We start from the raw sequence: 72,089 nt of genomic DNA, 5'->3' as shown, positions 1-72,089 counted from the left end.
GTATATGGACCTTAGATCAATCTTGGAAAAAACATTGGCTCTACGTAGGCGATCTAAAAGTTTGTCTGTCCTAGGTATGGGGTACTTGTTTTTTATCGTAACATGGTTTAGTCCTCTGAAGTCAATCCAGAGTCTAAGTGTTTTGTTCTTTTTCTAGAAGAGGACAGGCGCTCCCCAAGGTGAATTACTTGGACGGATAAATCCTAGCTCTATGAGTTGCCTCGGTTGTTCAATAGCTTCAGGAATAGACATTTTGTATGGTCATTTTGACACTGGCTCAGCTCCAGGAATCAATTTTATTTCATGATCAACCTCATGCTTTTGAGGCAATTGAGTCAATTCTTCTGGAAAGACATCCTCGAAGTCGTTGATCCAGGAAGGTAGAGTGCCTTCATTAGTCTTTTTGACCTTATTCAATCGGATCATGTAGATTGGTTGACCTTTCTTAAATCCGTTACTGAGTCGATTTGCCTTGGCTAGTTGGACTCTAGTTCTTCTAGCTTCCCCATATGCCCTTACGGTCTCTCCTTCCAAGTCTTGAAAGATTATTTCCTCTTCAGCACATAGAATCTAGGCTTTGTTCTTCTTGAGACAATCCATTCCCAGAATGCAATCATAGCATCCTAGTGGTAGGATTCAAAATTCTATTTCAGTTATATGGCTGTCTATCTGAAATTGAAGTTTCCCTACATTTTCTGTTGAGGCGATTTCCTTCCCACTAGCCAATTCTACTATCATTTTCCTTGTCCCCCTAGATTCTAGATGCAATCTTTTAACTATCTTGGGTGCAAGAAAGGAATGTGTGCTACACAATCAATTAAGATCATAAACAACGTACCCTTGTAAGTAGCTGGAGATTGAATTATTGAACATTGTTGGTCCACTCCTTTCTTTTCCACGGCAGCATGAATGGATCCTCTTTCAAATTCTTCACCTAACATGCATTCCTCGGGTTGTCCAATCATGGTATTTACCTGGGCACTAGCTATTCTTCCATGTCCACGGCGTGGGTTGTTGTTTCCATTCCCTCGACCTCTTCCACCAACCTAGTTTGGGCTAGGATTTTGAGGATGTTTAGGACAATTTGCACTTAGGTGTCCAGTCCTTCTGCACTGGTAACATTGCCTGGTTCCTATCCCATTTGGTCCTTGAGTGATTGCATTAGCTCTATCATTTCCTCTAGCATTGGTCATGTCGATACCACGATTTGGATAGCCCCTTCCATAGTTGTTTATTGGACGATTTCTTTGGCCATTTCGAGCGATTTCTTTGGCCATAGGTTTTTCTCACATAAGAGCATTTTCAAGAGTCTTGGTCTCATTGATTTAAGTCAAGTTTCCAAAGCTGAATTTAGTCCTTCGCAGAACCTTGCAATTTTTTGAGATGCTGTCATTGGGGGTGCATATTTGCGCAGACTCACAAACTTGGAATAGTATCCTTCCAAGGTTAGGCTTAGTTGTCGTAAGTTGTAGAATTCATTCATCTTGATTGATTCAAAAGATGGGGGAAGATAACGTCCTTTCACAACTTCTTTGATCTCCTCCCAAGTTTGGAAATCTTCTATTACTCCTTTATCTCGGCAAAACTGTTTCCACTAAAGCTTAGCTTCACCAGTAAGACGAAGACGAGCAGTCATGGACTAATTTGAAGCAGTAGTTTCAGTAGCTAGGAAATAGTCGTCCAAAGCCTCAATCCACGCTTCTGCAACTTGCTCCACCTTGGGTCCTTCACCATTAAACCTAGGTATTGGTGTCTACTTGAGAAGAAACTTATTCTCTTGGAGTCCCTTGTATATTTCATCAATTCGCACCATTTAGCGATTATGATTATCTCCATAACTTCTTTGTTACAAAACGAGGTGTCTCTAGGAATTGATAAGACTTTGGGAGATTGGGATACCCTGGAAGCTCATAAATTTTTGACTTTACACTCCTGGGTAAGGGTTATCCTATCGAGAGAGATACCTTTGTATGTTGGTCATACACCCAACGATGTAGGGTCATTGGCTCCCCATTAATTTTCACAATATCATTAACCCTAGGTTCTTTAAATAAGAAACATTGAATAGTTTTAGTTTTTCAAGCCATTTCAACAACTTGAGATGGACTTTCACATCTTCACATAAAGTACAGGTAAGGGTCGTCCCTTCCCTAGATTTGGGCTCTAGTAAGCTTAAGAAATTCCATAAACAAGTCTTCTCTAAGATAGCCATTACGCTTTCTCTTAATTCCAACATGTTTGAATAACTCGCATAAAGCATACTTCATCATTAACTTGTCAAAGCAGCTCAATTATAATCATAAGCTCATAACTCACGCTCTTCAAAAACAATAATGATACTTTATATTTATGAAAAGTACTTACAAAGATGTATTTGATCATACTATGATCTACCAATACATCATCTCATGGATCATTTCCTCATGAAAAGTATCAGGGTCTATATTCTCATATCTTGGAGGATTCTCATATACATGGCAAACAACATAATGTGGTGGTTCCTAGGGATAACCAAAACATCCAGTACCAAAATAAGGCCTTCTTGGTACTACAACAGCTCTCTTAGGTGGTACTATTTGTAGCACTTTCCGATATACCCACAAGGTTTCAGACACAGGCTCATCCCTAATGTTCAATAACCATTCAGCAAAGGTACTGAACAAAAGATAAATCTTAACTATCCTTAGTTGTTCAGCCCATCGAATCCTCCATAGTTCGTAATGAAGAAGGATGTTATGCCCATAATATATCTCCATATATGACCCATTCCTTGGCCATACATCTCTCATGTACCATGAGTTAGGATGAGATTGCAAAACAATTGGAACAATAAAGACCATCTCCATTATCTCAAATATAGCCTCGCGGTATGAGAATTTATTCAACCCTAAGGCTACTTGATACATGATGGGAAAAATATCCCACAAACATGTAGCTTCCTCATCACTAAGTTCTTGATTAGCACAATGTGTATGCTAGTGTTAGTGCAAGATATTTAATAATAGTTTTCTTCAAACAAGTATGGTTATTTTCTTAATTCCTTTTATACGTCCTTACACTAGAAGCTCTTGCTTTTTTGAAACCTAGGCTCTGATACTATGTGTGAGGTGCCTCCTCCAATAGACCTGGAGGAGTCCTCTAGTAGTCAACTGAAATTCATATCCATGAACATCACCATCCCATCTCCCCATGGGAAACCTTGGACTTAGTTGAACATGGGAATCTCAGTTCTACTTCACAAGGGAAGCGTGGACAAATCACCCCTAACAGTAATCTAACGCCCACCTAAGAAAGACCACTTTGTAATCAATCAAAGGCAGAAGTGAGGTTAACACCGCAGTTGGTTCAAAGAGAGTGAGAAAAGGGGGAGAGTGTAACCCGATCCCCCTACCCATAAGGTAAAATCTCAACTCTAGCTCCCTAAAATGGTGTTAAACCTAGTAACTAATCCTACCGGTATTGGGAGGGTCACGATTTAATCACCTCTATCTAGTGTTGGAAAGTTACCCGACTTCTTGAGTCCACCCAGCCACAGGCGTCCAATCATCAGAATCGAAGCCTCCCACTTTCCTCAATGGGTTTGCTTAGTGTTCTAATTAGCAAAGCATACTATCGTGATGTTTGGACATATAAAATCAGCTTCCTTGTATTACTCCGTTAGACTAGGTCTGTTAAACTCAACCTTTAGCACATAACAAACAATTCAAAAAATCAGATACTTTATTTCATAATAACATCTCGAACCATCACTCCACACAGTGGTACAAAATCATCTTTCCGTGAACTCCTATTCAAAATTTCAAGTTTTATTATCTATCCAAACTAATAAGCATCAACAAAAACCCTATACAATGTTTCAAGAAACAAACATTCCACTACTAATTAGGGGTGTATAGGATTTTTCAAAAAAAAACATGACACTGTGGGCCTTGTGTGAAGGCCAAGCTTGCTAATGCTATTCCAAGATGCTAATACACTTAAAATCCTCTCCATATGCTCTAGCAATACTCCATGATCAATCGTCACCATGCTCCATCCATCTCTCCCTCTCTCACACCCAACCTCTTCCTCTCATAGGAATTACCATTATGTGTAAAGAAAGGGAGTTGAGAGAAAGATTGAAAAACCAACATTCTTATTTCTATGATTCATCGTCCAAGAGTGGTATCATCATGTAGGCTTATATTTGATGACTATATGTTGCACTATATTGCACGAATAGATAAGCTTTATGCGCAATCGCGGGGAGGAGGAGATGATTAAATCAAGCACCATAATTTCATCTTTTGCTTCTATGTGCCTTTTTTCTCCTTCTTCCTCTCTTCAAAAGGACTAGGTACATTAAAAAATTGCACCCTTTTGAAGCTTAGCCAAGTGCCCCTTCGAATTGGGCATGTGCACTTTATTTTGGGGACTTGTTTGGCCTCTTTGGCTACCCGCTCCACATTCCCATATAAATTAAGGCATGCATGAAATTTTGCCCCAAATGCATGGAAATGATGAGCAAATCATGGCCGGATTCGCTCTTTGTGAACTTGACTTGGCACTACGCTTTGCCTCTAGCTTTAAAATGACCAACATTGTGTACCTCAAATGCTTTGCAAAACAGCCACTTTGAAGCTTCAAATCATCAAATTTCACTTAAAACTCCCTACAAATCTGCAAAAAATGCTTTGAAATCCCACAATGTACGCCTCCAAATCCAAGGGATGATGCATGTTTCCGAAAGGTCTTCCATTTCCTGATTTCCTTCTTCATGCAACTTGTTGATTTATCTTCATGGAACTTCAGGCCATATGCTCGTTTCCTTAATGGTCAATAACTACTAGGTTGCACTTCACTGAAGGTAATTTTTCTAGCAAGGAATACAAAATTGGGGATAGAGGTTATGGTTTCCATGATTGCTTGATGTTGCCCTACTGATTATCGCAAACAGATTTGGAAAAAGAATACAACTACATTATTGCTTTCATGCATAGTTGAGCAAGCATTTGGTCAATTGAAATAACATTAGAGATATTTAAATGGAATTTTTTCTAGACCATGCCCAAAGTTTTTGGCAAAATATATAGTCGCATGTTGTGCACTGAATAATATTTGCATTGAGGGAGATGTAGAGCACACATATGCAAACTTTATTGAACCAAGGTTCATGGTGTAACCACTAACCAGATCTTTTAGTGCTAAAATCCAAAGGGATTGTTTGGATCATTATGTTTTGTGTGGATCTACTTAGATTTTATGTCATTTTTACTTTCATTTTCTTTCTGCAATCAATGTTCTCTTATTTCTTAACTTCTTAGCTTTTCTTAATGAAATAATTGTACCAAAAATAGTCAAATGTTTTTCAATTCATACATGGGAAGTATGCTAATATTATTTTCTTGTATTACTACTTTTGGGGTGGCAACATTTTTAAGATTAAAAGCACACATGAACAATATGATATTTGTCATTAATAATATGAAAAATATTTCACTTTCTAAACTATTTGATTGGCACTCAACCTATCCCATAAAATTTGACAATAGGTCCATCTTTGCCACAATAAACATTGTAGTTTTGTTAGCATCCCATAACTCATCCGTGGAGGCTTGTGGGTCATCGAGAGAGGTTGGCTATCACTGCCTGTCCCATTGCTTCACAAATCCCCTCCTACACTTCATCATGGATGTAATTGTTCCATCCACAGTAGTATGCTCCTCATTGTTTTTAGTGGATATTCACCATTCCCTTTCTCTGTCCCCCTCCACATCATTTTCATTATTTTTAGTGGGGGAGCAAAATGGAATGGATGACACCATCCTCAGATGCTTGGAAATAGGTCTATGTACAAGGGATGAATTGTGCATAGGATCCCTCTGCATATGTGAAGCTACTACTACTATTACATGGGAAGGAAACTGCTAGGATATGCCCTACATGGGCACCACAAGATGTTGATTATGAGGGCACATGAATGTTGTGTCAATAGTTGGAGGGATGGGATGGCATGTGTGGTTGATGGGTGGCACAAAAGATTGTGATAGAATGGTAGATTGAGTGGGGGATGAAATATTGCTATACACCCTCCACGGCCTTTGTGGAGTGATAAGTGGAGGGGGAGTTGAGAAAGGAGAGGAATCAAAGTCCAAGAAAAAAGGTGGATAGAAGTGAAAGCTATATTGTTCCAATGGGTGACAAGTGAGCGTGATGCACTTCGCCACATTGAAGTAAAGGAAAATGGAGAGACACCTGTGTTTTCTTCAAGCTATGTGATGAGGGCACAAAAGAGCCATCCAATCCATCAAGCTAAGTGCCTTGTGACAAGTCTTGTGGGAAGACATTCTACCATCGTCACAAAAGAGAAAACACCGTTGACAAAGGAATTAAAACTAAGTCAGTAAATGGAATAAAAGTAAACAGTTAATTAGAGATGCAAGTAGTCCTAGATCTACTTTCAACCATTGGAATGCAATGAGATTGCACAACACAAACAAAGAAAGGTTGAAGATTGCATGGCATGCAAGGAGAAAAGAATTATTTCTTAGAAAGATAGCAGGGTTTATAGCTGAAAAGTATGTTCGCAAAATCCATTTTGTCTTGATTATAAAATTCATATGTAGTGATAAAAGATGTAAGTTCAAGACTAGAAGAAAATTACAAAAATGATGATATCATTCAGCCAAGGCTTGGAGTTGAAAGGTGCAAGTTCAAATTTATTTTTTTCCCGATTACAAAATTCATAAGTAGTGATGAAAAACAACTCCTCAAGACCTAAAGAAATATACAAATTTGATAATATCATTCAAGCATGGCCTTGAGGTGAAAGACAAGGTTCCCTTCTTATCATGATTAAAAAATTCATAGGTAGTGATCTAAAATAACTATTCAATACCTTAAATTTTTTACATAAATGAGGATATCATTCAACCAATGCATTTTTAATTCCTTCTCACATACTTTTGATCACTAAAATAGGGGATGCCATCAAACAATCAATTAACGCTATGGTAGTCAAAAACTAAAATTAAATTCAAACCCATTAGACATGAAGAAATTTGCTCAATTGAGGACAACATTTAGCAAGCACATTTAAATTCATTCTCACATACTTCCTCCATAGGGAAACATTATATAATGATCGAGCTAGCTACCAAAATAGGGAAAGCTAGCAAACTATTAATGAAATTGTAGTCAAAGGCTGTCCAAAGAGAGCATTCCCAGATTTTTAGGTACATATAGTAGAAACTTATTTGGGTAGAGATTTTGGGCTAAGTGATTTTGTATACCATTTTTCACCTCATAATCTCTCTATGGCAAAAAATTTCTCCTAATGATCTCTCACTATCCATGTGACTAGAAATTCAAAACCATAACAGTTTTGGGATGCAAAATTTTGGCAGCATTGTGTTTGAAAAATCGGTAATTGTTTTGAATGGAAGTCCTTTCTTAGTTTACTAAAACAAAATTTAAGAGCAGAAAAATATGAGATTTTGAAGAGCTAGTTAGTATTGAGGCAAAATACCACAAATGTGCAAGCTAGTCACTATGATGTGTTATCATTCATGCAGGCTTCATTTGAAGACACAAAGAGAGAGAGAGAGAGAGAGAGAGAGAGAGAGAGAGACCCCTACAAAATAGGAGGGGCTTGGAGGTCACCGTGAAAAGGTTATTTGACAAGAGTACTCCTCAACCTTCAATAGAAGAGAATCTCCAAAGAACCAAACATCTGTTCACAACACTTGCACAGAAAGACATTTAGTGAGACATATCAATTGAGGTAGCATATACACATAATTTAGAGAGAGAGAGAGAGAGAGAGAGAACATGAAAGTCCAAGAAATCATATGTAGGCCTTCTAATACCCTATGCACAACAATGAAGATTGCACCACCTTTTCAAGTCTACATGCAGGCACACCCATGGCAAGGGAGTAGAGAATGTGGTGGCAGTATCCTAGGAGTGCCAATCTCACAACATTCATTCCTCCCCAAATTTTGGTAAGAATGACCTACTCCTTTACAAATGTGCTATATTGAGCAAGGGTTTTCCATGGGAAAATGAGGCTTGGGGGTTCTTGCAAGGAATTGCAAGGAACATTGATTTTTATGCAAAAATGGAGAAACGGTCCATGTGACCTAGAACAATGTTCAATGTTTTCAAAAAACATCCTCATAATCCCCCTTCAAAAATCATCATAGGAATAACTCTAATGTTTCTCTAAGAGGAAGCATGTGAAAAAGAATTTAAAGGACATTGCTAAATATTATTCTCAATTTAGCAAATTTCTTCATGTCTAATGGGTTCAAATTTAATTTTAGTTTCCAATTGATTATCTATTGACATCCCCTGTTTTAGTGACCGAAAGTATGTGTGAAGGAATTATAAAGGCCTTGGCTAAATGATATCATCATTTATGTCAATTTCTTGGGTCCTAAATAATTTTTTTTATCACTGCCTATGAAATTTTAAATCATGATAAGAAGGATTTGTAGCCTTTCACCTCAAGGCCATGCCTGAATGATATCATCAATTCTATATATTTCTTCATGTCTTTAAGAGTTGCTTTTTTTATCACTGCCCATGAATTTTGAAATTGCACCTTTCTGCTCCATATTTCATCATTTCTATAAATTTCTTCTTATCTCAAACTTATATCCTTTTATCACTACCTATGAATTTTACAATTAAAATAGAATGGACTTTGCAAACACAATTTCAGCTCTACATACCCTACTATCTTTTTGAAAAATAATTATTTTCTCCTTGCATGTCATGTGTGCCATGCAATAAGGCCATGCTATCTTTCTGAAAAAAACTCTTTTCTCCTTGCATGCCATGCAATCTTCAACCTTTTTTTGTGTGTGCCATGCAATCTCACTGCATTCCAATGGTCAAAAGCAAATCTAGGACTACTTGTGTCTCTAAGTAATTGTTTATTTTATTCCATTTACTAATTTTGTTTTAATTCATTTGTCAACTATGGTTGGATTTTTGTGATGATGGTAGAATTTCTTCCCAAGATTCGTCACAAGATACTGAGCTTGATGGCTTGCACAACTCTTTTGTGCCCTCCTCACAGCTAAAGAAAGCATAGGTGTTTCTTTGTTTGCATTTGCTTCAATGTGGCAAAGTGCATCACAACCACATGTTGTGCACCACAACAAGATTGCTTTTGCTACCGTCCAACCTTTTGGCCTAGGTTTTGTCCCTCTCCTTTCTCGATGCCCCTCCACATGTCACTTCACCAAGTTCATGGAGGGCTTATAGCAACACCATCCCCCCCTCAATCTATGATCCAATCACATTCTTTTGCTCCACCCATCAACCACATAAGCCATCCCATCCTTGTGCCTATTGACACAACCCCATAAGCTATCACATTCTTTTGCTCCACCCATCAATCACATAGGACATCCCACCCCTACACACTGACACAACATTTTCTTAGATTTTTATGTGGCATTCATTTTTTATACTTTGGCTACCTTAGGTGTTGAGGGCATACCTTCAATTGCTAAGTTATTGATGTTGTGCATGGTTCGATTGGAGAAGAAATGTACAAAGGTAAAAAACATAGCTTACAAAGAGTGGAATGTTCTTTTATGACCATTCTTATATTTTCCCCATTTAGCATTGCCAATGGGGAGTAATATCCCTCTTTCCTTTGCCTAATTTTTCAAGCTTTGAGCAGCCTCCTTTGTTAAGTCTAACCACTAGGGAAAGCTACAGGTGTAAAATGTTTTCTAAGACAAATAGCATCAAAACCTAATATTTCAAGTATGCTATGTTGGATTATTTTCATAATGCCTATTAATGTATTTTCATTTCTTTATCAATCATGAGAAAAAAATATCAAAGACCATGCTCTCATTGAAGAAACTATCATATGATTATGTAGTACAATTTGTTGATAAAGGATGGGATACCAAGATAGAAGGCAAGGTAACTTGTATGATAGATTAGGAATCTATTGCTTATAAATACATTATTGCTACTTAAAATTTCATCCTTGACTTGTATTCAATAGATGGCATTATGGTGGTTGAGGTTAGATCATCATGTACACTACAACAAGTAAGGATGGACTCACAGAATGAAGATGTCCAAAAACCACGTTCATTTATATTACAGCTTCACAAGGAATGGGTAATTTCTACATCGAATTATATATACTTAGATATATATTCGATTCCACTTCTTGAATGGCAAACATTTCTGCTAAAAGTTTTTGAAGACATCAAAGAGGAGAGAGAAGAATATACAGTGCAAGGATATTGAAGAAAATATCTCTTTACTAAAAATATCAATACAAGTATGAATATTGTCGCAAATCTCTATTTGCTTTCTTCATTATTACATGCATGAGGTCTTAAAAGGTAATATAGAAAAGTTATTTCTTTTTACAATGTTTTTTTGTAGAAGGAAGGACATCCTTTCTTAGATTCTTTTCATATTCCTTTGTTACTTTGGTTGACTTAGATATTGAGAGCATACCTTCACTTGCTATAGTTATTAATGTTATGTATGGTTCAATTGGAGAAGAAATGTGCAAAGGTAAATAACATAGCTTACAATGAATGGAATATTTTTTGTGACCATTCTTATATTGTTTACATGTAGCATTGCCAATGGGGAGCAATAACTCTCCTTCACTTGCCTAATTTTTCAAGCTTTGAGTGGCCTTTGCCAAGTCTAGCCACTAACGAAAGCTACAAGTGTAAAATCTTTTCTGAGATACAAATAGCATTAAAACCTAATCTCTCAAGTAGGCTATGCAAGATTATTTCTTTAATGTTTGTTAATGTATTTTGTCTATACTTATAAATGTATTTTTATTTCTTTTCCAATGCTAAGATAAAAATATCAGAGGCCATGCTCTTAGTGAAGAGACTTGCATATGATCATGTATTACACTTCATTGATAAAGGATGGAATACCAAGATAGAAGGCAAGATAATTTATAAGGCAAATTAGCAATCTTTTGCTTGTAAATACATGCTTGCTACTCAAGATTTTATCCTCAACTTTATTACAATAGATGGCATTACCTTGGTGGTAGTCTAGTCGCTTTAGATTAGAATCTTGATGGTTTTAGCAAAGACTCTATAGTGGCTCTTGATGTTTGGTCCAATAGGTACATCATTGCGATCCTAAAGGTTAAATCATCATGTACACCACATCAATTGAAGATAAACTTACATTCTCAAGATGTTCAAGTACCAGGTTCATTTGTATTCCATCTTAACAACAAATGGGTAAGTTTCTACATCAAATTATATATACTTAGGTATAAATTTAATTCCATCCTTGAATGGAAAATATTTGTGCTAAAAGTTTTTTAAGATATCATAGAGCAGAGAGAATGATATATAGTGTAAGGATATTAAAGAAAATATCACCTTACTATCAATATAAATACAAGTATGGATATCATAGCAAATCTCTATTTGCTTTTGTCATGATTACATGCATGAGGTCTTACAAGGTAATATAGAAAAGTTATTTATTTTTGCAAGGATTTTTCATAGGAGAAGGGACATCCTTTCTTAGACTCTTTTAGCATTCCTTTGATACTTTGGCTCCCTTAGGTATTGAGGGCATACCATCACTAGCTACAATTATTGATGTTGTGCATGTTTCAATTGGAAAAGAATGTATAAAGGTAAAAAACACAACTTACACAACATGGAATATTCTTTCATGGCCATTCTTATATTTTCCCCATGTAGCATTGCGAATGGGGAGTAATATCCCTGCTTTCTTTGCCTAACTTTCAAGCTTTGAGTAGCATTTGCCAAGTCTAGCCACTAGGAAAAGCTACAAGTGTAAAATGTTTTCTGAGAACATTAAAATCTAATCTCTCAAGTAGGCTAAGCAAGATTATTTTATTTATGCCTATTAATATATTTTGATTTTCTTTCCAATGCTTAGATAAAAAGATCAAAGGCCATGCTCTCAATGAAGAGACTTACATTTGATCATGTATTACAATTTGTTCCTAAAGGATGGAATACCACACTAGAAGGCAAGATAACTTGTAAGACAGATTAGGAATCTATTGCTTATAAATACATTCTTGCTACTCAAAATTTCATCCTTGGATTTAATTACAATAGATGGCATCATATTGGTGGTACTCTAGTTGCTTTAGATTAGAATCTTGATTATTTTAGCAAAGACCCTATAGAAGCTCTCAATTCTTTATTTAATGATTACATCATTACAATCCTTAAAGTTAGATCTCCATGTACACTATATCAAGTGAGAATGAACTTACAAAAGGAAGATGTTCATGTATCAAGTGCATTTGTATTCCATATTAACAATGAACGCGTAAGTTTCTACATCGAATTATATATAATTAGGTATAAATTTGATTCCACTTCTTGAATGGTAAACATTTATACTAAAATTGTTTGAAAACATCAAAGAGGAGAGAGGATATACATTGCAATGATATTAAAGAAAATATATATTTACTATCAATATAAATACAATATACATTGCAAGGATATTAAAAAATATCTATTTACTATCAATATAAATACAAGTGTGGATATTGTAGCAAATATATATTTGCCTCATTCATGACTACATCCATGACATCTTACAAGATAAAATAGAAAAGTTATTTCTTTTTGCAACAAGGAGCTTTCGTAGGAGAACCGATATCCTTCCTTAGTTTATTTTGGTATTTCTTTGATACTTCGACTACCTTAGATATTGAGGGCATACCTTCACTTGCTAGAGTTATTGATGTTGTGCATGGTTTGATTAGAGAAGAAATGTACAAAGGTAAAAACCATAGCTTACAAAGAATGGAATATTCTTTTGTGGCCATTCTTTCCCATGTAGCATTGCCAATGGGGAGCAATATCTTTCCTTCCTTTGCCTAATTTTCCAAGCTTTGAGTGGGCTTTGCCAAGCCTATCCACTATTGAAAGCTACAAGTGTAAAATGTTTTCTGAGATAGCACTAAAACCTAATCTCTTAAGTAGACTAAGCAATATTATTTTGTTTATGCCTATTAATGTATTTTGATTTCCTTCCCAATAAAAATTTCCATCCTTGGACTTCTGAAGATCTGGCTTAGTGACAAGATTATATCCATGCAAAAAAAATTGTAGATAAAACTAGATTGATCTTTGTTATAGTATCTTCTCTAGCCAATATGGGCTTTAGCTTCTAAAAGTAAACCCTATGTGAACATAAACGAGATTTTCAATTATTTTGCAAAGTGCATAAAGTGTGTAGATGTAAGCGTTGACCAAAGGAATGTTTAAAACTTGCTTGAAGTATGGGTCTTTGATGTACTTAGAGGGAGCTCTATTTCAGTTGCTTGAGTTTAACTCTATAGAGACATGTAGTGTAAGTAGGGACATCTAGAGCTAGCTCCCTTTAAACACATTGTACATGCATTTGAGTGTCTTCAAGTTACGGAGTATAAACCATTAGTTCCCAAATCCATCAACAAATAGCTCTTCTCCTACTTACTAGCTCTTAATCACATCAGGTACTGAAGTCAAATGAAAAACCCAATATAATATATCAAAATTCTCTATATTTACTTCAAAAGCTCCTAACCACTAGATATTTTGTTTAGGTCATTGAAGCCCCGCAGTGACGATGAAAGTGCTCTCTTCCTTGATTGAACAAATTTTATGTTGACAATCCTACAATTTTTGCAACAACTCGTCTCTATCTTATATTAATAAGTGATTCTCCAATAACATCCTTCTTTGCAACAAGATTAACTGTATAGCCTAAAAATCCATTATAACCACCACCAATAAACCTCATCAATAAAAAGTTATTATAAAAAGGATGGTTGATATTTTTTGTAGAATCTTTAGGATGTAAGCTTCCATCCAACCAAAGGTTAATATTTTTCTTTCTTTCAAATCTAAACACATGTTTCATGGACCCTGAAATAGTGTTTAGTTTTGTTCTCTTGATTGATTCATACTCACATTCTAGCTCAATGTGAATATGATAGAGAGCTCTTTTATCGATGCTACAAAGAGCATTGAATAATTGATCCATAGCTAAGGATATAATCCGAAGCTATGTGAATTCAAAAAAGAAGAAAAATGAGGAAGAAACTAATAAGAAAGAGAAGAAAGGGAAAAATTTTTGAAGGTGGAGGAAGCTAATCAAATGTCAAAAAAATTAAATCGAATATTTGCTTTTACTTTTATCAAGAGAATGTAAGATCTTTATTAAGTCAATCATTGTTACCTTTATAATGGCCTAGATTTCTAGGTTTGATGTAAGCCATAATAATATTATGATAATGAATTTTTTATAATTTTATATTTTTATCAAAATATAAATTTTTAAAAAACCATAATAATTTTAAGATTGTCTCTTACAAGGCATTTTTAAGATCTCAAAACTCCCCTAATACTTACTTCTCTCACTCTGTCTATCTTTTTCCTCTGAAGATAATAATAGAGCAATTTTGACTCCCTCTTCCTCACATACCCCCTCTTATGGGTTTATATAGCTCCCCAATCCCCCCGCTCCCAAACAAAAAAAAAACTCCTCTCCCTCTTCATCATGTCATTTGTAGCTATAACCCCACCCCCCACCTTAGCTTCTCTCTCTCTCTTCATGATGTCATTTATGGTTGCATGGACAACTATGCTCACATGAGCTTTTTGTTTGATGGTGATCATTAAATATTTTTCCTCCCATCATTTTGATGACTATAGACACAAAAACGAGAATATTCATAATGTAGAGAAAAGTGGTGATTTGTTGATTGAGTTTTAATGATAGCATATCACTAGTCACAAAATTTCTTACTCATGGCTTGCATGGTGGTGGCCTACAAATTCATGTCCCTTGATGGCAATGTTGATTGAGAATCATGTAACAATAGTAAGGCTATTACACATATCAACCTTAGCAAGATTTGAAAGAGTACTAGCCATGCAACTATTGATTTTCCAATGGTTTGAAATACTAGAAATGATAATGTGTAATGTGACATGTTCATTAATAACATACTTCTTTGAACCCTAGGCAAGGTCAATACTAGAATATCAACCATTGATAATGTGTAATGTGACAAGTTCATTAATAACATACTTCTTTAAACCCTAGGCAAGGTCAATACCAAAATATCAACCATTGAATCACCCCTCATTGGAGAAGGGCAAGTGGTTGTACCAGCATGATTGGTCACTTAGATCTTCCATCATGCAAATCCCCAACTTCTGGGCCATATATTTTTTCATCAAATATTTATCATCTAAACTTAATTATTTTGCCTACTTACATACTTCCTTGGTTAGACACCCTATCACTCACTATTTTCTCATTCCCCCATTGTACATTCAATGTCCGCATTTAACACTCCTGTCATTGTGCAAGCTAAATTTTGTTTTGAACATTGACTTCTTTGAGTGAAAGAATCACTACATGCTTAACTATCCCCACATGACTTGTTGCTTTCAGCTTCCTCTAGTCACAAATTCAAATCAATTCCCTAATTGCTACACGAAGGAATCTTAAAGCCATACTTATGTTGCCAAACCTTCACATTGACCCTAGCTCTTACAGCCACACCCACATGCCACACCCACATCGTAGACATTATGTTGAGACTCATACACTCAATACCCAACCATAAACTACACAACATCATACATAACATGTGTTTGATTCACCTTCACCTCATACATGTGGCCTCATCTCTAACACAAGATATTGCAAAACTAGAACATAAGATGAACACCATGGTCGTGGGTAACCTATACAATGCAACCAATAAGCCTTCCTCTGAAGAAGAAACTCAAGGAAAATAGATGTATTATTTTTAAACCCCAAAATCTCTATTAAGCCTAGCTTTTCATGCCAAAATGGAGTTGTTTCCAACCTATCCCCAATCAAGAACCAAGGCCTTTAAGGTAAAGTGACAAATAGAACTACTCTTAGGGTCCTACTTGACTTGCATGTAGCCCAATGTCGTCCTTTGTACCAAAGAGAAACATGTGTCCCAATTCCTCCCTTGCACCATAGCATACAATAAGAAGACACACATCTCAAATTGGCCATAAGTTTTTGAATGGCTAGAATGGGATACATGGGAGGTGATAACAAATAATGGGGGTCAAATAGCAGTACGCATAAATCCATACTAAAACTTATTGGTGCTAACACTAGAAATTCAATTCCTCTCTGCAAACACTCACATTTTTTTAATACATGGATTAAAGTCTGGGTCAAGAACAAAGCTGGTTGCTAGTCAACATGGATATCGAAAAAGCCTACAGCAAAGTCACCTAGCCGTTTATTCTCAAAGGTACTAGCGGCTCTGGGCTTTGGTGCTTCATTTTGCAAAATGATTTCAGTACTGTAATGCAACAGCTAGTGTCTTTATCAATGGGTACCTGGCAGGGATGCATTGGGACAATTCATAAGACCAGGCCACCCATTGCACCCCCACTCTTTGTACTAGTCAGTCTATAGAGCCGCTAAGATCAGCAAGACCATGGCGAAAAGTATGTCCTTCAAGGAGTTGTACCTACTTACCTTTCTTAATATACTTAAATTTCCACATTTTAAAAACTTCAATCATTTTTATCCTACCCTTGGCGCAACCACAAATACAGCTCGATAAATAGATTACAGTTTCAATTGCATGCTTTTTTGAGGTCTCTTTCATAAGTGTAGCATGTTCCTTTCTTTTCCCAGTGTCTTTCACAAAATAACACTTTCAGACACCCTCCCTTCATGACACAGACATAGACATAACTTGTTGTGCCAAAGCAGGTGACTGTTGCAGGAGTTCCTTGAAGTTATTTTCAACTTCCTTCATCTGTCTCTCCAGATATTCTAAAGACTTCTACAAGAGAGAATAAACAGCTTAATGAGTATACTGATATTATGTACCACAAAAGGTGAATGAGTGTGCCTCAATTATGCCCAGAAAGTTCTGCAGCAAAATATGTATTATTCAGACCTAAGCAAACCCCTGGTAAGTAACAGACCTGCAGTGTGGCTACTGTTGTGTCACATTCTTTGACTCTGGCCTGGTGCTCCTTGACTAGATCAGTCTTTGGTTCTAGAATAAACCTGCAGGTATCCACTTTGAAAACATTAAAAGTACTCTTGATACATTATTGTAGCAGAGAGAGCATGCTCAAAGTCGAGTCATTACTGATGATACTCACGCTCTACCTGTCAGAACATCAGAGAAGTAATAAGGATCTCGATCTCTCTCTCTCTCTCTCTCTCATGCTCTTTCAACAAGTGATTCTCTTATAACACATATTCCTTCGAGGCCATATATTTCAGATTTGCTGACTTTTATCTCATATATTATCGGGATCAATGTTATCCAAATTGCAGCATTACAACATTACTTACAACAGCTCCCTACTCTATGATCTTCTTAATATTGGGAACAATGTTGTCCAAATTGCAGCATTATAACATTATTTACAACCACCCCCTGCTGTCATTTATGTTGGTGTACATCATCATCCTTTGGCTCCCCAAACTGTCACTAGTGAGGGGGGGCATCCTCATATCAGCTACATAGTATTCAGCTTCCCAATCAAGCACGATCATTCACAACCCTTTTGTGAGTCATTGGCAAGTAGTGAAGAGTGCCTTCATACATCTCAAAGACACCAAGGACTTGAGCCTTTTCTTCAAGGCTATTTCTTCACTTATTATGCTCGAGGATGGTTATTTAGAAAATAAATTGATAGATCTCTTCATAAAGGTTCTAACTCCACCAAAGTTTCAAGCTTTTTGACAAGCTTTATATTTGATACCTTTTTAAAATATGATTTGTCATTCACTTTATCGTCATAGATTGTTAGAGATATGGTCATCCCGAAGATGGGCAAAGGCATGTAAAGGGTGATTTAGAGATAGAGGTTGTTAGAGAGATGGTCATCCCCAAGACGGGCAAAGGCATGTAAAGGGCAATTTAGGGCAGTTGACGCAATTGTATTTTGTTCTCAATCAGGTTGGGGCCTGGGCACCAGTTTATGCATCCCCAACAGTTGGGCAGGTTTTAGGCAAGCTAAGCAGGGCAGAGAGTTATGGCCACATGGCATGCAGCTGTTCACTACATTTTCTGTATTATTTTATTTAGTTGTGTGCAGTCGGCCATATTTGGCAGTAGTACCGCTGGCCAACCTGGTCATTTTCTTGCATTATTTCCTACCTATATAGGCATCCCTGCACAGTTACTTCATTTTCTTGCAAGTGAGAGAGAGCTCCTGCTGATGATTCTCCGATAGCCCGTTGTATGTATCTGCCTTCAGCATTCAGCATTCCTACTCTCTAGTCTTCAGCATTCTACTCTCTTTCTCTCTCTCTCCTCTCCATGTTCACTTCTTTCTTTCAGTCCGGTCATATGCTTTCACATTCTCTGCACTCTCACGTGGTATCAAAGAAGTGTAAAAGGGCCAATTGATCATGGGCAGATCTTAAGAGCAAGTTTCAGCACAACACCAAGGCTGCAAAGGATTGTGCATCAACACAAGGCTGACATGACCAGAGTCTGCAGAAAAGGAAGGGAGGTTGCTGTTTTTGTGTATGTCTTGCTGTCAAAGGAGAAGAAAGGATTCCGTTTTCAGCCTTTTACAGCAGGTTATGTTTTTGAATCTCCTCTACAGTTAAAGCATGTAAAGAAGGAGCAGAGGAAGCCCTAGCAAGCTGCCTTTTTGGAGTTAGAGGGGTCTACCTTTGTTTTGTGCAAGTTATTTGGGACCCATGTCATTAGAAATTGATGTGGAGTTCCAAGCGATTATGGACCAAAAAGTCCCCCATGTTACCAACGCTTCCACAAGATCAAAAGCTAGATGGGGAGAACTACTGCATTTGGCTAGTGATGATGCTTGTCATCTTGCAATCTTATGATTTGGCAAAGCTCATGACAAAGTTCCTTGACCATCCATCAGCCCAGGACCTTTCCAAACTTTGTTCTTTGGAGAAAGCGGAGTTGGTGAAGGTAGAGGCACACTGGGACAAGTTGAATGCCCGCATCCGTTCTTTATTATTTCTTTCATGTACTCCAACCGTGATAAGCCCATATTGAGCATCTTACCAATGCTCCAAAGATATGGCTCGAACTGAATATCAGCTCTATAACAAGATGACTATCATGAAGAGGGTTTCTTTAAAGGTATAGATGCGGACTTTGAATCCAAGCAAGTCCACTTCCATGTGAAAGCATTTGAACAAGCTTCAACAACTACAAATGCAAGTCCAAAATGTAGGCTAATCACCTCCAAGGATATGGCAATTATTTTATTGTCATAGTTGCCCCCTCAATTTAATGTATTCCACTTGCTTTAGAGCAAACAGAGACCCTTAAATGGGAGAAGCTTGTCCCTATGGTCTTGGACCAAGGGGAACCTAAAGGGTATGAATTCCCAAAATACTAAGGCCCTTAAAGTCAAGCTTCCTAAAAGAAGGGGAAGCAAAATGAAAAGAAGAAAGACAAGACTGAGAAAAACAAGGAGTCCACTTGCCACATTCATAGTAACACAAGTCACTAGAAGAAAGATTGTCCTAACAAGGATAAGAAGGACACCAAGATGGAGGAGAACAAGACTACAAAGGACTCACAAGCAGTGGCTGCTCCTTCATCAGCAGTGTTTCTTCATTTGGAGGTTATTGAACCTCATTCATAGGATCCGTCTAATGCAACATTGACGGCCCAACACTTGAGAATGGACGGTGAATAGTGGCACTTCTTGCCACATGGCTACTCCTCTCGATGGCATTGCCCATATGCATCCGATACATGGGCATGTTCTAATTAGTAACGGTTCTTTGATTCCTATATAGGATGAGAGTGATATGCAACTTATTCTCAGTGGGCACAATGCTTGTGAATGGATTGTTTAATATTGGGGTGAGTCATCCATCATGTGTATCTTGCATCCATGGTAAAATAGCATAGAGATGTGATTCCCATCAAGGCTTTGAGATGGGCGAATGAGCCCTTGGAGCCAGATTTATGTGGACCGATGAGAACAAAGTCCCTTAAGGGGAATCTTTACTTTATATTGATTGTGGATGATTATAGCTAGATGACATGGGTATAATTTCTAGCACTCAAATCAAAAGCTTCCTCACACAAGAATTGGCTCATTTTTTAGTAAAACCATTCGAGCAAAAAGCTTAAGATAGTGAGATCCAACAAGGGTGTAGAGTTTGTCTCCAACGAATTAGTTTGATTTTGTGCATATAGAGGGATGTCGAGAGTTTGCTAACACAAATACTCCTTAAGAGAATTGCATTTTGGAGCGGAAGAATAGAAGTATGATCGAGATGGATGAGCATCGGCAAACATCTCAATGTCTTTTGGCCGAAGTAGTGGCCAAAAAGCCACCACAATTCATATCCTAAACAGTCACCCATATTTGCCATTGCTAGTATGACTCCTTTTGAGGCATATTTTGGACTAAAGTCGGATGTTTCCTATTTCAAGGTGTTTAGGTATGATGCCTATGTTCACATTCCAAGTAAGCAAAGGGATAAGTTCGAGCCAGCTTCCAAGAAACAAGCGTTTGTTGGCTACTACTCTGAGTCACACACGTATAAGATTTATGATCCCATCTCATGGGATATCTATATGAGTCAAGATGTCCAATTCATAGAATTTACAGCTACATAGACGAGTGGTGAATACCCTATTCTTGGAGATCCAAGTGATAGTTGGACACCTGAACCAGTTCTTATGGATCCTATGCCTCTTGAGGCTCCAACTAAGAGGACATTGCTTCTCCACCATGTGAGACACTCCGCAATGTAGGGATTGAGGGACTTCTCAAGGAGTTGCAGCGATCTTAGAGAAACCAAGCACATTCCACCAAGCTTGTTTATACTAACTGTGGTTTGATAGCCCGTGCCATGCAAGAGAGAGAGCTGGCATTGGTAAAGGAGGCGCTACAGTCTAATCATAGGCAGAAGTCCATGGAGCAAGAGTTGGAGTCTATCAAGTGGAATGGCACACAGTATCTTGCGCCTCAGCCTACTCATCGCAAGGTGGTTGGAGTCAAGTCAAGTAGGTCTTAAAGACCAAGTAACTCAATGATGGCACACTCATCAAGCACAAGGCACAATAGGTTGCCAAAGGTTTTGCGTAGAGGCTTGGAGTTGACTTCCATCATATTTTTGCACCCAAAACTCATATGACCATCATTCAGATGATACTTACTCTTGCTAGCCATAGGAGATGGGCGGTTTACCAACTGGATATCTAGTATGCTTTCTTCAATTGCAACTTAGAGGAGATCTATGTTGAGCAACCTCTTCGCTTTCTTCCTCAAATGGTAAGGACCAAGGTATACAGGTCTAAGAAGGCCCTCTATGGCCTCAAACTGGCTCCTTGTACTTGGAATGAGAAAATAGACTCATTCCTTCAATGCATGTTAGGGTATCAGAAATCTACATCCGATCCAATTTTGTACGTCCACATGTCAACTAGAGGGCACGTGGTATTTGTGCTCTATGTAGACAATCTCATCTTGCATAGGAGACCATGCCCACCTGATCAAGCAAACTAAGGAAGCACTCCACGAGAAGTTTGAGATGATGGATATGGAGCTCCTTCATTTCTTCCTAGGTCATGAGATATGGCAAACTAAGAGGGGGATCTCTCTCCCAACACGATTATGTGCACGAGCTCTTGACCACTTTTGAAATGTAGAAGTATCGAACCATTTCTACTACCATGGATCCAATTCGAAGACTACAGCTCATATAGATTTACCATTGGCGTATGCTTCCCACTACTACAAACAATTGATTGGGTTGCCAATTTGGCTTTTAAATACAGATTGATTTGTACTTTCCATTGGTTTGCTTGTAAGCTTTATGAGTGAACCTAAGAAGCTTCATCCATAGGCTGCCTTACAAATACTATGGTTCCTTAGAGAAACCCCCGGCCTTGACCTATTTTATCCAATAGGTACAAATGATTTGGCCTTGATGTTCTATGAATTGATCATAGACTAATCATAAATTGATGCAACTGTATAAAGTGAAACTCATACTCATCTACATACATCTCACAGTGACTAGTTACATTTATGGTGCAATACTTTGGGGAACAAGTACAAGAGAAGACCATCCGACGGCCTTGGGCACCCGAATGGGGTCAAGGGGAGCCTAGGAAGTGAGTCAGTGCAAAAATAGTATAACTCACCTTAAGGAGACCGTTGGCGAGAGACACAGGAGGAGTGAGAAAGTCGAGCCAACACTTTCTAGATGTGGCTGGGAGGAGTAATGGAGGACAGTCTCTCGTGCTTGGGGCACTTAGCAGAAATCTCCCCCATCAAATATTGACGGGCACCTAATACTGGAAGGGTTAACCGAATCCTTGAAGATATGCTCAGAGCATATGTAAGTAAAAGGCAAACTAATTGGGAAGAGTATCTACCGATAGCAGAGTTTGCGTATAATAGTGCCAAGCACTCTTCCATTGGATATAGTCCATTTATGTTAATGTATGGGTTTCAGCCCAGAGCTCCTCATGTAGTAGGACTACATATGGAAAAGGTTCAAGCAACCAAGGACTTTTTGGAGGATATGAATAATATGTTAAAATTTGCTCAAGAAAATATTAAGAAAGCTCAAAATCGAGCAAGAGCTTATACAGATCCTCATCGAAGAGACATCTCCTTTGAGGAAGGAGAATTGGTCTACCTTAAGGGACCTGAATAAACTTGCTATCCACCAAATTTGATTGAGACCTACAGTGAATGGCTGAGAAATGCTGAGATTTCCTGAGAGAACATGGGAGAATGCTAGAGAGAGAAAATTTCCAAAATTTCTATACAGAGAAGCCCCAAAAAAACGATTGCCGCCCTACCTGGATCAGCTCACAAGCTATCGCTAGTTGCCTAGAGAGGCCAAAATGCTGTCACATGCCTCTGAATGCTGCCGTCAACAACTGAGAGAACATGGGAGAATGCTAGAGAGAAAAAAAATCCAGAATTTCTATGCAAAGAAGCCCCAAAAAATGACTGCTGCCCTACCTGGATCAGCCCGCAAGCTATCGCTAGCTGCTTGGAGAGGCCAAAATGCTGTCACATGCCTCTAAATGCTGCCACCAACAGCTGATGGCCTCATAAATGCTATCACCTGCTTCCTTTGGCCTCCAGGCTCCTGTCCTATGCTTCCAATAGCTGAATTCAGGTCTGAAAACTGATCAGCAGCTTTCTCTCTCTCTCCTTCACGCTAAATGCACCGAATGGCTCTCCACCAGCCCCAAAAACGTTTTTCTCCTTGCATGGGTATTTTGCCAAGTGGCAGCCTTCTAATCCCAATTTTCAGCCATTAAATTAATTTTCAAAATTCATTAATTCTAAAAATTAATTTCATCCCTTCTAACCCTACCCAAAATTAAATGTGCCCATCCATAATTAAATTGGCTAGGCCACTTGCAACTTGGAGTGTTTCTCAACCTCAGTTGACCCTTAGACTGGTATTAATTAATTAATAAATTCCTAGTCTCCCTAGTGTCCGCTAACACTTAATGGCCAAGTAATTGTCCTAGGGTCAAAACTGACAACAACTGACAACCAAAGCCTAACTGGCATAACTTGTCACAACTTTTAGCCCTAATGTTGAAAGTGTTGTTTTAGGCATTATGTTAACTCCCAAGTTGCCATCCACTATGGCCCCTTTAATAGCATGCCCTTTAATTTCAACCAAGAGTCATGGGCTACAAGAGTTAGCAATGATAGGAATGTCCAACACTAGGTAACAGTTGACACTAGTAGGCATTGGGGTTCTAATTGCGTTAGATTGCGGACCCTTCACTTGATCGAGAATATTCTAGGCATATTCTTGAACTAGAGGACTCAGAATGCAAGATTGGGAAAGAGAGAGATGAAGCCACTTACCGTTGCAAATTCCCTAGAGCAAAGCTTCACTTGGCAGCCAATCAATGAGGGCCTTGGCCATCCTATTGTCGGGGATTGATGACATAATTGCTCCTAAGTTTGCCAAAAAGCCTCTTCTATAACATTATAGCCTTCTTGCTATCTTGGTGCCTCGGTAATACCGTCAAAATATCCTTTCATGCGATAGATAGTAAGCACTTTTCCCTTGTTGATGTCAAAATATCAATATGTGAAATAAATCATAATATATCATAAGTAACTCATAAATGAGACCAAAGCCATATAATGATCAACTCTTGAGACAAGAATAGATACTAGAGTGATAGAGTCTAATAACTAAACATGAACTCTCATTCAAAATCCTGATTCCTCACGAGTCATACTCCGATTCAATATCATCATCATCATGTTTAACATTTTCCAACACTTTTTAGCCAAAAAGCCATGTTTTTTATTCTCGAACCCACCCAACCATCCCAAAAAAAAAAAACGTTTTTACTATCAAAAATGTTTCTTACTTGGGAAAACGTTTTGTAAGTTTCAAACTCCCATATACATCCTGTATACATGGTGGGCACCCTAGGGTTAATCCCCAAGTGTACTCCACTCCTTCACCCTACCCACCCTATTCCTCATTCAACACTACCACTCCTATTTCTATAGCCCAGAATGCCCTCACGGATAAGACTTGCTTTAACGGGTCAAATTTCACCACTTGATCTAACTTTAAGCAACAAGTGCTTGAATCTCAGGGTCTTTGGGACCTAGTCATTGGTCTAGAGTCTATACCAAACCCTCCATTTGCTCACCCTAATCACATCCATCAATGGAGAGCTCGAAATGCCACAGTCAATGTTGAGTTGAGGCAAGGATTTCTTCCTAAGTTCCATTCTCAATTACAGCACTTTCACCTCGCATCAAAGCATTGGAGTCATTTTATTGGCCGCTAGGCGGCGAGAGATTGAACCCGATGTACCAACCTCAACTTTGAGCTTCAAGAGTTTTCTATTAATGAAAGGGATGACCTAAAAGTCAAGCTAGCAAAATATAGGTGATTACTCGTCGAGTTCACCACAATTGGCTCACCTAAGCCAAATGACAATCAAGTTATAATCAGCTTCTTTCACCATCTCTCAAACTCACTTGTCCAAAATTAGATGAGTTTTACACTCTTGGTTACTCAATTCTTAAACCTCTTGCTAATGCTTCCACTAATTCCACCTCACTCTCTAGCTCACCTTAAGACTCTCTTCTATGGCACTTTTGACTTGATTATGCCTCTCAACATATCCTCCAACAACTTATCCAGAAGAAACTTGTCCTAGGCATCCCATCCTCTCTCTCTCTCTCAACTTCCATTTTGTCAAGCTTGTGCTCTAAGACTTTCACTTTATCTGGCACATCATTTCATTATCCTACTTACTAACCTTCTATGAGTTTGAATGCTAGTTCTTGTGTTATGCAAGGCTACATGATCAAGTCCACAGGAAGTCCTCCCCACATTCTTATTCAAAGAGGGGTCCGGTTGCCTCTTCTTTGCAAGGAGAAAACTGGAGGTGGCAAGAACTCTCAAGATGCGAAGGCAAATCAAAACAAGGGTGACATCCCTTCCTCAGACGGAAACAAAGAAACCAAATCCACCTAGCAATAACTCTATGAAAAGGATGGGTTTTGCACACACTGCCAAAGATCAAGCCATGTAGACGAGGAGTGTCATACTAAGGCCCAGGGTCTCCCAACTAAGAGACCACAGTAAGCCACAACTGCCTCCACTCCCCATGGACAGTCAAGTGGATCTATGCCTCTCATTGTTGCCCCATCTGCTTCTTCTGGCATAGCTACCGTTGGACATATGGCACATGGAAAGCCTCAACAACCCTTATCTTTCAATACTCCTGAAGACTTAAGTGACTAGTCTACTAATATCTCACCCATTGCACTTTATGTATCCATTCTAAGGTCTCCTCCTACACCCCCACCTAGGAGCTGCGCTGGTGGCCACACACTTCAGTGAGCACCCTTAGGGTTACACTACACTAGCCTTGTACTATTTAGAGCTCTTAGTTTCTTAAGCTAATGAGTCAGGTCCATAGGTTACTTTGTCCTTAGGGTTTCTTTCCTTTGACTTCCGCTGCATTCACTCATTCATACACTCATTCACTTTCTTTCAACTTTACATTTTCTTTGTTTTGTTTTTGAAGCATCTCGCTACTATCCCATATTTTTGCACATTTTGATCTCTTTTGCAAAGTTTTGTATTTTCAGTCTACAAGTTTGCACTGGTTCTACCTCAGCTAATAGATAGATGGAAAGTTCACCATTCCTTTGTGATTTCATCCTCCTTGGAGACTTGCTCTTCTATTAGCATGGAGGCTTCCCCTCACGAGACAAATCTTATCATCTCTCTTGATACTATTATAGCGATAGCTTCTCCCTAACTTCTATAGCTAGGGTGCTTCATCCACTACATCCTTTGTGATTCTCGACCACACAAAGACCGACATCACGTTCCTCTTCCACCTTCGACATAGCCATCCATGGTTAAGAGGGGGTTCCTACCCTTTCTTGGCATTGTATAGGTTTTAGCATTTGTCCTTGACATCGGCCTCCCTTCCATATTGTACCTCCCCGAGCAAGTGAGTAATTCACCAAGAAGGACACTGTCCAAGTACACCTTGCTACGTGCGCATTCTAATCTTGTAGCATTATTCTTTGCCTCTCATTATGCAAGGCACCCTTGAGCAGATCCTAAGCTATTTCCATCAATGATTCTTTCACCACCTTACCATCACACCTCGATACTTCTTCACTGATACCCACGAGTGATTAGGATAGCTTGTCTATTTTATGATGTGGTGGATCTAGCCATTTCTTTTATTTCTCCCCCAAGGGCACAATTACTTGACAAACCACAAACCATATCTTCTTCCAAAATAAAAAAGGGTTCAATATGGTTCCATCCACCTTTGCAAGTCTTGGTAGGCCACTAGGCAACTGACAAGTACCCTTTGTCCGATGCCTTGGCCCCTCTAGCATGATCACTTGGGCTTCCTTGGTAAGATAGCCATCGCCTCTGTAGTCTTAGTAAGCCATTGGGCAGCTAACGTGCACTCTTTGTCTGATGCCCTAACTATTTTGGGGTGGGATGCCTTGGGGTAAAAATGGGCTTGAGCTTTTCTTTCAATCCCTTCTTGGTTCCAGTTTTGGCCTTGAGAGGGGGTGTTGAGCTAAAAATGCATTACAAATTAATTAGCTCTTTAAAACAACCCCAAAATATGTAAAACTATAAATTTCATTAACTGGTGCATGGTCCTAGAGAGTTTTTGTGTCCCATAAGCAAAACCCTAATTTGGGATAATCCTCCTGCATTTATAAATAGATAAGCTGCCTATCATTCAACCCATCCTTGTTTTGCAAGCTACAGCACTCCACACACCCTCTGTTGCTATTGGCACCCTGTTTCTAGCTTGCAACACTTCATCTTTTGCTATCTAGCCATCATTAACTACAATCAATGTCATTTTCAACCCCTAGCAGCTTCTCTTCTAGTGTCACCTAGCTGTCAAGAAATGCAAGAATTGCCACATTTACAACCACCACAGCTGACGTCATTGTTGATCCTATTCAACATGTGTTTTGTTGATCGACAATCCGCCATGCATCAGCCCACACTGCCTCAGCTGTCGCCTTGCTATCTATAGCTCCGGTGATCAGTTTCCAGCCTTATTCGAGCAGTACACTCATGCGTTTACCAAATTTCAGCCTCTAAACGACTGCATTTTGGTGATCAGCCTACTGCCCTCCCACATTCAGCACTCTTCGAGCTCCAACTAGTGGTCATGGCACTCAAGATCCGTCTCTCAGGAACATCACGCTCCAACTATATTCATTGATCTGCCTTTGAATATTATCTACACTCTTTCCTTCATTTACAACATTGATTCATTCACTTTAGAGTTCTCTTCTTCCTCTATTTGTATTTGTGTTTTTGCGTTTTGTAGTTTTGTGTTTTGCATTTAGGGTTTTCTGATTTCTACATTATTGTTTGAGTTATTGCGCTTTAGTCATGTTCGCATGTTCTGTGTTTTCTCAATGCAATCCCTAGCTTATCTTCACAAATGGCAATTCAAGGCACTTTGTGCAACCGCATTTTGTTCTGGATCGAGTTGGGTACCAGTTTATGCAGTTGCCACAGCAATTGGGTTGGGTTTAGTGCAAGCCAAATAGGGCGAACAATCATTGTCGCATGGTACAGAGTTGTTCATTGCATTTTCTATATTATTTTATTCAATTGTGTGCAATCGGCCATGTTTGTCAACAATCAACCAAATTTAGCTAGCCGACCTAGTTATTTTCTTGCATTATTTCATACCTATTTAGGTAGCCCACCCCACCCACTAGTCACAATTACTTTAGTTTCTTGCAAATAAGAGAACTCTGGCAGCTAATACTCCGATAGCCCGTTGTATACATTTGACATTCAAAAACCCAGTCGAAAGGAGTTAACGAGGACCCCACCACCGCGCGCCAAATGTGCGACAAGAGTGACCAGATATTCTTGGCGAGCGGGCAAGAGAGAAAACGATGTCGAGCCGATTCCGCCGGTGTGGTACAGAAGAAACAATTGCCAGTCGAGATGCGACGCTCTCTCTCTCTCTCTCTCTCTCTCTCTCTCTCTCTCTCTCTCTCTCTCTCTCTCTCCCTCGTCATGTTCACTTTTTTCTTTCAATCTGGTCATATGCTTCTGCATCTACTACACTCCCACATAGGTTGTTATATGCCTTTGGATAAACATATGCAGCCATGATCGTATAATTCTTATTCTAGGATTTTGTCATGTTTCTCAAAAATCTCAAAACAACAAGGCACACGTATTGAATCCTCCAAATGCACTAAACTACTCATTCCCAATGCATATGCCAAATAGCCAAAGACATGCATATGTGACACCACTGGTTTCCAACCATTCCAAGTCTCATAAGGCATACATTCAGCCAATGCTTTTGTGGGGCTATGATTAAGTGTATAAGCTAAACACATGACAACATCTAACCAAAATTTTGGGGGCAGCTTGTTATGAATCAGCATACACCATGCCATCTCTATGAGAGATCTATTTTTTCTTTCAGCCCCAACATTTTGCTAAAGTATATAAGGTGTGGTACATTGATAAACAATACCCCACTCAACCATAGCAGCATTGTATCCTTTTGACATATGTTCCCCCCCTTTAATGCAAATGACCAACAGTGACAAGTCTTGCCATCAATAAAACTAACAAAGTACAAGTTGTTCAGCTAAAAAAACATTACAAACTTAAAACATTCAATTAGCTCTTTAAAAGAGCCCCAAGACATTAAATTACCAAACTTCACATTAAATTGACAGACTTTCCTAAAAAGTGTCTGTTTCCCACAAGCCAAATCCCTAATTTTGGAAGGATCCACATCTATAAATAGAAGGCTGCCCACCACTCAGCCCCAAACTTGTCTTGCAGATTGTTGGTGCCTTGTCTACTACCCCTCTCCAAGCAGATACCTCAATTCATGCTTGCTCATCAGCCAGGCACCTACATTAGCCTTCTCCATTGCTGCATTTGCTGCAGCTCAGCCATTTCCAGCCAGCTTACAGCCAGGCAACATAACCCAAGCTGCATCTTGCAGTTTGGATTTGTTGTACAGCTGCCACATTATCATTGCAACTATTGCCAGGTGTTTCCAGCCTTCCATCAGCCTTCTCCATTGCTGCATTTGCTGCATCTCAACCATTTCCAGCCAGCCTACATCCAAGGCAACATCAGCCCAAGCTGCATTTTGCAGTTTGGAGCTGTTGTACAGCTGCCACATCATCATTGCAACTATTGCCTGGTGCTTCCAGCCTTGCATTTGCTGGTTGCTGCTGCCACCATAGCCATCCTCTACTGTTGGGAGCCGACAACTGCTGTCCAGGTGCTTTGTGTTCATCAAATCAGTCATTTTCAATCTCAGACCTATGCTTTGGGACAATGCAGCCTGCACTGCTGTTTACAGCAGCTGGTCACTGTTTGGAGGCTGCCTACTGCGATTCAAGATCTGTTCAAAGTATGACACCCTCTCCAACTCATCTTTGCCCTAGTCCTTTCAAAGACAAGAGAGTTCAAGGTTTTGTATTTACTCTGTGTAGTGTGTTTACTGCATAGAGCATTGTATTTGAAACCAGCCTTCCTCCTTGGATAGGGTGGTAAATAACCTAATTAAGCACTATACACAACAATTAACAAATTCACAAAACCGAAATGCACACTTTACCATATAATCTTGGACATTGGACACCCAGTTGGCCCCAAAACTAGCACTCCTTTCGGTATTTTTTTAACTTAATTGAAGAAGAAGTTGATGTTCAATGGGATTCTCCCAATCCCTTTCGGTATTCCAACTTCCCTTGCTATTCAAAATGACCAGCATGTCTTCAATCTAATTTGCCCCTTGATTCAGAGAGTCAATTGGCCTTCACCCCTTTGATGGAGATGGAAAATGCCCAAAATTCAGAGATTTGCTGGTCCCTCCACTTAAATTTGACTAAAAACAGATTCAGCCCTATGGAATCCAAGTCTCGAAGACTCAAATTTCTGGCACACTCCCCAAGGTTGCTAAATCTGAAAATACAAATGATCTTGGACAATGCACACCTGATTGGCCCCAAAATTAGCACCCCTTTCGGTATCTCTTTAGCTTTATTGAAGAAAAAGTTGATTTACAATGGGATTCTCCCGATCCCCTTCGCAATCCAAACTCCCTTGCTGTCCAAAGTAACAAGCAAGTCTTCAATCTGATTTGCCCCTTGATTCGAGCACTTAATTGGCCTTCACCAACTTCATAGACGAGGGAAATAGCCCAAATTCAATGGCTGCTAGTCCTCCACTTGAATTTAGCTTAAATTCACCTTCATCCCTGTTGAATCCAAGTCTTGGAGCTTCCAATTTCTCGCACGCTTCCCAAGGCTACTGCTAAACCCTAACTTCTGCTATAAATTAGGATTCACAGCAAAGAAATTTGCAATTTCTCAGCCTCGAAGGATCCACATGCTGAGATCTTCAAAGCAAGGCTATGAAATGGCTGGGAGATGAGAGATAAAGCTATAGAGAGAGAAAATTCAGAGTTTTGTTGCGAAGAATGTTTGAAAATCAGTCAAATGCAGCTATTGCCTTGCCACAACAGCTTGTATCTGATGCAAAGAACTAAAGAAAATCAGTCATTTACTGTTGCCGCCCTGTCTCAACAGCTTGTAGATGTTGTCACCTATTGTTGATTGGTCTTCTCTTGTCCCTGGCTACAGCATCTCCTCCCTCTCTCTCACAAGCTGAATACACTAAAAATACATCTCTCCAACCTCTAAAGACGTTTTTCAATCTTGCATGGGCATTTTTGACAAGTCACAACCTTCCCAAATGGTTTTTCCAGCATTAGCCATAATTAAATATTAATTTTCAGTCTCTAAATACTGAAATATAATCTAATAATTATTTCAATGTCCTGAAAAATGATCTGACTAGCCAATAATTAAATTGGCTAAGCAACTTCCATTCCTAAGTGTCTCTGCGCTATCTCTGACCATCAGATTGGCGTTAGGTATCATTAAACACCACTTCTCTAGTATCACCAGCTGACACTTATGACCAAATGAATAATCTAGGCCAACAACTGGCACCAAATTACCACCAAGTACATGTGCCGCATAACTTATAGCAACTGTTGCCTTGACATCTCGTAATTTCTTCGGATCCCAGGTTCGTAAATTTACTTTAACCCTAGTTACACCTCACATGTGCAACATTTACTTAATCATGTGATTGAAAATTAATCCACATGTCAAGTGAGGTTTCAAAAATACATGTCCTCATGACAGCCCTCCCACCAAAATCTCATCTAGCTCCTCAACCTCAGGCTGAATTTCAACAAACATATCCTTTGACACATCACCATGAAAAGGCCTCAACAAATAGACATAAAAGGCATTGTGTATCCGCCAATGTGGAGATAATTTTAGCCGATATGCGACATCATTAATCTTCTCCAACACCTGGAAGGGCCCATAGTATCGCATACTCAACTTCAAATACAATATTTCTCTTTCTTTCATCTTTTTCAGCCTTGTTTTTTCAAATTGCAGCAATACATAATCACCCTCTGCAAACTGCAAAGCATGTCTGTGGCGATCAGCTGCCCTCTTTTTCTTTTCTTGCGATCTTTGAAGTGCATGTTTTATCTTTGCGTAGGCTACATCCAAGTTTTCCACATAACGATCAGTCCCAAAGATCTTATCCTTAGTTTGCAGAATAGGTGATACCTTCTTGCCACCCTCAACCACCTCAAATGGAGCTTTGCGCATAGAATTATACACTGTGTTGTTTAAGTAAACTCAACCAAGGGCAAATACTACTGCCACTGTGTCTTGTGGTCTGAAACATAGCACCTCAAAAGATCTAACACTGTGGAATTTGCTCTCTCAAAGTAACCATCTGTCTACCGATGGAAGGAGGATGAGAATTTTAGCATGATAGCCATATTCTCACACAACACCTTTTAAAATAAACCGGTCATCCGAGGGTCTCGATCACTGATGATCGACTCTACCATACCATGATACTGAAATATGTGCTGCAAAAACAATCGTGCCATATGATCAGCCTTTATTTTCTCCTCACCGAAATGAAATGGGCTTGTTTGCTAAACCTGCAAATGATAATGTCACGAAGGACATGAAAATTTGATGCTTTGCTTATGTTTAATTGGCATTTAATTAAAGGATTAATCAAATGTGCAATTAAAAGATACACATGTGTTGCACATGTGAGGTGCAAGCTACTTTCTCACAGTTGAAGACCGAAGGACCCTATGAAAAAGATGGGTGTCAAAGGCAAAAGTTGTAACAAGTTACACTTGTTAGATTCTAGGTGAATTTTGGTGTCAGTTTGCCCCTAGGACCATTAATTGGCCATAAGTGTCAGTGGTGACACTAGGGACTAGGCATTAATTAATGGATTAATGCTTGTCCAAGGGTCAATTAATACATGGGACCACTTTGGGTTGCAAATGGCCTAGCCAATTAATTTTTGGATGGGCAAGGTCAATTTTTTGGGCATGGATTAAGGGCTGAATTAATTCTGAAAATTAATTAAATGGCTGAAAATTGCTGAAAATGGACTAAGAAAGTTGCCACTTGGCAAAACTTTCCTATGAAAGTGGGAGAAAGGCTAAATAGGGCAAAAGGGAGAGGGAAATCTTGTTTTTTCATTTTGGAGCTGTTGGAAAGAGGTATTGGATTGTTGCTGCCAGCTTTTAGGGCCGATTCCCAGCCATTGGAGACCATTTTGGTGATGGAGATTGCATATTCTTGACCTTGGGAAGCTGACAATTGCTGTTGATGCACTTTCTCCTGAAGATCACAGTCTCTGATGCTCCTATTGTTGTTGGTGCATCCGTTTGGGGCTGATACAACAGGGCAGCAGCTGATTTTGATCAATTCTTCGCGAAAAATCTCAAAATTTCCTCTCTCTATAACATTCTCTCATCTCCTTCAGCATATGCTCAGCCATTCGGAGATCTCAGCCATTCGGAGATCTCAGCCATTTTTGGTGGGCTGATCTATAATTTTTGCAGTAAACCCTAATTCACAACAGAAATTAAGGTTTAGCAGCCACCTTGGGATCCGTGCCAGAGATTGAAGGCTCAAGGGACTGAAATCAACAGCTGATAATTGAAGATTATCAAGGGATTTCAGGAGCCAGCCCATCCCGAATTGATTTGGGGCAGCATTTGGCCAGCCAAGGGTCAAATTGGAGAAGAAGTCCTAGATGAAACAAGGGGCAAATGACCTAAAAGGCTTGTTGGACATTTATGACAGCAAGAGCAATTGGTTAGTAGGAGGAGATTGAAGAATCTCAAGTTGTACTCCTTCCAATTGAATGAAAGCTAAAGAAATACCGCAAGGGGCGCCAATTTTGGGGCCAACAGGATGTCTATTGTCCAAGAATGTTATGGTAAAGTGTGTATTTCATTTTATGTGCATTTATTTATTGCTGTAATTAACTCTTAAATCAGGTTATCACCACCCATTCCAAGAAGGAAGGCTGGTTTCATGGTTCCATTGCCGGGATACATCAAATCTCTTGATTTGGTGGGCGAGACACCTGATTGCAAGCCAAAGCTTTGTGCTAGTGCTAATTTTTGTGCTCAACTGAGAAATTACAGCAATATGTCTTCATACAGTGAGATGGAATCAAGCAGTGATGATGCCTCTCAGTATGGACATTCTCATAGGAATAAAGGAAATGCAATGCCTAATCTTGGACAAGGCTCTCATGATGGACAACAAGCTGAAAATGTTGCTGTTGGGCAAGATGCAGGACCTTTAAGCTGTCATGAGGTAGATGACCAACAAAGTGAAGAGGAATTTGATGACCAGTTCAAGAATCGGATGAGGACAACAGCAAATCTCTTTGCTGAATTGGCAAAGGATCCTCAATTCACCTGATTTTTGAATGCTCCGAAGAAGGACAGCAAGGGCAAGAAGAAGAAGTCAACTTCTACACCTTCAGGACAGCAAGGTGCACCGAAGGTAGTGCCAAATCCTTAACTTGAAGCTCCTAAAGAGGCCAATGAAGCTAAACAGTTGGTACCTATGAGGCAAGGAATGCAAATGCAAGGCCATTATGGAAGTGCTAATCCAATGGATTTTGGACAACTGGGCATGCATGCTATGATGGGGCAGCCAGGATACTTTGATGGTAGTACGATTTTTCATGCAATGGTTAGCCAAGGGCCGCATACGGGAATGCATGGCACAAATCCCTATGGTATGCAGCAGCCAATGCATGGTGTGCAAGGCCCATTGTATTCGGGTATGGCTAGAAATGTGCAAAACCCTATGTATGGTAGCATTGGCTTGATGCCTGGGACACAAAGTGGAATGTTTGGCAATGCATTTGCACCCCCGAATGCTTATGGGGCTCAAGGAATGACTATTGGTCATCCAAATGCTTCATTTGGGCTTGGTCATTATGTAAATATAGCAAATGCACCCTTTTTGCAGCAGCCACTGTATGACAACTTGACTCCCAAAGGGGAAGCAAAAGACTATGATGAGGGTGGAAAAGCAGTGAAGTTTGAGTCCTTCAGTGGTGCACAAGATAGGCTGAAAGCTTTGACCTTCATTCAGCAGTTTGATGCAGCCTATTCGGGGGGAAACTTCACCGAATCCTCTAAGATTCGAAAGGCAGCCACTTTCTTAAAGGGGAATGCATTGCAGTGGTGGTCCACGCTCTTGATGCAAGGTAGAGCACCGTCAACATGGATACAATTCAAGCAAATGTTTGCATCGAATTGGTTGACTAGTACCTTTGAGGTGGACATCATGACAGCTTGGAACAAGCTTGATGCAAAGGAATGCAAGAATTTAGAGCAATACAATAAGAAGTTTTGGGATGCATTGCTGCCCGTCACTTCTTATCGTGCCGTACCCCTTCATGAGCAAGTGGAAAAATATGTATATGGCTGCCCAAAGGAATCAAGGATTTTTGCATAAAATCCACCGTGTCTAGCATGTCTCAACTCATAGAGACTGCTGCTACAGCCGATGCTTTGCTGCGTGGAAAGGATTCGGACTTCCAAGAGAGCGGGGAGAAGCCGAATAAAAAGTTGTTTAAGGCTAAGAAAAGAGGCATATCTAAAAACCAACCTAAAAAGAGGCCAAAACAGTAAAGAAAGGGCTCGAAAACATTGGCACAACGTAGGGAATTGATGGCTGCAAATAAATGTTTTATTTGTGAACAGGAGGGTCATATTGCAAAGAACTGTCCCAATAGGCAGCAAGCTGCAAAATCAGAAAATCAAGGAGATCCTAAGGGTAAAAGGCCCAAAACATCAGTGGGATTGGTGCCCGATGTTGTTAGTGATCAGCCCAATGATGATGCTACTGAGTTGTGCAGAGCATGGGGGAAAATTAGGGATCAGCATGCATTGATCTTCTTTGATAATGGTGCACGAGTCAACTTCATCTCTACTGACATGGCAACCTGTCTAGGCATCAAAGAGGATGAGATGGGAGCCATGGGGGAAGTTGGAATGGCATGTAAGGGTCATGCAGAACCTGTCACACCACTCATTGGAATGCTTCGATTGCACATACAGGGATATGTGGACGGCGAAGAGTTTTACATTGCTCCACTTGAGGGTTGTGATGTGTTGCTTGGTATGCCATGGTGCCACCGTATGCATGCAGTGATTGATTCATATGCAAAAGAGATCACTATTCAACATAAGGAAAAGACACTCACACTTGATGTAAAGTTTAAAGGTGAATCTATCCCTGTTATATCTACAACTGCTATTTCTAAAGTAATGAAAAATCATCTTTCATTGTATTTAGTTTTTGCTAAGGATAAGGATAATAGTGAGAATGTTGGGAATATGTCTAAATTAGAGAATGATCGCACGTCATTTCTGAAAATGTATGTTGATTGCTTCTCTCTGTCACTTCCAGGACAGCTACCACCTGAAAGACCCGGAGATCATGGCATAGACTTTATCCTTGGAATTAGCCCTCCTAATAAGCCACCCTATAGAGTCAGTGCAGCCCAACAGGAGGAGATTATGAGTCAAGTAAATGAGCTATTAGAAGAAGAGCCGATTCAGGCCAGCTCATCTCCTTTCTGTTCTCCAGTGCTTTTAGTGCAGAAAAAGGATGGTTCATGGCATATATGCATTGATTATCGTGCTCTGAACAAGATCACAATAAAGAACCGCTTTCCGATCCCTCGAATCGATGATGTTATGGATAGACTACAAGGGGCAGCAATATTCAGCCATATGGATTTGAAAAGTGGGTATCATCAAATACGCATTAGACCGGAGGATGTACCTAAGACAGCTTTTAGGACATCTTTTGGGTTATATGAATTTCTTGTCATGCCTTTTGGACTTACGAATGCTCTTGCCACTTTTAATCAGATGATGGATCGCATCTTTCGGCCACGTAGAGCATTTGTGGGTACTTTCTTTGATGACATGATTGTCTATTCAAAGAATGAGACGGAGCATAGAAAGCACTTGGACATTGTTTTCAATGAGCTACATAAGCATAGGCTGGTTATCAATGACAAGAAGAGTGAATTCTTTTTGTATGAAATCCACTTCTTGGGACATATTGTATCGGCTGATGATATTCGTATGGACCTTGCTAAGGTTGAAGCAATACGTTCATAGCCAGCTTTGAAGAATGTTCATGAGATCCGCAGCTTCTTGGGTTTATGTTCTTACTATAGGAAGTATGTACGCAGATTTGCTGAAATTGCATCTCCATTGCATGCTTTGCAAAAGAAAAATGTGCCATTTAGATGGACAACAGTGAAAATTTCAACATTTGAAAAGTTGAAGGAAAAGATGACTTCAGATCCTGTGCTTGTGTTGCCTGATCTAAGGAAGTCATTTGTGGTTCAATGTGATGCATGTGGTAACAGCATTGGGGCTGTCCTTATGCAAGATGGCCGAGTTGTGGCTTATGAGAGCCGAATTCTCCATGGTGCAAAGAGAAATTTACAAGTTTATGAGAAAGAGCTCTTGGCTGTGATTCATGCATTGTCTACGTGGAAACATTATTTGTTGGGGGCTGATTTTACAGTGCAGACAGACCATCAGACTTTGAGGTACTTTCTGACGCAAACAAAGTTGTCAGAGAAGCATATGAGATGGGCAAATTTTCTCTGTATGTTTCATTTTCAAATTGTACACATTGATGGTAAAAAGAATGTTGTGGCTAATGCACTGTCACGTAAGCCACAAATTTCAGCCGTCACTATGGTTTATCACACTAAGTTGGATGCCATGAAAGAGCAATATACTGCTGATTCGGACTTTGCTAATGTTTATGATAAGCTTTACAATGGCCAAAGGCATGAGCATTTTATACTAAGGAATGGATTTTTGTTGATGCATGGATGACTGTGTGCCTAGAGTGATCATTGAAAGTCATGTCCCCTCCGTATGCAGGACACAGAGGTATTGATGCCACAGTCAAGGCAGTGGAGCATTTCGCCAGCTTTGAGGCATGATGTAGAGCAGTATGTTAGGGCATGCATCATATGTTAGAAGGTAAAGCATGATAGGCAAAAGATGCCGGGCTTGTTGCAGCCCTTGCCTATTCCAGATAGGCCTTGGCAGAGCATTGCTATGGACTTTATCTTTGAGCTTCCTAGGACATCTACAGGGAATGATGGGATATGGACTATTATTTGCAAGTTTAGCAAACAAGTCCATTTCATTCCGGTGAGGAAGAAGATAAAGGCTGATCATATGGCACGATTATTTATGCTGCACGTTTTCAAGTATCATGGTATGCCTGAGTCGATCATCAGTGATCAAGACTCTCGGATGACCAGTCTATTCTGGAAGGGGTTGTTTGAGAATATGGATACCACGCTGAAATTCTCATTATCCTTCCATCCGCAAACAGATGTCAGTCTGAGGAGGCAAATTCCACAGTGTTGGATCTTTTGAGGTGCTACGTTTTAGACCACAAGACACAGTGAGAGCAGTATTTGCCATTGGTTGAGTTTGAATACAATAATACGGTGCATAGTTCTACTGGCAAGGCTCCATTTGAGGTGGTTGAGGGTGGCAAGAAGGTTCCACCTATTTTGCACACTAAGGATAAGATCTTTGAGGCTGATCGCTTTGTGAAAAGCTTGGATGCAGCCTATGCAAAGATAAAGTATGCACTTCAGAGATCACAGGACAAGCAAAAGCAAGCAGCTGATCGCCATAGACGTGCTTTGCAATTTCCAGAGGGCGATTATGTATTGCTGCGTTTCGAAAAGGCAAGGCTGAAAAAGATGAAGGGAAGAGAGAGGTTGCATCCGAAGTTAAGTATGAGATACTATGGGCCCTTTCAAGTGTTGGAAAAGGTCAGTGATGTTGCATATCGGCTGAAATTACCTCCACATTGGCGGATACACAATGCCTTTCATGTCAATTTGTTGAGACCTTTTCGTGGTGATGTGCCAGAAGATGTATCTGCTGAAATTCAGCCAGAGGTTGAGAAACTAGATGAGATTTTGGTACCAAAGCAGATTTTGACACATAAGGAAAGGAAGGTCAGAGGTAAAGTTTCCAAAAGATATTTGGTGAAGTTTCAAAATTATTCACCAATGGATGCAAAATGGATGGAAGAGGATGACTTGGCAGACCATCCTCAGTTGTTGCAACTTTAACTCGATGCCTTTCAGTTAGAGCCGACTTTGGATCGAGCTTACTCAGGTTCAATAGAGCGGGCGTCCAGAGCATTGCCTGATGCTCAAGGGGGAGGTAGCACTTCCACTCCACCGGTTTTGGACAGCTCTCGTATGTAGTGGATCTCGGATGTATTTAGCATGCATCCAAGATACTATGCTGACAGTATGTCTGCCATGAGGTCACTACTCGGTGTACTAGTCACTGTGAGATACATGTATATGAGTATGGTTGTCACCGCGGCTCTAAGACTATACTTATGCATGAGTTTATGGACCAGTTTGGCATGAGTTTTTGGACGAGTTTGGCATGAGTTTTTGCCTCAGTTTTGAGATCAATTTCTGATTAGTGTCAGCTCAGTTTTTGATCAATTTGAGAACCGTTTATGATCACTTTGGGATCAGTTTTGCATCAGTTTTTGATCAGTTTTTTACCATCAGCTTGTGATCAGTTTGGAGTCACATTTGCAGCCATTTGTGATCAGTTCTCATATCAGTCCATGATCAGTTTATGATCAAGTCATGCTCAGATTTTAATAGTTTACAACTGATTCCATGGACAGCTGCATGTAAACGAATGTCATTGACAATTCAGCCATAGTTTCGGCTCGGTTTATGCCTTACTATGGTTGTGTAGTCAGCATTGTTAAGAAACAAGAGTTTGGGATGCATCCGATGAGTTTCTGGCAACAGTTCTGGACTATTATTGAGCTTTATGCTATGTTTATGCTGGCTGGAAATTTTCAGTAAATGGTGGGCATATGAGATAGTTAGTCAACAGTGGCCAATGTTATGTTAACTATGATGCCTTGTGAAAATTCCAGTGCAGTATTGTTTGCTTTAACACATTACAGTGCAATCGAGGACGATTGCAAGAATTTCAAGGGGGTGGTCTATCACGAGGATGTGAAAATTTGATGCTTTGCTTATGTTTAATTGACATTTGATTAAAGGATTAATCAAATGTGCAATTAAAAGATGCACATGTGAGGTGCAAGCTACTTTCTCACAGTTGAAGACCGAAGGACCCTGTGAAAAAGATGGGTGTCAAAGGCAAAAGTTGTAACAAGTTACACTTGTTAGATTCTAGGGGAATTTTGGTGTCAGTTTGCCCCTAGGACCATTAATTGGCCATTAAGTGTCAGTGGTGACACTATAATGGATTAATGCTTGTCCAAGGGTCAATTAATGCATGGGACCACTTTGGGTTGCAAATGGCCTAGCCAATTAATTTTTGGATGGGCAAGGTCAATTTTTTGGACCTGGATTAAGGGCTGAATTAATTTTCAGAATTAATTAATTCTGAAAATTAATCAAATGGCTGGAAATTGCTGAAAATGAATTAAGAAAGCTGCCACTTGGCAAAACTTTCCCATGCAAGTGGGGGAAAGACTAAATAGGGCTGAAGGGAGAGGGAAATCTCGTTTTTTCATTTTGGAGCTGTTGGAAGGAGGTATTGGGCTGTTGCTGCCAGCTTTTGGGGCCAATTCCCAGCCATTGGAGACCATTTTGGTGATGGAGATTGCATATTCTTGACCTTGGGAAGCTGATAATTGCTGTTGATGCACTTTTTCCTGAAGATCACAGTCTCTGATGCTCCCATTGTTGTTGGTGCATCCGTTTGGGGCTGATACAACAGAGCATCAGCTGAATTTGATCAGTTCTTCGCGACAAATCTCAAAATTTCCTCTCTACAGCATTCTCTCATCTCCTTCGGCATATGCTCAGCCATTCTCAGCCATTTGGAGGAGATCTCAGCCATTTTTGGTGGGCTGATCTGTAATTTCTGCAGTAAACCCTAATTCACAACAGAAATTAGGGTTTAGCAGCCACCTTGGGATCCGTGCCAGAGATTGAAGGCTCAAGGGACTGAAATCAGCACAGCTGATAATTGAAGATTATCAAGGGATTTCAGGAGCCAGCCCATCCCGAATTGATTTGGGGCAGCATTTGGCCAGCCAAGGGTCAAATTGGAGAAGAAGTCCTAGGTGAAACAAGGGGCAAATGACCTAAAAGGCTTGCTGGACATTTATGACAGCAAGAGCAATTGGTTAGCAGGAGGAGATTGAAGAATCTCAAGTTGTACTCCTTCCAATTGAATGAAAGCTAAAGAAATATCGCAAGGGGCGCCAATTTTGGGGCCATCAAGGTGTCTACTGTCTAAGAATGTTATGGTAAAGTGTGTATTTCATTTTATGTGCATTTATTTATTGCTGTAATTAACTCTTAAATCAAGTTATCACCACCCATTCCAAGAAGAAAGGCTGGTTTCAGATAGTCCATATCCCATCATTCCATGTAGTGTCTTAGGAAGCTCAAAAATAAAGTCCATTGTAATGCTCTGCCACGGCCTATTTGGAATAAGCAAGGGCTGCAACAAACCCAGCATCTTTTGCCTATCATGCTTTACCTTCTGGCATACGATGCATGTCTTAACAAATTGTTCTACATCATGCCTCAAAGCTAGCCAATAAAAGAAATGCTCCACTGCCTTGACTGTGGCATCAAAACCTCTGTGTCCTACATACAGAGGAGCATGACTTTCAGTGATAACTCTAGGCCTTAATTGCTTTGTAACACATAGTCATCCATGCATCATCAGAAACCCATCTCTTAGCACAAAGTGTCCATGCCTTTGGCCGTTGCAAAGCTGATCATAAACATTAGCAAAGTCCAAATCATCAACATATTGCTCTTTCATGGCATCCAACTTAGTGTGATAAACCATGCTGACAGCTGAAATTCGTGGCTTATGTGACAGTGCATCAGCCACAACATTCTTTTTACCATCAATATGTACAATCTGAAAATGAAACATAGAGAGAAAGTTTACCCATCTCATATGCTTCTTTGACAACTTTGTTTGCGTCAGAAAGTACCTCAAAGTTTAATGATCTATCTGCACTGTAAAATCAAATAATGTTTCCACATAGACATTGCATGAATTACAGCCAAGAGCTCTTTCTCATAGACCTGCAAATTCTTTTCTGCACCGTGGAGAATTCGGCTCTCATAAGCCACAACTTGGCCGGCTTGCATAAGAACAGCCCCAATGTTGTTACCACATGCATCACATTGAACTATGAATGACTTCCTTAGATCGGGCAACACAAGCACAAGATTTGAAGTCATCTTTTTCTTCAACTTTTCAAATGCTGGAATTTCTACTACTGTCCATCTAAATGGCATATCCTTCTTCTACAAGGCACGCAATGGAGATGCAATTTCAACAAACCCGCGTACATACTTCTTGTAGTAAGAACATAAACCTAAGAAGTTGTGGATCTCATGCACATTTCCTTTCAAAAAAGTGGTTCCTTTTCAAATCTTCAAGGACTCGGTGAAGTTTCCCCCTGAATAGGTTGCATCAAACTATTGAATGAAAGTCAAAGCTTTCAGCATGTCTTGCACACCACTGAAGGATTCAAACTTCACTGCTTTTTCACCCTCATCATAGTCTTTTCCTGCCCCTTTGGGTGTCAAGTTGTCATACACTAGCTGCTGCAAAAAGGGTGCATTTGCTGAATTTACATCAAAACCAACGCCAAACGGAGTATTTGTATGACCAGCATTCATTCCTTGAGCCCCATAAGCATTCGGGGATACAAATGCAGTACCAAACATGCTACTTTGTGCCCCGAGCATCAAGCCAATGCTGCCATACATAGGGCTTTGCATATTTCCAACCATACCCAAAAACATTGGGCCTTGCGCACCATGCATTGATTGCTGTATGCCATAGGGATTTGTGCCATACATTCCCGTATGCGGTCCTTGTCCAACCATTGCATGAAAAAGCGTGCTTCAACCAAAATATCCTGGCTACCCCATCATAGTATGCATGCCGCTGACTGTCCAAAATCCATTGGATTGGCACTTCCATGATGGCCTTGCATTTGCATTCCTTGCCCCATAAGTGCTAGCTATTTCATTTCATTAGCATCTTTGCGAGCTTCAAATGAAGGTTTTGGCATTCAAATGAAGCTATTTCATTCCATTGACTAGGGTGACATTGAACCTAGCATTCTCAACAAGCGGGTTACCCCAATCCTGGAGTACCACGTGGTTCAGCACACTAACTCCTGCTCCCGTATCTACAATTCCCTTTCTCGTGGTGTCTCCCAAGGCTAGGACCAATAAGACTGCATGTCTTTCGGTGCCTTCCCAAAAAGCACTGACATACAAAGACTTGGGCACCAAGTGCAGCGTCAGACTGGGTATCTGAGTTACCGTGTCATGATTGCGTAAATCAATTGCCCCTTGCTTCATTGGTCCTTTAACCCACTACTTCAGTTCTTGCCACAGCGTCAGATGCTACCTAAGTAGATCTCCTAAGCTTAGAGTCATTGGGATGGTCACTAGCGTGGTGAGGAGGTCGTTGGTGGCTGTTTGCCTCTCTTCCAATTCTATGTTTCTTGGCCAATGGCCCTGACTGGTTTGCTAGTCCGTAGTGTATAGGCTCTATTTAAGCAGCACTGCTTGTGGTACAACCACATCCTTCGACTTTGATCGTAAACTTTGGTCGTGGAGGCGAGGCTGGTGTGCTTACGCTCGAGAGATCATCGATCACATCTTCCAATATGGGCTCAGCATCCTTTAGGTGCTCCTGGTCTTCTTTTATCCACTCTCTGACCTTTTTGATGGCATCGAGTTGGTGCTTCGGGTTGGAGTACTCCCCCACCTTTGCACTTCCCTTCTCGGCCATCTTTGGAGCCAACCTCTCTGCTTCTACATCCGTCACCTTTTTTCCAGTAGGTAGTGTCATGGCACCCTCCATTTTTAGCGTGACCTTAGCGTCAGCTCTCTTTTTCCTTCGCCTACGGCTTTTTTTTTTGTCGATTGAGGCTCAATCTAAGTTATTGGTCCCTGGCAATGATATGCGGTCTGCTTTGTCTGCGTGTGGGTTATGACATGCAATGGGATCGGTGTGTCCTCTCCGTTAAATGTCTCAACTCCAAACAGCCTCAATGGTATAGATTGCTCATTTGTTGCACTAGAGGGTGGTCTTCGTCTAGGACATTTGGCAAACAAGTGAGTGATTCCACACTCTAGGCATCTAAGATCGGCCTTTTAGCCTGCTCCCGTTCGAGTTAGTGTGAGGAGATATGTCCCTAGATGTCCACAAGTCCAACACGAGATTGGTTGTTAGGTTTGCCCTCCAAAGCCTTTGTCTCTACCTCTACCCAACGCCATTACCGGTACAGGTCGGTAATCCATAAGGATTGCATTGCCCACTTCATCATACAATACATTGGGGTGCACATAAGGCTCTTCGTTGTTTGGCTTCTCCATATAATGAACTAGAGCGTCACTCAGTGGATGGGTTATGTAGGGTCCAGGTGGTCTAGGTATGCCTGTGGAGTTTATCTCCATCCTAGGAATGACTGGTTTGGCGTCATTAGGCGTCGAGAGAGCCAATGGGACTCCCCTCCTGAAAGGTTTTGTAGCATATTCGCTAGATAAGGCTGTCCGTATGGTTGTGAGTACGGGAGTCTCCTCGGTAGTCTATAGTGCATGACATCGTGACCAAACCTACCGTGGTTGGAGCCAAGCGGAGTATCGGGACCTTGGATCCTGACACTCAGCTGGTAAGTGGTTTCTGCCAGAATACATGCATTGGACGTGAGGGCGTGTTGGTCATATTATCATTTCTTGTAATTTGGCTAGCTCCGTCTTCATCTCCGCTAGCTCATGACTTGCATCTGTGCCCTTCCCTTTATCCTAAGTACTTGGCTCTCAATTATTAAGATCAAGGCCTCCCACTATCCTCAACGGGTTTGTTTTAGTCATCTAATTAGCAAAATATGCTACCAAACTATGAGGACATATAAATGCAGCTTTCTTTTATTATCACATATTACACAAGGTCCATTGCATGTAATTTAGACACGAGACATAAATAATCAAAAAGAAAAGAAGTTCCTTTTAATTAAGGTTCAATCTTTTATTATGACCCCTACAAGGATCTTGACTTCTGTGAAGGCATCTCAATCCCTTGTAAGGACTCCCAACCCCTCAAGGTTATTCTACAGCTTTACTAGCATTAAAGGTCATCTGTCCCTAATCAACAATAGTAATCACAAAGCTCAGCATCCCTACTATAAGGCATTGAGGGATTTACTGGCTCAAAGCCCCTCTAAGCTCCTCTACCTAAGGTGATGCAGCAACAATACACCCTCTGCCCTAGATACCAAGTAGTATCATTTTCAGTTTATCTCAAATAACTTTGGCATTCTCATTTGGCCTTAGGGTTAGTCTAATTGTTGATGGCTTCATTGGTCCTATAGATCCAATAAATCCTCTTATTGATTCATAAGCATCTTCTCCCTCTCTTGCAAGGGCTGAATACACTAAAATGCCTCTCTCCAACCTCTAAAGACGTTTGTCAATCTTGCATGGGCATTTTTTAGTAACCTTCCCAAATGGCTTTTCCAGCATTATCCATGACTAAATATTAATTTCCAATCTTTAAATATTGAAAATTAATATAATAATTATTTCAATGCCGTGAAAAATAATCTGACTAGCCAATAATTAAATTGGCTAAACAACTTCCATTCCGGAGCGTCTCTGCGTCATCTTTAACCATCAGATTGGTGTTAGGTACCATTAAACGTCACTTCTCTAGTGTCACCAACTTACATTTATGACCAAATGAATGACCTAGGTCAACAACTGGCACCAAATACCACCAAGTACCTATGCGATATAACTTAAATTTTGCCTTTGACATCCTGTGATTTCCTCGCGTCCCGAGCTCGTAAATTTACTCTAACTCCAATTACACCTCACATGTGTAACATTTACTTAACCATGCGGTTAAAAATTAATCCACATGTTAAGTGAGGTTTTAAAAATACATGTCCTCATGGTAGTATTATTCAATCTTCATTCCTCTATCTTCATTATCTTCGAGTTACTCTTCACATTTGAATTCTATTGTTATCGCTTTTTGTTTTGCCATATATTTATGTTTATGTTTTGTATTCAAGCATTTCTTTACACAAGTATCCCTCAATGGATGGGTGCCCATGGGACCACACCATCACTATGCACAAGCTGTAACTTTTTACTTATACGCATAGATCCGCTTTGTGAAAAAGAGAGACAATGCATATTCCCCAACATAGTTTTTCCATACGTGAATCAAACGTCAAACGCAAACGCGTATGAAAGAATGAAACGAGTATGATTCAGACCCTAGACCTGAATCATACGTGACCCTAATTTTTTAACATATTCTTAACAAAATATGAGAAAAATACACAACCAAAAGCAAAACTGAAAACTGCATAATAGAGTCACATCATATATCATGATTCATGATTCATCTGTCATCAACTAATCTACTCATCATCTTCATCATTCATTAAATTTACTCATCAACTAAGTACGTCAGGCAACAGTATTTCCAAGTAGAGAGCTGTGTTTCCCACAGTTTGTGGAGTTCCTCAGGCTGAGTTCAGTCATTTTCAATCACGATTCCTCAGGAGTGTGTGTTTCGAACTGCCTGGATCTAGGGAAAGAGTCGGCAGATAAAGGCGACCACAAACGTCAAGTCTGATATGGGGTTTTCAGACGTCTGTTTTTCAGACGTTTACAGACGTCTGAAATTCATTTCAGACGCGTCTAAAAACAACTATGTTCCCCAACATGCAACTCTCATATACATCATTCACTAGTGCTTTCACTGGAGGGAGATCTAGCACCATTTCCTTGCTTCTAAGACGAACAAGTTGGCATAATTAAGGTGACCAAACCGAGCATGCCATATGTGGCGTCATCCATAACCTTGTAATGGTCGAAACTGGTGCCAAGCACATACAATACATCTCTAAGCATAATAGTAGTCCCATTCACTAAGATACGAGGAATTTGCCAAATGCCTATTATTGTAGAGGAAGCATTATTTGCACAAACGATGGACCCCCTTTTGATCGGTTACAAAACCGAGCATGCTATAACCTAGTGCCATCCATGACCTTGCCATCCACAACTAATGGATCTTCAAATGCTCTCCTCTTATGCATGTCAAGCTAGTAGAGACCATTGCATAACATATTCGTGACCACAAGGTCTTCAACATCACTACAGCCATCCACATTGCATCTATCCATGTGAAATTTAATTGTGAATACAACACATGCAATGGCTGAAAACAAAAGCAAGTTTTTTTTCATACCAAGCACATACAATACATCTCTAAGCATGATGGTAGCCCCATTCATTGCAATAGGAGGAATTTTCCCAATGCCTTTTATTGTATAGAAAACATTATTTGACAAATGACTGACCCCCCTTTCAATACATCCTAAAGTGAGACAAACAACTAACTGAAGGAAGTGATGTGCTTAGAAACATCACTCTCAAAGCATTATATATCCTTGGCTTCCACTAGGGATAAACAATGCACATGCTGAGAAGGATCATAAGAGCATCGCACCAAAAACACATAAGATGCACGTATGCGCAAGTGGGCCATGTGTGCTACTCCATCCTTCACATTGGCTGAATTTTCAGCCATGGTCATGATTGATTGCTTCCTATTTTCACTTGCCATGCTCTTTCTACACTTCTCAATAACATTTCCAATTGTTGGGTCAATGCTCGGCTAAACACACACACATCACTCATAAGCAAAAGAAATATTTAAAAACTCACAATTTACGACTTGAATGATGATATCGAAGTTGAATGTTGAAGAGGATGTTGAGATTTTGATGCAAAGGCAGTTCCAATGTCCCCAAATATCATTGAGGATAAACACAGCACATGTTGAGAAGGATCATAAGAGCCTCACACCAAAAACACATAAGATGGACATATGCCCAAGTGGGCCATGTATACTGCTACATCCTTCACAACCACAACCTCTTTAAAGGGGTGACGATGAGCTGCCACTATCCCCTAGAGGTGGGGATCTTTGTGGTCCACAAATGAAGGGGTGGTAAAGCCCACCTACTTGCACCACTAGGTGGGGCCAAACTACACCTTCTTCATTCACGTCGAATTTTCAGACATAATCATAATCGCTTCCTCTTTTCACTTGCTATGTGCTTTTTGCACTCCTCAATAACACTTCCAATTGTTGGGTCAATGCTCGGCTACATGCACACACACACTCTACTCACAAGCAAGAGAGATTAAAAAACTCAAATTTTATGGCTCAAATGACAATATCAAAGCTAAATGTAGAAGAGGATGTTGAGAATTCGATGTAAAGTCCGTTCCATTGTCCCTAAATGTCACATAGGATAATGAATTAAGCCTCAATATCAGTGAATTTGTACGAATTTCACGAAAACCCTAGATTTCTGTGGTGAAATTTGATGAAATTGTGGCTCCAATGCAAAAACCCCCAATTTTCAATAAAGAAATTTGGAGAAATTTTGCACAAACTAAAGATCCCTAAAATTTTCGATGAAATAAAGGCCTTTTAGCAAAAAGCCCCAAATTTCTAGAAGAAATGGGGGTTAAATTTGATATCTACATTGAAACAGCTCAAATTTGTGCTTAGGAGGAAGTTGCACGCTAACAAAGCCCTCTGGTTGAGTTGACTTTGTGGAGCTGAATCGTTGCAAGCATGGCATGTGTGAGGCGGTCACTGCAAATGTGGCGAAAAAGAGTAACATGGCTATCAAGATGAAAACCACAACAAGGCAATGATTGGAACAAGTCGCAACTATTTGAACAATCTCGAAATTAGCAAACGTCATTAGTCAAACAAAGGCATGATGGCTAAAGAGGTCGTTGTGCCACACAAGTTGCCAGCGGCCATGCACAACATGCAGCATGTGCCACGCAGGTAGGCAAGCAAGACTGAACATGCCGTGCAGGCAGACAGGACAGTCCACACAAATAGGGCTGTTGCGACAAGGGTGTAGCCTTGCGAACCTAGAGCAGTAGGGGTGAGTGGAGAGAGAGAGCTGGTGACGCTTCCAATATGCTAGCAGGAGTGAACAGATAGGCTGAGTTGCACATCAGCTGCTGCTGGTTGCAGGCTGAGCTACTGCTGGTTGACGAACAACTGCTGAAACATTTTCCAGGGACACCTATTGGATAGCTAGTGGCCAAAGAGGGTCTCATACTTCCTATCTGTAGTCACACATGGGGGTCTACCATTTGGCAACTAGTTGGTTGATATGCAACGGGATGAGTCTATCAATGTTGGCCACAATAGCACCTAGAGACTCTAAAGCATTGTCTATGGTCTTGTTAGGCTGCATAGTTGGTTTGGAGAGGAGCTTGAAGGGTAGTCCATCAAGCAAAGCCCAACCTTGAGTGTTTCACATGGGTGCTTTATGCGAGTAGTCTATTAGTCAAGGACATCACCTATTCTACAAGGTAAAGATGCATCACACAATCTTCATCATCGAAGCTGGCTCAAGTGTAGTTGGGGGCCTCGAGGTATTGTCTAGCTGGCAGGTACTGGAGCACAATGTGTCATGATCTGAAGTGTAAGAGATTATTGGCAGCCTCACAATGTGGCATATCTAGAAGACCCACTGCTTATTGGTCTTCAACAGTGAGAGCCTATTGGTGTATGCGACTTTGGTGGAGCTCTCAATATCCCTCATTCACTCCCTAAGAGGTCATTGGGAGCAGCATCACGAGAACTCTCAGCATCCACGAGAGCTTTGGCAATAGTTCTTTCACACTTGGGATTGTTGTAATATGTTTCTCACCCTATAAGACAATAAACCCCCATGGTGTTACAATCCTCCATTATGGCTTATTTCGCCCATCGCCCTAGACCTCTTTGAGAGGCCTTGTATATATGTGATGTGGCTCGATTTGCATGTAGCTCCAACTAGACTATTGAGCATTTTTACTTCATTATATTTTCTTCTCATTAATATAATTAGCCACACCTGTTTCTACCAAAAAAGAGAAGAGAGGAAGACAAGAGCTTGAGAGCTTGAGATGTGAGAGACAAGTCTGAAGAGTCCTCTCTAAGAAGAGACTAGCAAGCCCTACAATTCAAACAATCAAAAATGTAGCCAACAAATGGGTAAAAAGATGCCTTTTGAAGCTCCAGCAAAATCAAATGCTCCACCCCAAAAAGTTCAAACCTTTTTGTTAGTACTAACAATATGGATCAATACGGATCATGCGGATACAACTAGACTAGATGAATAATGCAGTATGGATACATCCACAGACCAAATGCAACTGTATTGTTGAGACCGTGTACTTCTTTGATTGAAATTGAGTAATATAGTTGGCAACACTTTATATTAAGAAAAAAGAAATTTGTGGTAATCAAGCTTGCAAAAACAGAGAGCAAGTTCCTCTAAAAAACTTCAGATCATGATGTAGTCTTCTCACTTCTTCATAAGGAGATTTGGTTGAGAATTCTTTACACATTGTAAAGTAACGATTTGTGATTCTCTTACTTGATGAAAGTTTACTTTTCATAACAATATCTCGAGCAAATATTTCAGAATACAAAAATATCACACAAAGGAGTAAAAGTCAAAGTAAATATACCGACAGATTTATAACTATTTGTCTCATCAGGTAAGTGTTCAAGCTCTTCTAAGGTAAGTAGTGTGCGCTTTTTCTCAGCTTCCTTCCCTCGAATTTGCATTTGTACCTAAAATATCCAAATATGAGCAAAATTCATGTTTTCAGTAAGTTCAATGCCATGAGCAAAAAGAATATGTAAATCAGTTGTACCCAATGAAGTAGCATAAAGTTTCATTGCCAAAATACATTCCAAGTCAAATTCTACATTAATTTTAGCATTTTAGTGCCAAGTCAAAGGTGGTGCTATACGTGATTCACATGAGATGATAAACAAGTTATCACCATTGTCAACCCCATATTAAAATTAAATTTTCACATCAAAATTCTATAAACATGATCAATCCTTGAAGTAGCATGTGCACCCATGCAATAGTTGCATTGTGATAGTCTAGCTAGGTAACCTTTTGCTTTGAAGGAGGAAATCCTCCTAATTCCCAAGGGCTACAAACTCCCATGAAAAGGTACTAAAAAATATAAACAAAGCACAATATGGTGCATCTAGACTGGCCAGTCTAATGAATCGTTGCCTTGTACCACAAAATGTTTAAATATTTTGGGGCAAGAAAGTGTTAGCAATCGTGTGTCATGCACCATTATCTCCTACCTGTGAGTCTCAATGGAGTTGCACAAAGACATTAGGAGCTTTGACCTTGTTACATGTTTTGTGTTGGGGGTAAAGGTGCTTGTGCCTACACTACCTTGTATTTACTTCACGCATCATGACTGCACACCTGTAGATTGCAAGTAGCGGACACCCATCACTATCACTTTCTTCTTTATTCTTTCAGTGACTATTGAATAAGGAAAGGCCAATCACACATTGTGACTATTGGAGTTCCCACATCTTGTCTCTTTCTCTTGCTCTCTTGCTCTCTTGCTCACATCTCTCTTGCTTCCGTTTGCCCCTGCTGCCACTCGAGCTTCTCCCTTCAGCTGGTATCAAAGCCAACCATTTGAGGAGCTTCTTCAACATTAGCTTCAGCCATTGGTCACTGTTTGACCTCCTAGATACTTGACAATACATTGGGCACCCTTCTTGGAATTCTTGGTTCCCCTTGGGCACACTTTGGAGGTGTATACCTTCAGCCATTGCTGTGAATATAAAGCAGACCTGCTGTATACAGATCTGGGGCAGCATCTCTTCAGTGGTTGGGATTCCTTATTGCTCATACACTTCATGTATTGATGTTGGGATCATTGGTAGATGCTTGGGTGATATCTTGAGATGCTTTGTGGGCTGTTTTGGGATGAAATAGCTCAGATTATACAAAGATATTCACTATTGTAACAAACAAGGCAGCAAGCACTTGTCTAAGACAGTTTATGCCTACAACCATTTGATGATATACGGGTATACTATTTGGATGTCTTGATGCCTAGCATTGATGCTGTGTTTATGATGACATTTGAGCTTTGCATTTGAGCGACATTTGATGTCTTGAAACTTTGGTTACATGCTTTGGTTGCTACAGTGGCTTACACAGTTACGAGCTTGAAGAGTTCTTGTGGTTTATGCTCCCGGCTATGTACTTGATATATCTTGGATGCTCGGATGTCATTGCACTTTTTCTTGCTCAGTTGGCATTCGGCTTTGTTTCAGTGGGAGCTACTTGTCACTTGCACTTGCATTGAGCTTTGGATGTTATGCACTTGAGCTTGAAGTTCTTTCGGTGTACAGGATTTGGACCCGGTACTTATCTGTCAACATGATGTCAATGATGTATACATGAGTATTAATTATGTATTGAGCTTCGTTACTCTCTGCTCAATCCATTGAGCATTTGGCAGCTCTCTTTTGTTATCCTTGAGATCTACACGCATGACGTCTATGCCTATTGGATGTATGGTTTACTGACACATTGAGATTGTGGCAAATCTTGGTACTAGTTGTATGCCTATTCATTGCTGGTTGCTTTTACATATCCCAATTGTTCCTGGATATTTCTAGCAATGGAAGCTTGCTTTCCTTGATCAATTGCCCAAAATTGGTTCTTGCCATACTACTGCATTTATTACAGCAACGCTGTAATTACAATTTTCAGCATTCTTTATGAGAGCACATACTTGGATTTGACAATCTGTTACTTGCAATTAGTGGACAACTCTCTATTTTGATTATCCCCCTTGTTTTGCCCTTGCTTTGGCTGAGTTTTGGGCCTGTTCTGAAGTCATTTACAGCAGCATGTACTCTTGAGTTTTGCTTTGGTATCTTATCATTATGACTGGTTCTTCAAATGATAGTGCTATTTTCAATATTGAAAAGCTTGATGGCACTAATTCCACCTATTGGGAGATGCAAATATGGCACGCACTAGTTCAAAAGAAGTAGGTTCGGCCTTTGAAAACCAAGAGTGTAGCCCAAACGCATTGATCAAGATACTTGGGATGAGTTGGATGAGCTATGTAAATCCACTCTTATTTTGTCATTGTCTGAACAAGTTTATTTCAATATTGTGGCACCTAAGAATAATGCTTGACAATTATGAGAAAAGATATGCAAACTCTATGGCAAGCGAAGTCCTGCTTCACAGATGTATTGGTTGAAACATCTTATGGACCTTCACATGAAGGGAGAGACTAGTGTGTCCGCATATTTGAATATGAGTTTCATTCGATTTTCAGCCAATTGACTTCGCACGGCATTGAGTTTAAGAACAAATCTCCCTCCCTTATTCCTGCTTGCGACACTTCCTGAGTCATGGGACACTTTTCATACTGCCATGTGTGCTAATATGCCTAGATTTGAAACTCCTGTAAGATCGAAGTACAACAATGGAGCAGAAAGAAGTGAGCACGACTGATAGAGAGAGAGAGTGGTCACAGAACGACAATTTGCATAATAGAATGTCAAGTCTAAGTACAAAATACAAAGTGCAACCCTTAGACTTTAGGGTTGTGAAAGTTACTTAAAGTGTGTTCACACACAAATGTGTGTATTGTGTAGTGAGTGACCAAAATGTGTAACGTAAATACACAAATGAAAATAAAAGTGACTGGGGAAAAAGCCCCCTCTTACGAAGAGTAAAAAGTGCCCCAATGTCCTACATGCGGATCACTGACACTCTCATGTGAGCGTGGGTGTGAGTAAAACCCAATAAACCCCCCTCGAACGATAGGTGATCAGCATACAAGGGTCATCCACCAAAGGAGGATCAAATTTAAAGCATTGCGGAATGCTTCAAATTTGTCGCAAGTAAAAGCTTTGGTAAAGATGTCTGCCACATTCTTGTTGGTAGGACAATAGACAAGGCTGATATCCCTTGTATGTAGTCTCTCTCTAACAAAGTAATATTGTATCTCGATGTGTTTCGCGCGTGCATGAAACACTAGGTTCCATTCCACTATAATGGCACTCTAGTTGTCAATAAACAAATGAGTAGGCTCCGTGACAAATACATCAAGATCAGCCAACAAACATCTCGACCATACACATTCAAATGTAGTAATGAAAGTTGCCTTGTACTCAGCTTCACAAGACGATGTGGCAACAATGGATTGTTTCTTACTAAGCTAAGAAATGCAAAAAGAGCCAAGAAATAAACAATTACCACTGGTAGAGTGACGAGAATCAAAATCACCAGCCCAATCTGAATCATTGTAAGCATGTAATTGCAACATCCCCCTCTTAGCATAAAGCAATCCAAGAGTTCTAGTGCCCTGCAAATAACAAAAAATATACTTCACAGCTTGCCAATGTGACATGTGTGAGCTATGCATATATCTGCTCAAGGCTGAAACTGCAAACTATATATATGGCCTTGTGTTGCATAAATAAATGAGGCAACCAACTGCTGTCAGCCTAATCGGTTTGCACCCTCCATGGACCATGTTATGGTGACAAATTCTGATAAGCCTTACTTATGAGAAGACTGCACAAAGATAATAGTCACTCTTGGGAGAGGGCCATGTGTTGTGCTAAGAAATCATGCTTATTTTAGGCTTATTTTAGCCAAAACCCTAAAACGGGGAGCGGATCGAGAAAGTTAAGTGGGAGAGGATCTAGAACCCTAATTTTCTATAAATTGGCAGCCAGTCCTCCACTCTTTTACAATCTCGTTTTTGCAAGTTTCAGGTGTTACCAGCTTGCTGCCCACACCCCGGTCACGGAGGACATCTCAGCCCTTGCTGTCCATCACTGTTCCCTACAGTCTGGCGCCTGTTTCAAGCCCTCCACACGCTGATTGTTGTTGTTTCTGCCTGGCAACTGGCTGTTATTCATCTGCATTGCTGTCGTACAACTTGCCACGCCAGCAAACTGCTGTGTTTGCAGGCTCCAGCTGCCGCCTTGACAGTTTTCTCTCTCCTGTCTACAATCGTTTCAATCTTTCTCTCTCCTGCAGGCTGTCCTGCCTGCGTTTCCAATCTTTCTCTCTCCTGCAGGCTCCATTTTTAGTCTTTCTCTCTCCTCACTACTGTTTGCATCAGAACCAGCTTCCCACTGCTGCGTTTGCTGGTGTTCGACATCCAGAGGCTGTCTTGCTGCAATTCGGGATCCGTTCGGAGAACAACACTCTCTCCAACTCATTACCCTACCCTGATCCTAGAGATAAAGGAGTTCGAGGTCCAATATTCATTCACTGCATAGTGTGTTTGCTGCATAAGCATCGTATTATTAGTAGTCATATCATTTCATTTATTCATTATGTTCATTGTCTCTGAGTTACTCTAACCCTAACCCTAACTGTGTTCTTTTTATCAATATGTGCTTTGTTGTACGGTTTCTGTTTATGTTTCTATGTCAGGGTATTTTTCTTTACACCATGCAATCAAAGTATGATTCACTACAAAAAAAACCATACATGAAATTTGATTCATTTGCCCAGAGGAAAACACATATTACCATGTAAATAGGTGTACAAGTTAAAGAGTACCCCTAAACGCCCAAGCTAACATATAAGGCTAGACCGGTTGCTAAGGGTTTTAAACAAGAGCATGGTGCTGACATCAATGAAGTCTTCTCTCCTATAGTCAAAATGACTATCCTACAATTGGTTTTTGGCATTGGTTGCATAGTTGGATCTGGATCTTTATTAGATGGATGTGAAAAGAGCTTTTTTGCATAGGGACTTGTATGAGGATATCTGTATACAACAACCTAAGGGCTCTATGGAAAAGGGCAAGGCACACCTAGTATGCAAGTTGAGAAAGAGTCTTTATGATCTTAAGTAGACACCTAGGGAATGATACTATAAGTTCGATACTTTCATGCATTAGCAAGGATATACTCGCAGTGATATGGATCCGTGTTTATGCACGAAGAAGACTCGTGATGGTAGCCTTATTATTTATGTCGATGATATTTTGATTGCTAGGAGAGCTTGTGGTGAGATGGATGCTTTGAAAACTCAACTCAAGAAGAGCTTTGAGATGGAGGATATCAGGTAGGCCTCACATATTCTTGGTATACGTATCACGTGCAATCACTCTCACGGACTCCTTTACCTATCACAGCAAGCATACATACAGAAGATGCTTGAGCGATTTTATATGCAAGATATTAAGCCTATTGGCTATCCTTTACCTTTTCATGTGAGGGTCACTGACGCCAATTGTTCCCAGTCAAATGAGCAAAAGGCTAAGATAAACAAGATTCCTTATGCATCTGCAGTGGACAGTTTTATGTATGTAGTGATAGCCACTTGCCCTAACATAGCATTTGGAGTGGGAGTTGTGGCACGCTATATGGCTACACTTGGCTAGCAATATTGGGACGCCATGAAGGGTATCATGAGGTACCTAAAAGGCACTACAAATATGTGAATTTGCTATGGTAGCCAAGATACTACAATTGTGGGTTACACTGACTCCGACTATGCAAGAAATGCAAATAGTAGAAAGTCCACCTCTCAATATGTCTTCGCTTTTGTTGGAGGTGTTGTTTAATAGATATCCGAGGTGCAAAACTGCAAAGCCTTATTTACTATTGAAGTAGAGTGTCATGAGGACGTGTATTTTTGAAACCTCACTTAACATGTGGATTAATTTTTAATCACAAGATTAAGTAAATGTTCACATGTGAGGTGTAACTGGGTTTAGAGTAAATCTACGAGTCCGAAACCCAAGGAAATCACGGGATGTCAAAGGCAAAACTTGCTCTAAGTTATGCCGCACAGGTACTTGGTGGTATCTGGTGCCAAGTGTTGGTCTAGGTCATTCATTTGGCCATAAGTATCAATTGTTGGTGACACTAAAGAAGTAGTATTTAATGGTACCTAACAATAATTTGATGATCAAAGATAGTATAGAGACACTCGCAAATGGAAGTTGTCTAGCCAATTTAATTTCTGGCCAGTTGGATTATTTTTCAATGCACTTAAATAATTATTAGATTAATTTTTACTATTTAAAGACTGAAAATTAATATTTAACTATGGATAATGCTCGAAAAACCATTTCGGAAGGCTGCCACTTATCAAAAATGCCCATGCAAGAGTGAAAAACGTCTTTAGAGACTAGAGAGAGACATTTTAGTATATTCAGCTTGCAAACGAGAGGAAGGAGATGATGTTGGTCCGATTTGCAGCATATTGGAGGACCACCTAAGACAGTCAGGGCAAGAGAAGACCAATCAACAATAGGTGACAGCATCTATAGGCGGTTGAGACAGAGCAGCAATAGTAAATGACTGATTTCCTTCAATTCTTCGCATCTATAAGCTGTTGAGACAGGGCAACAGCAATAAATGATTGATTTTCTTCAATTCTTCGCGAAGAAAGTCTGAATTTTCTCTCTCCTCAGTATTCTCTCTCATCTCCCAGTTGTTCTATAGCCTGGCTGCAAAGATTACAGCATTGAGATCACTAGAGGCTGAGAAATTTCAGATTTCTCTAGTGTAAACCCTAATCTATAGCAAAAATTAGGGTTTAGCAACAGCGTCGAGAAGCGTGCCAAAAATTAAAAGCTCTAGGACTTGGATTCAACACAGCTTAAGTTGTTTTTTAGTCAAATTCAAGTGGAGGGACTAGCAAATCAATGAATTTGGGGCATTTTCCATCTCCATCAAAGCGGGTGAAGACCAATTGACTGGTCAAATCAAGGGGCAAATCAGATTGAAGACTTGCTAGTCATTTTGGACAGCAAGGGGAGTTGGAATACCAAAAGGGATTGGAAGAATCACATCGTACATCAACTTCTTCAATTAAGTTAAAGAAATATCAAAAGGAGTGCCAGTTTTGGGGCCAACAAGGTATCCATTGTCCAAGATTATACGCTATTTTGCATTTCTCAGTTTTGTAATAAATGTTACTACTGTAACTAAGTTGTAATCAAGGAATTACCACCCATCCACGGAAGGAAGGTTGGTTTCATAGAGTATGTTGTAGCCACTAAGGCTTGCAAGGAGATTCTATCGTTAGGCTGTCTAGTGGCAAACCTTGTCATTACTATTACTCCTACATTGCATTCAGATTCTATGAGTGCTCAATTGGCCAAGAATCCGATCTTCCTAAAGACAAAGCACATTGAGATACACTATCACTTCATCAAAAAGATGGAAGAGGATAAGTCTGTTGAGCTTGCCAAGATCTCGACTAACAACAATCTTGCAGATTTGCCCACTAAAAGTCTCTCAACGGAACATTTTGCCTTCCTTAGGAAGATGATGGACGCCTTTTAAGTGGAAGGTTGTTGGAGGTAAAGGTGACTCTGCCTACACTACCCTATATTTACTTCAGAAACCGTGACTGCACACTTGTACATTACAGGTGACATGAGCCCATCACTATCACTTTATTCTTTATTCTTTTGGTGATTATTGAATAAGGGAAGACCAGTCACACATTGTGACTATCGGAGTTCCCACATCTTATGTCTTTCTCTTGCTCTCTTGCTCCATCCTCCATAGCTCGCATCTCTCTTTCTTCTGCTTGAACTTCTTCCACTCAAGCTTCTCCCTTCATTTTGATGGAGGAGACAACTCTATTTAGAGCATGCACTTCTTTTTTAGTCAGTTTAGGTGTGTTCATGCTAGCTAAGTTATTTTCCAGCCTATGCATTTCTTTTTTAATGGTTTGGATTGAGTTCACACTAGCCAGATGGAACAATCTGCATTTTCTTTTTGCACTAGCATTTTCTGCATTATTTAATGCAGGTCGTTCAGCAATAAATGCATGGCCTGGGCAGTTTTTTCCAGATTTGGCTGCATATACAACCTACCCTCAGTTGGCTGGTCATTATCTTCTGTAGGTTTCAGCACTCTTTGGCATTCAAGGATCCTCCTCCATCTTTTGGTGCTACCTTCCATCATCAGCCTAAGCTAGTGCCCTCACTAACACCTTGGGCTGCATGCAGACTCTGATCAGTCCTCTTTGTATTCACCATTTTTTTGGAGTTCAATGGAGATTTTCCTCTTCCACTCTCTTCTTTCATTGCAGTTTTTCTCTTCCCTTCTCTCTCCATGGTCGTATTTCCTCTTCCATTGCGCACAATCACATAGTATCATCGCCAAAGTAAGGACTCAGAGGTTCTACAAAGAGAAGACCGTACTCAGCTTGCTATTTGAAGCAGATCTGTTGCAAAGAACACAAATTTTCTACCTTGTTCGGGCTGTCTACAAGATGTGCAAGGCAACTACAACTCCTTTCAAAGGGTGTAGCTGATTTTCCCTCTATTACGGCAGCCCAACATTAAAATGCAAGAATTTTTTGTCTGTTTGCAGGTCTATTTGTAGAGTTATGGAGTACCATTTTGACAAGTTTGATAACTCAGATGAGGAGATCGTTCAATCTTTCTTCAATAGGCAGTCCCATCAGTTAGACCGTTGCGAAGCTCACATTTAGAGCCTCATTCTTGCTCTGATAGATCAAGTAGATCGGAGCCCCCTTCTCCACCCCCTGCTTCTCTGCGTGTTTCTCACAAGGCTCGTACTGCATGTCCTTGCATAGCCATGATGGCACATTCTATTCAAGTGCCTGTACTTCCTTCTCTTCCCAAAGAAGATCTACTTGATGATGCAAATTACTACCTTTGGTTATACAAAGTGGAGTGTATACTTGACGACTTCAACTTATGGGACTTTGTTACTACCCCAATCCCCCCATCTAGAGGAGGATTCCTGCATTGGTTCTATGATGGACCAAGCAACCCTTTAGGATCAGCTCAATTCTAAAACGTAATCTTTCCTCTTCATGATTCTATAAGGTTCTGTCCTCGTGCATGTGTGAAAACTTCAAACCGTAGCAAAGGTGTGAACGAAGTTCTCTTCTCTCTACCATTAGAAGACCTTTGCCCACTGTCACGACAATCTCGTCAAAGGACATGGCGGTGATTCTCATTACTCGGTTGCCATCTCCCAACAAGTATGATGTCTTATACTCTAGCTTGCTTGCCTCCAGGGTTTGAGAAACTCTTCTATGGAAAGAGCTTTCTTCGCTTGTTTTGCACCATGAACAACAGCTTGACGAGACTGGTCCCAATGGATCCAACCTTACTGATGCTTTTACTACGAGTTCGGGAGGGAGTAACAAGAAGGACAAGAAAGCTAAGAACAAGAAGAAAAAACAAGTTAAAAATTCGGAGTCTTCCTCGGGCTCTAACATAGATTCAAAGAAGCCTCAATGCCCACACTGTGGAAAGTGTACTCATCTCGAGGAGAAGTGTTGGAAGAAATACCCTTAACCTACGTTTGAGAGCAATGGATGGAGCTAAAACATCTAAGCCCTCCTCCACTTCCTCACTAGCTGTTATAAATGAGTCTATGTTCCTTCAAATCTATGGGATGGAGGAGCCTTCTTCATCAACTTCTATAGTGAGGCCTTGGGTTATTGATAGCGGTGCTTCTAGTCAGATGACTCCTCAAGGAGATTTAAGGGAGGATCTTTATCCATCAAAGGGTATAGTCATTCTTGGTGACATTTTTTTGTGCCTACTCGTGGTGTTGGCACTTTGCCACTATTACATGATTGTCCATCAAGCTTTGTTTTGCAAGTCCTACATGTTTTGAACTTGATCTTTCCACTCCTCTCAATTTAGGGCCTTACTAGACTTAGTACTCGAGTTGCCTTCACCAACCAAGTCATCTTAATAGAGGATTCTTTTTCGAGAGCCATTTTAGCAACCAATTGGCAAGAGAGGGGGCTATGCAAGCTCCATCCCCCTTTCATATACACGGTCCTCCAAGGCAATCTTCCCTAGCCGCACCCATTTCCATTGTGCACCATCCTTTCCATAGGTTCCATCCCACTCCCCACCATCCTTTCCACAAGTTCCATCCCATCCCCCACCATCTCCTCTAATGGTTCTCTCGTACCTCCCATCCCTTTTAGAGGGGGATGATATTGATGATGCACCTATGGATTCCCTTGCACCTTATGTTTCAAAGGGAAATTTCCAAAATCGTGAAGAGCTTCTTCATTGACAGACCTTATCAACATTGGCACTTAGCACTTGTTCTGCCACCCTTGGATCCATTTCATCTTCTTTGGCCTTCAACCACATCCAAGATCTGAGGGGTGTTAGAAATCATGTGTCATGCACAATCATCTCCTATCTATGAGCCTCAATTTGAATCAAACGGGAGAATGACCTAGGCCAACAACTCGTACCAGATACCACCAAGTACCTATACCACATGTTAAGTGAAGTTTCAAAAATACATATCCTCATGACACCGATAGTGCTTGAGCAAGATGCACATCATAAGGAGAGAAATTCTAGCAGAGCCAATGCACAAAGTTGTGCCTTTGCAACATCATCTTCAAGTAAAGAACAAGAGAAGAAAAAGATAGAGAAGAAGAAGAAATCTAAGCAAGCGGAATCATCTTCAAACTCTAATACAAATTCAAAGGGGAAGTGCAAAGGATATCCCAAGTGCCTTCACTGTGGGAAGACCTCACATCCAAAGCGACACTGTTGAAAGAAGTATCTTGACCTTCATCTGAAAGCAAAAGGAGGAGCTATATTGAAACTCCCCTATACCTCTATTTTTCAATCTATACCAAGTATTACTCATGAATCAATGTTGCTTCACATCCATGAGATGAAGCCTTCTTCCATTGTCTCGTCTTCAAAGAGGCCTTGGCTCATCAACAACAATACATCAAGTCATCATGCGACTCCTCAAGGAGAATGGCTTGAGAATCTCTGTTCGTCTTTGAGTATAGTTACTAGAGGTGACATTTCATCAGTACCTATTTGTGGTGTTGAAACCTTGCCTTTGTTGCTTGATTGTCTATCAAGTCTATTTCGAAAGTCCTATATGTTCCACACTTAGGCTTCCATCTCCTCTCAATTAATGGCATTACAAGAGTCAGTCCTCAAGTTATCTTCATTGAGCAATCCATCTTCATTGAGGATTCTTCTTCATGAGCCATTCTTGACATAGGTGGATACAAGAGGGGACTATACAAGCTCCATTTCCCTTCCATCGTGAAGGGCTCTCCGAAGCAAATTTCCATTACCACACTTGTACCCAATTGTGCATCACCCATCCCATAGGGTTTATCCCATTCCCCCATCATCTCCTCTTATGGTTTCCTTGTACCCACATCCCTTCCAAAGGGGAAAAATATCAATGATGCAGCTATGGATTCCTTGGCCCTTTGTGTTTCAAAGAGGAATCCCCAAGACCATGAGATTCTTTAGGGATTACAATCTATAGTAAACCTTTTTTTCATGTGGCCTCCTCTTTCATTTGTGATCCAACCACCATCCCCTCTTACTTGCACATCTTTTACATGGCCCTTGATCCCTATTATTTTTCTTTGAGAGGTTACAATGCCTTTGATAGCTCCTTGCTATTGTTTCTCAATTGGGTTAGAGGCATGGCCTACCCATTCTGAAGTCCCAACTAGAGTTTTCTAGAGTGATCCATTCAAGGTTTCTCCACTTCCATTGGACTATGGTGGTCTCCTATTGAAGCAAGCTTTCATTTGGAAAGGGGGCACTCGTCCTTGGTTGGTATTCTTCATCAACATACTTCATCAACAGTGACACTCCACCTGCCACCCTCAAATCTATTCCATTGTGCTTTGGTCTTCTACCACATCCAATATCTAAAAGGGGGTGTTAAGCAGACATGTGTCATGTACAATCATCTCCTATCTATAAGCCTCAATTTGAGTTAGACGAGTCAAATGTTCTTTATGATGAATCTAAAACTGCATCAAAAGCAACATGCTTTTGAAAGAACGACCTTAGTAACAACCACAAGAAATAGGACAACGGTGCTATGTTGTCTTTATCTGGGTTGGCTTGTGCTCAAGCCTCTAAGGGATTCAACCATCCATTATGTGAGTTAGCGTATGCCCAATTCTATCTCGAAATTGAAATTTCTGAAGCATATTCTGACAGTTACTCTCGATTTAACACATAAAGTGCATCTATGTGACCTAAATGAGTGACCTTCAAGGGTAATACATAAGGTGCATCTATGTTACCCAAATGAGTGACCGCGAGCATATCCACTAGCCTTCATACATGTTCGTAAGAAACCAAACGGGCATGACCTGTGTATCCCTACAATCTATTAGACCGTTTTCCGCAGCATTCAGGTTGGAAAATAGATTTTCTGGCTTCTGCCAAGACACTGTACCTGATGGAAAATGCTGGTGCGATCCGTGATCGAGAGAATAAACAACATGTTAGGCAGATTAAGCAAAACGAGAAATGATTGCTACACGCACCTGCTTAAGCTTGCTGCTCGTTTCGACCAGCCTTGATTGAAGCTCCATGAAAGCCTGTGCACCGAAAGAAAATCACACGCAAGCTCAAAGGAAACTCCTAGAAGCGTGCAGAAGAGAACGGACGTCGCATGGCATACCTCCTTGTTGATCTCTGAAGTTCCCGCCATGGATGAGTCTTGGCAAGGTTGGCGATCAGGACACCTTAATAGGATGTCTTACTATTGTGCCATGACACTTCAAATGCGAATACCGACGGTAGGTGTTCGCATGATTGTTTTTGAAGGGGGGTTTCGAAGGTGTTTTTTGAAAATACCAGAAACCGCTCCAGGTCACATGGACCGGTTTCCGGTTATTCCAAAACACCTTGTTCGTTGCAAGAACCCACAAGCCTGAGTTTCCCAATGAAAACCCTTTGTTTAATATAGCACATCAGTAAAGTACTGGTTATTCTTACCCAAATTTGGGGAAGAAGGAATGTTGTGAGATCTGCACTCTCAAGATATTGTCGCCACATTCTATGCTCCTCTGCCACGGGCGTGCTTGCATGCAAGCCTAAAAAGATGGTGCAATCTCCATTTCTAACCGTAGAGGACATCAAAAGGGCTACATGTGATTTCCTAGACTTTCATGCTCTCTCTCTCTCTCTCTCTCTCTCTCTCTCTCTCTCTCTCTCTCTCTCTCTCTCTCTCTCTCTCTCTCTCTCTCTCTCTCTCTCTCTCTCTCTCTCTCTCTCTCTCTCTCTCTCTCTCTCTCTCTCCAAATGAAGCCTACATGAATGAAAACACAGCATGTGACCAACTCGCACCTCTGTGGTATTGTGCCTCAATTTCGACTAACTCTTTGAATTCTCTACTTCAATTGCTCTTCATTTGTCTTTTAGTAAACCAATCAAGAACTACCATTCAAAAAAATTGTTGATTTTTAAAACATAATGCTACCAAAATTGTGTGCTCCACAACTATGTCATTATTTTGAATTACTACTCACATGGATGCTAAGAGATTGTTAGGAGCATATTTTTGCTATAAAGAAATCGTGAGGAGCAAAATTGTTTACAAAATCACCTAGCACAAAATCTCTACCCAAGTAAAATTTTATTGTTTGTACCCAAAAATCTAGGAATGCTCTCTTTGCACAACCCTCTAACTACTATTTCATTAACAAACTACTAGCTTCCTCTATTTTGGTGGCCAGCTTAATGATTATAAAATGGACATCTTCACATGAGCATGGTCAACTGAAAACTATTTTCTAAATAGTTGTCGTCTAAAAATGGTTTTCCAAATAGGATGTAGGCCACATGGGGGCCCCTTTTTTATTAAATGAAATTGCAATCTGCCTTTTTGACTTCTTGGCAACAAGGTGAGATTGAAATGACTATCTACTGCATTTGAACAATACGAGACATGTGGGAAGTGTGGAGAATCAGAGTTGCAGCTGGAAAAAGTGTGCACAAGAGAGAGAGATAGGAGCTCAAAGTGCAAGAACAAAATCTTGTTTACTAAGTTGCTCTAGGTACAACTTGGGTACACTCTATCTCAAGTTTGATAGTGACCCATAGGCTATTTATATAGCCCATGCCTAGCTACAGTTAGGGTTTCCCCTGCCCTTTAGGCTATTCACACCTATCTTCCCTCATATGCCCTTGCTTATAGTGGGTTCCTATGCCTATCTTCTAGCAACCCCCCCCCCCCCCCCCTCAATGCCAGGATGGCATTGGATTACAAGGCATGTAAGCTGCCCCCCCTCCCCCTCCTTAAACAAACGGGATGCCTTTATAAATCAGGCTACAAGTGTACTTTTAGGTAGATGGTTTAAAGACTCAAAAAAGTCGATCTTCAGATGGATTGGAGGCATAGTTGGCCACCAGTTCTTTGGGTACATCAGGAATGTTGGGGCATTTACTAATAATATGCCACATTTCATTTTTTCGGGATACTTCTTCCAACAATTGTTTACAATATGTCATTTTTTCTTACAGAAAGAACATCTAATGAGAACTGTATGTACCAATACTTTATCACGGGAAGTTGAAGATGCCTGACTGGTGCTGCTTTCTTTGTGGTTCCTCTTTTCTTCATCCAAACAGATTGGATGGTACTTGCCAAGGTAAGATCTGGAATGTTGGTAAGAGTGGTTACAAGGGTAGGAAACACCTTTTTTACAACTTTTAGGAGAATAGCAATAGCATATTCTTCATGTATTGGAGCTTGTACTGAGGAAAGTTGTGCCATAAGTCCCTTCATGTGAGAAATGAATTTTCCCAAGTCTTCTCCTGATCTATATTCCAAGCTAAAGAATTCAATTTTAAGGAAGATTTTAGTCTTTTTACTAGTAGCTCCATAGAGCTTTTCAAGCTCATCCCATTTTTCTTTAGCAGTATTTAGTTTATCAACATGATGAATCGATGACTCATCTAAGTGTAACATGATGATTGCCTGGGCACGTTGGTCATCCTCTACATCAACCAGATTTGTAGAGTTTATAGCTCTAGTGCCTTGAATGAGAGGCCAATACCCTCTCTCCATCATCTTGTACTTGATAAGTACCTGCCCTGGGTGGAAATCTTTGCCATCAAAATTTCAAATTTGAGGATAGACATTAGCATAAGTTGTGCCCATTGGGAAGGTCTTACCACTTGCTAGAACAAGGGCAGTGTCTAGTCCCTTACAAACTTGCAACTGAATGCGGAAGCAAATCAAACAATTTATATCAAAGTTGTAACGAGGAGAAAGGCTAAAAATCATACATATGTAATATTTCAAAATACGACTTTGGTGGTCCTTTCTTATGTGCAATCTTCTTCCGAGGTTAAATAGTCTTTTTAGGTTTCAATGAAGTGAACCTAGTTTGGACTTCGGGCTCTTCCTTGTGGTATGGCTTAGTGGATGAACCTTGTGTTGGAAAAGGACTGCCTATGATTTCAATGCTTGTTGCTGATGACTCCGAGGAGTGTACAATGACACTTATCCCTTTGATTTCATTGAACAGTGTACTTGAAAAAAAATCATTCAAGATATGCAATACAGTTCTAGTGTATGATGGTCTATGTGTTTATAATTGTACACATAACCTTACAACTTGAAGCAAAGCACTCAGTTGTTTTAATTTCCTGATAAAAACATTCAGATTGTGTAAGTATTAGCAACGATGATGATTAAACAATGTGCCTTAGTGCTTACAAGCACTCATCTATAGCTCATGTTGCTAGAGATGATAAATGTCAATCTCTTGATAAGCTTGATGATGACTTTCCAAGTGCACTAACCTCTGAGATTAGGTTCCCAAATTAGTAGTTGACTAAGAAGGAGTTAACTTAGTGATTAAAATCACTATTAATGATCAAACATTGAGAAATTTGAATTTTGAAGAAGCTTGAAGCTTCCTGGCTATGGTTGCTAGAGACCCACAATTAGGGTTTGACTCTGTGGGAGCAGCAGAGGAAGAATTTCTAAGAACCCTCTTGGTTGGAGATAGCCCACTCGGAGGGCTATCAAAACCCCATGGTGGCTGCCATTAATACGTCTGCTCGCAGGCCATGCTACAGCACGAAATGCCACGATGTCAGAACTGTGCTGTTTTCTGCATTTGTGACAACGCTGCCCACCATGATGTCCAATGTCAGGGATTGACGTACCACACTGAATCGCTTAGAGCTAGAAAGAAGATCTCTAGAAGAAACCAGAGGTTGAAACTGCTTCTATTGCCCACACCAGTTCCTCCAAGGTTAGGGGGCCTAGCTAACTCTGAAGTTTGAAGTTCCAAAATGAGAGAGATAGAGATTGTCTTACGCACTTAGTGGAGCTGAGGTTTGAGGAAGTTGAAGATATCAGAGGAGGCTTTGATACCATGTGGAGAATCAAAGTTGCAGCTGGAAAAAGTGTGCACAAGAGGGAGATAGGAACTCAAAGTACAAGAACAAAATCTTATTTACTAAGTTGCTCAAGGTACAGCTTGGGTACACTCTATCTCAAGTTTGATAGTGACCCATAGGCTGTTTATATAGCCCCTGCCTAGCTAGGGCTAGGGTTTCCCCTGCCCTTTAGGCTATTCACACCTATCTGCCCTCATACACCTTTGCTTACAGTGGGTTCCTATGCCTATCTTCTAGCAGGGAGCCTGTCACCTTTTTTAGTTCAGTACTTGTGCTTTGTTGTGCTCCCTAATTGTTCAATGAGAAATTGCATGTAGCTTGGGTCCATATGTTCAACATTGCTTTGACATTTCTGCCTCTGCCTTGCTCCAAAAACTGTGATGAAGGCTTCACTGTCACTAATTACCTACACTAAACATTCATCTTTGTTATCAGGCTATTTTTGGAAGAAAATGTTGAATGAAAGAAGTGATTACTAAAATGTTTTCACTTGTTTCTCTTGTGAATGATGATTGTGTTGTGGTCCATGTTTGTTCCATGAGAGTTTCCATGTAGTATATGTGCAAATATTCAATACCATTTCGAGTCATGCGGCTTCGCCTTGCAGAAAATCCTACAGGGAATGCTTCTCAAGCTAGTCACACCTGCACATGTCATTCATCTCAGCAATCAAGTGGTTGCATGAAAGAGATATTGAATATTACAATTAATAAGTGGAGCAAATACCTATGACTACAAAATTTGCAATTGTCTAAAATGTTGTTGCACATTCATCCTACGAACAATGACTCAACTGTGGTCCCTACTTATTCTGTGAGAAATACCATTTTAGCCTAGGTGTAGATATTTAGTACATTTTCAACTCTTGTGGCTTTGCCTTGTAGAAAACACTTATGTGAATACTTCTCAGGCTAACATCACCTACACATGTCATTGATCTCAAATATCAATTGGTTGCATAAAAGAGATGTTGAATTGTGAAGTTGTCTTACATAATGTCCTTATCAATGCAAAAACATTGCTTCTCCTAAATGTTGTAGATATTTGATATCTGCATTGATTTCCACTGCAAATTATCTAAAAGGAAATGAATGGCAATACAAATGAAGATAATTACAAACTTGTTTGTGCAACAACCAAAAGAGAACCCACAATGAATTCAATGGTCTGTAACGCTTTCGCAATCATCTATTCTTATGGGAAATGTGCAAAATATCTACTTTCAATATACAATATATGGTTCCTAGACAATTTTGTTCGTATGCATTAAGAAATTCAAAGGACTCTGAAATATGCCACTCTATCCATGCAAAGTGATGTGATTTTGATCTAACTACCCTCCTTGGAACTCCTCCATCTTAACCTACAATTTGTTGATCTCTTTGCATTTCTCATGCAAACATGCACACTTTTGGTACTTTGCAAAGGCTTTTGTAAATGCAACAATCATGACAATCAACAAGTAGTGTGCATTCTAAAACAAAGGTAAGGAATTCAAAAAAATTAACCTACGCGGCATGCACTAGGATGTGTATATATATTAAAACCAACAGAATTATTTTGCTTCTCCTGAGAGAACAATTTCTTTCTCCACTTATATGCAATGACTTCTATTGTAACCTACACTGATGTTATTTGACCAATTTTGTAAAAATCGAATGACAAGAAACACATTTTGCTGATAGATTATGAAAACCTTTGTATACTGATTGTATATATGTGCATTCACTCTGTTCGGTCTCTCGTGTTAGTAGCAAGTTTTCATGGGATTGCCATCATGTTGTTGCAAAATTGTCAAAAAAAGCTTATCAATGTAAGGAAGAGAGACATGCTATCATATAGTAAACTAAATGTTGACTACAAGTACCTGGTGAACACGATGATGGTACCACAACCTATAATGCATTTGCATGGGTGTTGCAAGTGCAACATTTTCTAACCACTCTTAGATGCATGAAGCTTTGGGCTAGGAGGAGAGGAGTTTAATCATTGTGGCTGCTAAAGTAGGTCAAAGAGCAATTCAAGAGCCTTATCCTACATAAAGTTGGTTTTCATTTTTCTATTAATAAATGGGAAGAGAAAGCAGATTAGAGCGATTCAAGAACCTTATCCTACATAAACATGATTCTCTATCTCTATTGGTAGGCAGAAGCAAATGCTTCTTTGGTTTTCCTCTCCTCTATGGTGTTGTATGCATTCTTAATCTTCAGTTTCCTATAAGATAATGGCATCCTTGATCTAGCATTTATTTTAAAAATTGTCTCTTAGATGTGTGCATCAATTTAGGCAGTGACTATGTTATCGTACAAAGGTTTCTGCTACATTTTCATAATGTGCATAGTAATATATTGGATTAAAGTAGTGATGGTGTTAATCATACAAAGCTTTGTTTTATAGTATTATGTGCACAACATATCTTTGGCAAGGATTGCACTCATTTATCTTCTTCATTTGTTTGGGTATTACTTGCTCATTGCCATGAATTCCTATTATTATAGAAAGGCTTGTCCATTTTTCAAGTTAAGATTTGTGCATTCTAGATGCATCTTGGCTTTCAAATATTGTTACCAAGTAGTTTGTGAGATTATGCTTCACAACCAAGTTAGCAAAGTTACAACAAGCTAGGGAGGAAGCATGGAGGTTGCAACATACTGAGCACAATGGGAAGCTGAGTTTAGGATAAACTTGTAGAGGTATTATCAATGTTGCTGACTCATAATAGTATTGTGATGTATTTCAATGGAAAGGGGTTGCAAGGCTACAGTTCAATTGAAAAATGTGGTATTAACTTCTTGCATTAGTTCTAAAGTTCAATCCTCCCATGTGGAAATGTGATTGGAAACTTTGTTGGATCTGTTGTGTAGTATTGTACACCCTTAAATTTGCTAAATCATGAAGCATAAAATTGTGACCCTTAAACTAATCACAAGTGCTTTCAACTTTAAATGTTGAGTGAGATTCTAAAGGAGGCCGAAATGAGCTCTCTTATGGTTATAGTGACTTTTTCTAGTTGTTTTCTTTCATTAACTTGATTTAGTTGTTGAATGCTACTTAGAGTAGTGTAAGTGATTGTATGTGGTGTGAGCTTAGAGGAACTGATTTTTTATGCAATTGTGAAGAAGAGGCTTCATTGGAAAATGAAGTTGTATTTTCATGTAGTGAGTGATCATTGCTAAATGGAAATTCTTTGATTCGTGACTCAAGTTTTCTCATTCTGACATATAACAATTTCTATGTTGTTCAAGCACTCTTCCCATTCATTTTCCATGCTTTGTAATTATGCGAATTGATAGTAGATGTGTTCATGAACATACTTACATGCTTGGTAATTAGACAAGCGCTAATCTTTTGGCTGCTTAAGTAGTCTTCCTTGCTATCTTTTGTGCATGTATACATTTCTCTGCAATGCTACTTGGCCATGTAGATGTTTAAAAGAGTGCATGCATGATTAGTTTTAACTTGTTTAGAGGGCTTTACATTTTCATAGCTGATGGTAGTATGACTCTTTTGTAAAGTTGAGATTTTGGGTCTAATATTAAATGACTAGAAGAAAGAACCTAACACAAAATAGAACTACTCACACCAAAGTCATCAAAAGCTGCACTAGACGTACATGCACTGATAATTTATTTGTGGAATTTTGGTGCTAGCCAAAAGATATTATTTCTTAAATTAGATTGACTTGTTTATTATCTTTTATTGTTTCTTACATGTGGTGCAATGTACCTAGGGAGTAGCAACCAACATTGATTATCGGGATGTCGAGTCCTCTAGGGCTGTTGTGGAGTAGCAGCAAGCTCAAATGCAATCGTGAAAATGACATGGTAGCAAGAATGGTAATGTTAGAGTAGGCAACATCACCTTCCCCAAGATGTAGTTGTTAGGTGGACAAAATTAGCATAGTTAATTTTGTAGCAAATAGGTGTCCCACTAAGGCACTTGCCCTACTGTGAGGGATGTGGGAGTGTGTCATACTCAAAAACATCAATGTTAGGTGGAGAAACAATGGTTAGTTAGCTGTGGCACAATTATTCCTATGATGATTTTTGAAGGGGGATTATGAGGATGTTTTTTGAAAACATTGAACATTGTTCTAGGTCACATGGACCGTTTCTCCATTTTTGCATAAAAATCAATGTTCCTTGCAATTCCTTGCAAGAACCCCCAAGCCTCATTTTCCCATGGAAAACCCTTGCTCAATATAGCACATTTGTAAAGGAGTAGGTCATTCTTACCAAAATTTGGGGAGGAATGAATGTTGTGAGATTGGCACTCCTAGGATACTGCCACCACATTCTCTACTCCCTTGCCATGGGTGTGCCTGCATGTAGACTTGAAAAGGTGGTGCAATCTTCATTGTTGTGCATAGGATATTAGAAGGCCTACATATGATTTCTTGGACTTTCATGTTCTCTCTCTCTCTCTCTCTCTCTCTCTCTCTCTCTCTCTCTCTCTCTCTCTCTCTCTCTCTCTCTCTCTCTCTCTCTCTCTAAATTATGTGTATATGCTACCTCAATTGATATGTCTCACTAAATGTCTTTCTATAGGTAAGACCTTCCTATAATGGCCATGACCTATGCAGATGCAAGGCCTCAAATTTGCAAGTTCAATGGAAAAGATTTCCATCCTTGGCAAGTCGTGGTAAAAGATAAAATGATGGAATGAGGCTACTGGCCCTTCATAAAAGGGACCAAAGTAATTGACCCATCCAATCCCCTTGATGTAGAAGATGATGAAAGAGCTTAGGCCATCATCATGCTTCATTTGTATGAATCTGTGTTGTGAACAGATGTTTGGTTCTTTGGAGATTTTCTTCTATTGAAGGTTGAGGAGTACTCTTGTCAAATAACCTTTGCACGGTGACCTCCAAGCCCCTCCTATTTTTTAGGGCTCTCTCTCTCTCTCTCTCTCTCTCTCTCTCTCTCTGTGTGTCT

The 72,089-nt window shown here is 39.9% G+C and overlaps 1 protein-coding gene across 1 annotated transcript; it reads right to left on the bottom strand.

Moving 5' to 3' along the window:
* Positions 1-16,222: 16,222 nt before the first annotated feature.
* On the bottom strand, positions 16,223-63,573 carry PFD1 (PREFOLDIN 1). The gene is made up of 6 exons (XM_087688982.1): positions 63,419-63,573; positions 63,282-63,335; positions 50,623-50,728; positions 17,153-17,168; positions 16,983-17,067; positions 16,223-16,837 (listed from the first exon to the last, which is right to left on the bottom strand). Exons 1-6 carry the CDS (start codon positions 63,446-63,448, stop codon positions 16,724-16,726), a joined length of 405 nt encoding a protein of 134 aa, XP_087545108.1. The 5' UTR covers positions 63,449-63,573; the 3' UTR covers positions 16,223-16,723.
* Between the last annotated feature and the right edge of the window lie 8,516 nt (positions 63,574-72,089).

This window comes from Lygodium microphyllum, chromosome 12 (genome assembly GCF_053477565.2).
Source record: "Lygodium microphyllum isolate KBCC chromosome 12, Lygodium_microphyllum_v1.1.10, whole genome shotgun sequence".
NCBI classification, from domain to species: Eukaryota; Viridiplantae; Streptophyta; class Polypodiopsida; order Schizaeales; family Lygodiaceae; genus Lygodium; species Lygodium microphyllum.
This window is presented reverse-complemented; position numbering and strand designations above follow the sequence as displayed.

Bases quoted from the DNA above. Each gene is read 5' to 3' on its own strand.
- PFD1 (XM_087688982.1), bottom strand. From the start codon at position 63,448: ATGGCGGGAACTTCAGAGATCAACAAGGAG. The intron at 63,336-63,418 runs GTATGCCATGCG...TTCGGTGCACAG, and splicing joins CTTCAGAGATCAACAAGGAG to GCTTTCATGGAGCTTCAATC. The intron at 16,838-16,982 runs GTCTGTTACTTA...TCTCTCTTGTAG, and splicing joins CAACAGTAGCCACACTGCAG to AAGTCTTTAGAATATCTGGA.